Below are 72089 nucleotides of genomic sequence, written 5' to 3'. Positions count from 1 at the left end.
AAAATTTCAAAAAACATGGGCTATAACCCATCGTTTTTGTCATTTCGTAATTTTTTTCAAATCTTCAAAAATGATGAAAAACTGCGCGCTATAGTATGCCGTACGATATGGGCTATAGCCCACGGTCCAAAATGATAAGAAACGAGGCTAACTTTTTTTTTCAAAATTTCAAAAAACATGGGCTATAACCCATCATTTTTGTCAAATTGCGGAATTGCGGAAATTGAGGAAATGGTAATTGCGGAATTTGCGGAAATGGAAATTGTGGAAATTGCGGAAATTGCTGATTTTTTTTTTCATTTTTTTATTTTTTTCAAATCCTCAAAAATTATGAAAAAAGGCGCGCTATAGTATGCCGTACGATATGGGCTATAGCCCACGGTCCAAAATGATGAGAAACGAGGCTAACTTTTTTTTTCAAAATTTCAAAAAACATGGGCTATAACCCATCGTTTTTGTCATTTCGTCATTTTTTTCAAATCTTCAAAAATGATGAAAAACTGCGCGCTATAGTATGCCGTACGATATGGGCTATAGCCCACGGTCCAAAATGATGAGAAACGAGGCTAACTTTCTTTTTCAAAATTTAAAAAAACATGGGCTAAAACCCATCGTTTTTGTGAAATTGCGGAATTGCGGAAATTGAGGAAATTGAGGAAAATTGATGAAAAACGGCGCGCTATAGTATGCCGTACGATATGGGCTATAGCCCACGGTCCAAAATGATGAGAAACGAGGCTAACTTTTTTTTTCAAAATTTCAAAAAACATGGGCTATAACCCATCGTTTTTGTCATTTCGTCATTTTTTTCAAATCTTCAAAAATGATGAAAAACTGCGCGCTATAGTATGCCGTACGATATGGGCTATAGCCCACGGTCCAAAATGATGAGAAACGAGGCTAACTTTTTTTTTCAAAATTTCAAAAAACATGGGCTATAACCCATCGTTTTTGTCATTTCGTCATTTTTTTCAAATCTTCAAAAATGATGAAAAACTGCGCGCTATAGTATGCCGTACGATATGGGCTATAGCCCACGGTCCAAAATGATGAGAAACGAGGCTAACTTTTTTTTTCAAAATTTCAAAAAACATGGGCTATAACCCATCGTTTTTGTCAAATTGCGGAATTGCGGAAATTGAGGAAATTGAGGAAATGGTAATTGCGGAATTTGCGGAAATGGAAATTGTGGAAATTGCTGATTTTTTTCCCCATTTTTTTATTTTTTTCAAATCCTCAAAAATGATGAAAAACGGCGCGCTATAGTATGCCGTACGATATGGGCTATAGCCCACGGTCCAAAATGATGAGAAACGAGGCTAACTTTTTTTTTCAAAATTTCAAAAAACATGGGCTATAACCCATCGTTTTTGTCATTTCGTCATTTTTTTCAAATCTTCAAAAATGATGAAAAACTGCGCGCTATAGTATGCCGTACGATATGGGCTATAGCCCACGGTCCAAAATGATGAGAAACGAGGCTAACTTTTTTTTTCAAAATTTAAAAAAACATGGGCTATAACCCATCGTTTTTGTCAAATTGCGGAATTGCGGAAATTGAGGAAATTGAGGAAATTGAGGAAAATTGATGAAAAACGTCGCGCTATAGTATGCCGTACGATATGGGCTATAGCCCACGGTCCAAAATGATGAGAAACGAGGCTAACTATTTTTTTCAAAATTTCAAAAAACATGGGCTATAACCCATCGTTTTTGTCATTTCGTCATTTTTTTCAAATCTTCAAAAATGATGAAAAACTGCACGCTATAGTATGCCGTACGATATGGGCTATAGCCCACGGTCCAAAATGATGAGAAACGAGGCTAACTTTTTTTTTCAAAATTTCAAAAAACATGGGCTATAACCCATCGTTTTTGTCATTTCGTAATTTTTTTCAAATCCTCAAAAATGATGAAAAACGGCGCGCTATAGTATGCCGTACGATATGGGCTATAGCCCACGGTCCAAAATGATGAGAAACGAGGCTAACTTTTTTTTTTTTAATTTAAAAAAACATGGGCTATAACCCATCGTTTTTGTCATTTCGTCATTTTTTCCAAATCCTCAAAGATGATGAAAAACGGCGCGCTATAGTATGCCGTACGATATGGGCTATAGCCCACGGTCCAAAATGATGAGAAACGAGGCTAACTTTTTTTTTCAAAATTTCAAAAAACATGGGCTATAACCCATCGTTTTTGTCATTTCGTCATTTTTTTCAAATCTTCAAAAATGATGAAAAACTACGCGCTATAGTATGCCGTACGATATGGGCTATAGCCCACGGTCCAAAATGATGAGAAACGAGGCTAACTTTTTTTTTCAAAATTTCAAAAAACATGGGCTATAACCCATCGTTTTTGTCATTTCGTCATTTTTTTCAAATCTTCAAAAATGATGAAAAACGGCGCGCTATAGTATGCCGTACGATATGGGCTATAGCCCACGGTCCAAAATGATGAGAAACGAGGCTAACTTTTTTTTTCAAAATTTCAAAAAACATGGGCTATAACCCATCGTTTTTGTCATTTCGTCATTTTTTTCAAATCTTCAAAAATGATGAAAAACTGCGCGCTATAGTATGCCGTACGATATGGGCTATAGCCCACGGTCCAAAATGATGAGAAACGAGGCTAACCTTTTTTTTCAAAATTTCAAAAAACATGGGCTATAACCCATCGTTTTTGTCAAATTGCGGAATTGCGGAAATTGAGGAAATTGAGGAAATGGTAATTGCGGAATTTGCGGAAATGGAAATTGTGGAAATTGCGGATTTTTTTTTCCATTTTTTTATTTTTTTCAAATCCTCAAAAATGATGAAAAACGGCGCGCTATAGTATGCCGTACGATATGGGCTATAGCCCACGGTCCAAAATGATGAGAAACGAGGCTAACTTTTTTTTTTTTAATTTAAAAAAACATGGGCTATAACCCATCGTTTTTGTCATTTCGTCATTTTTTCCAAATCCTCAAAGATGACGAAAAACGGCGCGCTATAGTATGCCGTACGATATGGGCTATAGCCCACGGTCCAAAATGATGAGAAACGAGGCTAACTTTTTTTTTCAAAATTTCAAAAAACATGGGCTATAACCCATCGTTTTTGTCATTTCGTCATTTTTTTCAAATCTTCAAAAATGATGAAAAACTGCGCACTATAGTATGCCGTACGATATGGGCTATAGCCCACGGTCCAAAATGATGAGAAACGAGGCTAACTTTTTTTTTCAAAATTTCAAAAAACATGGGCTATAACCCATCGTTTTTGTCATTTCGTCATTTTTTTAAAATCTTCAAAAATGATGAAAAACTGCGCGCTATAGTATGCCGTACGATATGGGCTATAGCCCACGGTCCAAAATGATGAGAAACGAGGCTAACTTTTTTTTTCAAAATTTCAAAAAACATGGGCTATAACCCATCGTTTTTGTCATTTCGTCATTTTTTTCAAATCTTCAAAAATGATGAAAAACTGCGCACTATAGTATGCCGTACGATATGGGCTATAGCCCACGGTCCAAAATGATGAGAAACGAGGCTAACTTTTTTTTTCAAAATTTCAAAAAACATGGGCTATAACCCATCGTTTTTGTCATTTCGTCATTTTTTTAAAATCTTCAAAAATGATGAAAAACTGCGCGCTATAGTATGCCGTACGATATGGGCTATAGCCCACGGTCCAAAATGATGAGAAACGAGGCTAACTTTTTTTTTTCAAAATTTCAAAAAACATGGGCTATAACCCATCGTTTTTGTCAAATTGCGGAATTGCGGAAATTGAGGAAATTGAGGAAATGGTAATTGCGGAATTTGCGGAAATGGAAATTGTGGAAATTGCGGGATTTTTTTTCCATTTTTTTATTTTTTTCAAATCCTCAAAAATGATGAAAAACGGCGCGCTATAGTATGCCGTACGATATGGGCTATAGCCCACGGTCCAAAATGATGAGAAACGAGGCTAACTTTTTTTTTCAAAATTTCAAAAAACATGGGCTATAACCCATCGTTTTTGTCATTTTTTTCAAATCTTCAAAACTGATGAAAAACTGCACGCTATAGTATGCCGTACGATATGGGTTATAGCCCACGGTCCAAAATGATGAGAAACGAGGCTAACCTTTTTTTTTTTAATTTAAAAAAACATGGGCTATAACCCATCGTTTTTGTCAAATTGCGGAATTGAGGAAATTGAGGAAATTGAGGAAATTGAGGAAATGGTAATTGCGGAATTTGCGGAAATGGAAATTGTGGAAATTGCGGAAATTGCAGATTTATTTTTTCATTTTTTCATTTTTTTCAAATCCTCAAAAATGATGAAAAACAGAGCGCTATAGTATGCCGTACGATATGGGCTATAGCCCACGGTCCAAAATGATGAGAAACGAGGCTAACCTTTTTTTTCAAAATTTCAAAAAACATGGGCTATAACCCATCGTTTTTGTCATTTCGTCATTTCTTTCAAATCTTCAAAAATGATGAAAAACTGCGCGCTATAGTATGCCGTACGATATGGGCTATAGCCCACGGTCCAAAATGATGAGAAACGAGGCTAACTTCTTTTTTCAAAATTTCAAAAAACATGGGCTATAACCCATCGTTTTTGTCATTTCGTCATTTTTTTCAATGATGAAAAACGGCGCGCTATAGTATGCCGTACGATATGGGCTATAGCCCACGGTCCAAAATGATGAGAAACGAGGCTAACTTTTTTTTTCAAAATTTCAAAAAACATGGGCTATAACCCATCGTTTTTGTCATTTCGTCATTTTTTTCAAATCTTCAAAAATGATGAAAAACTGCACGCTATAGTATGCCGTACGATATGGGCTATAGCCCACGGTCCAAAATGATGAGAAACGAGGCTAACTTTTTTTTTCAAAATTTCAAAAAACATGGGCTATAACCCATCGTTTTTGTCATTTCGTCATTTTTTTCAAATCTTCAAAAATGATGAAAAACTGCACGCTATAGTATGCCGTACGATATGGGCTATAGCCCACGGTCCAAAATGATGAGAAACGAGGCTAACTTTTTTTTTCAAAATTTCAAAAAACATGGGCTATAACCCATCGTTTTTGTCATTTCGTAATTTTTTTCAAATCTTCAAAAATGATGAAAAACTGCGCGCTATAGTATGCCGTACGATATGGGCTATAGCCCACGGTCCAAAATGATAAGAAACGAGGCTAACTTTTTTTTTCAAAATTTCAAAAAACATGGGCTATAACCCATCATTTTTGTCAAATTGCGGAATTGCGGAAATTGAGGAAATGGTAATTGCGGAATTTGCGGAAATGGAAATTGTGGAAATTGCGGAAATTGCTGATTTTTTTTTTCATTTTTTTATTTTTTTCAAATCCTCAAAAATTATGAAAAAAGGCGCGCTATAGTATGCCGTACGATATGGGCTATAGCCCACGGTCCAAAATGATGAGAAACGAGGCTAACTTTTTTTTTCAAAATTTCAAAAAACATGGGCTATAACCCATCGTTTTTGTCATTTCGTCATTTTTTTCAAATCTTCAAAAATGATGAAAAACTGCGCGCTATAGTATGCCGTACGATATGGGCTATAGCCCACGGTCCAAAATGATGAGAAACGAGGCTAACTTTCTTTTTCAAAATTTAAAAAAACATGGGCTAAAACCCATCGTTTTTGTGAAATTGCGGAATTGCGGAAATTGAGGAAATTGAGGAAAATTGATGAAAAACGGCGCGCTATAGTATGCCGTACGATATGGGCTATAGCCCACGGTCCAAAATGATGAGAAACGAGGCTAACTTTTTTTTTCAAAATTTCAAAAAACATGGGCTATAACCCATCGTTTTTGTCATTTCGTCATTTTTTTCAAATCTTCAAAAATGATGAAAAACTGCGCGCTATAGTATGCCGTACGATATGGGCTATAGCCCACGGTCCAAAATGATGAGAAACGAGGCTAACTTTTTTTTTCAAAATTTCAAAAAACATGGGCTATAACCCATCGTTTTTGTCATTTCGTCATTTTTTTCAAATCTTCAAAAATGATGAAAAACTGCGCGCTATAGTATGCCGTACGATATGGGCTATAGCCCACGGTCCAAAATGATGAGAAACGAGGCTAACTTTTTTTTTCAAAATTTCAAAAAACATGGGCTATAACCCATCGTTTTTGTCAAATTGCGGAATTGCGGAAATTGAGGAAATTGAGGAAATGGTAATTGCGGAATTTGCGGAAATGGAAATTGTGGAAATTGCTGATTTTTTTCCCCATTTTTTTATTTTTTTCAAATCCTCAAAAATGATGAAAAACGGCGCGCTATAGTATGCCGTACGATATGGGCTATAGCCCACGGTCCAAAATGATGAGAAACGAGGCTAACTTTTTTTTTCAAAATTTCAAAAAACATGGGCTATAACCCATCGTTTTTGTCATTTCGTCATTTTTTTCAAATCTTCAAAAATGATGAAAAACTGCGCGCTATAGTATGCCGTACGATATGGGCTATAGCCCACGGTCCAAAATGATGAGAAACGAGGCTAACTTTTTTTTTCAAAATTTAAAAAAACATGGGCTATAACCCATCGTTTTTGTCAAATTGCGGAATTGCGGAAATTGAGGAAATTGAGGAAATTGAGGAAAATTGATGAAAAACGTCGCGCTATAGTATGCCGTACGATATGGGCTATAGCCCACGGTCCAAAATGATGAGAAACGAGGCTAACTATTTTTTTCAAAATTTCAAAAAACATGGGCTATAACCCATCGTTTTTGTCATTTCGTCATTTTTTTCAAATCTTCAAAAATGATGAAAAACTGCGCGCTATAGTATGCCGTACGATATGGGCTATAGCCCACGGTCCAAAATGATGAGAAACGAGGCTAACTTTTTTTTTCAAAATTTCAAAAAACATGGGCTATAACCCATCGTTTTTGTCATTTCGTAATTTTTTTCAAATCCTCAAAAATGATGAAAAACGGCGCGCTATAGTATGCCGTACGATATGGGCTATAGCCCACGGTCCAAAATGATGAGAAACGAGGCTAACTTTTTTTTTTTTAATTTAAAAAAACATGGGCTATAACCCATCGTTTTTGTCATTTCGTCATTTTTTCCAAATCCTCAAAGATGATGAAAAACGGCGCGCTATAGTATGCCGTACGATATGGGCTATAGCCCACGGTCCAAAATGATGAGAAACGAGGCTAACTTTTTTTTTCAAAATTTCAAAAAACATGGGCTATAACCCATCGTTTTTGTCATTTCGTCATTTTTTTCAAATCTTCAAAAATGATGAAAAACTACGCGCTATAGTATGCCGTACGATATGGGCTATAGCCCACGGTCCAAAATGATGAGAAACGAGGCTAACTTTTTTTTTCAAAATTTCAAAAAACATGGGCTATAACCCATCGTTTTTGTCATTTCGTCATTTTTTTCAAATCTTCAAAAATGATGAAAAACGGCGCGCTATAGTATGCCGTACGATATGGGCTATAGCCCACGGTCCAAAATGATGAGAAACGAGGCTAACTTTTTTTTTCAAAATTTCAAAAAACATGGGCTATAACCCATCGTTTTTGTCATTTCGTCATTTTTTTCAAATCTTCAAAAATGATGAAAAACTGCGCGCTATAGTATGCCGTACGATATGGGCTATAGCCCACGGTCCAAAATGATGAGAAACGAGGCTAACCTTTTTTTTCAAAATTTCAAAAAACATGGGCTATAACCCATCGTTTTTGTCAAATTGCGGAATTGCGGAAATTGAGGAAATTGAGGAAATGGTAATTGCGGAATTTGCGGAAATGGAAATTGTGGAAATTGCGGATTTTTTTTTCCATTTTTTTATTTTTTTCAAATCCTCAAAAATGATGAAAAACGGCGCGCTATAGTATGCCGTACGATATGGGCTATAGCCCACGGTCCAAAATGATGAGAAACGAGGCTAACTTTTTTTTTTTTAATTTAAAAAAACATGGGCTATAACCCATCGTTTTTGTCATTTCGTCATTTTTTCCAAATCCTCAAAGATGACGAAAAACGGCGCGCTATAGTATGCCGTACGATATGGGCTATAGCCCACGGTCCAAAATGATGAGAAACGAGGCTAACTTTTTTTTTCAAAATTTCAAAAAACATGGGCTATAACCCATCGTTTTTGTCATTTCGTCATTTTTTTCAAATCTTCAAAAATGATGAAAAACTGCGCACTATAGTATGCCGTACGATATGGGCTATAGCCCACGGTCCAAAATGATGAGAAACGAGGCTAACTTTTTTTTTCAAAATTTCAAAAAACATGGGCTATAACCCATCGTTTTTGTCATTTCGTCATTTTTTTAAAATCTTCAAAAATGATGAAAAACTGCGCGCTATAGTATGCCGTACGATATGGGCTATAGCCCACGGTCCAAAATGATGAGAAACGAGGCTAACTTTTTTTTTCAAAATTTCAAAAAACATGGGCTATAACCCATCGTTTTTGTCATTTCGTCATTTTTTTCAAATCTTCAAAAATGATGAAAAACTGCGCACTATAGTATGCCGTACGATATGGGCTATAGCCCACGGTCCAAAATGATGAGAAACGAGGCTAACTTTTTTTTTCAAAATTTCAAAAAACATGGGCTATAACCCATCGTTTTTGTCATTTCGTCATTTTTTTAAAATCTTCAAAAATGATGAAAAACTGCGCGCTATAGTATGCCGTACGATATGGGCTATAGCCCACGGTCCAAAATGATGAGAAACGAGGCTAACTTTTTTTTTTCAAAATTTCAAAAAACATGGGCTATAACCCATCGTTTTTGTCAAATTGCGGAATTGCGGAAATTGAGGAAATTGAGGAAATGGTAATTGCGGAATTTGCGGAAATGGAAATTGTGGAAATTGCGGGATTTTTTTTCCATTTTTTTATTTTTTTCAAATCCTCAAAAATGATGAAAAACGGCGCGCTATAGTATGCCGTACGATATGGGCTATAGCCCACGGTCCAAAATGATGAGAAACGAGGCTAACTTTTTTTTTCAAAATTTCAAAAAACATGGGCTATAACCCATCGTTTTTGTCATTTTTTTCAAATCTTCAAAACTGATGAAAAACTGCACGCTATAGTATGCCGTACGATATGGGTTATAGCCCACGGTCCAAAATGATGAGAAACGAGGCTAACCTTTTTTTTTTTAATTTAAAAAAACATGGGCTATAACCCATCGTTTTTGTCAAATTGCGGAATTGAGGAAATTGAGGAAATTGAGGAAATTGAGGAAATGGTAATTGCGGAATTTGCGGAAATGGAAATTGTGGAAATTGCGGAAATTGCAGATTTATTTTTTCATTTTTTCATTTTTTTCAAATCCTCAAAAATGATGAAAAACAGAGCGCTATAGTATGCCGTACGATATGGGCTATAGCCCACGGTCCAAAATGATGAGAAACGAGGCTAACCTTTTTTTTCAAAATTTCAAAAAACATGGGCTATAACCCATCGTTTTTGTCATTTCGTCATTTCTTTCAAATCTTCAAAAATGATGAAAAACTGCGCGCTATAGTATGCCGTACGATATGGGCTATAGCCCACGGTCCAAAATGATGAGAAACGAGGCTAACTTTTTTTTTCAAAATTTCAAAAAACATGGGCTATAACCCATCGTTTTTGTCATTTCGTCATTTTTTTCAAATCTTCAAAAATGATGAAAAACTGCGCGCTATAGACGGCACCCCACACCAAGTTCAATCATCCCCCATAACAAGCATCACTTTCTCTGGCCAGGACATTCCACTTTCATCTGTCGTCACAAACCTGGGTGTTAAAATGGACCCCCACCTCAACCAAGAGGCCCACATCAAACACCTCTGCAAAACAGTAAACATTTTTGAACATTGCCAAACTCCGTCCCACCCTCACTCTAACTGACGCCAAAAAGCTAGTCCACGCCTTTGTCTCCTCCAGGTTGGACTACTGCAACGCTCTTCTCATTAGGATCTCTAGCAAGAGCCTTCAAAGGCTCCAATACATCCAGAACAGCGCTGCCAGGGCTCACTCCACTGGCTCCCTGTATCATTTCGCACTGAATACAAGATGTCCCTGCTAACCCACCAGTGCATCCACGGCAACGCTTCCTCCTACCTCAAGGAACTTGTCACCCTCCAACCCTCCACTCGCTCCCTCCGCTCCTCAAACACAAACCGCCTCAAACCCGTCAAGACCAACCTGCGCACCATGGGCGACCGGGCCTTCTGCTCGGCCGCCCCCGAACTGTGGAACGCCCTCCTCGCCCACCTGAGAGCACCACAGTCGGTTGACTCATGCATTTAATAGAGGACTTAGGACTTTCCTTTTTAACAAAGCGTTTTTATAGCATGCCCTTTAAATTGATGTGTTCCCTTTTCTTAGATGGTTTTAATGGTGTAATGCTTCTTATATATATTTTTTTTCTCTTGCATTTGCTCACTGTAGCACGTTGAGATTCTAACAAATGTAAAGTGCGTTATAAATAAAATCCATTATTATTATTATTATTATTATTAAACCCAATGATAGCTTCAGAGGGATTAGGACAGCTCATACAGGTAAACAAATCAATGGACATACGCACGTATAGTATACGCACAATTCAAATGACCTTCATTGGCATGAGAAAACATACTACTAAGCGACACACACGCACACACACTACTAATGCCAAAGACGCGCCACATTTATTTTATATTACGGTAAATTACATTTTGGTTCAGCTTTCAATGGTCATTCTGTAGGATTTGAGGCACATGCAGTCCCTGCTGTAACCTATGTGACCTGAATGAAACTTGATTTCACCATTGCGGTTCCCCTGTGCAACCACACAACCCAAAATTGAGAATATTTCGCAGCAAATGCATTAACCTCGCGTCACCAGACTTTCCACCTCAGAGGAAAGTCTGGTCTGAGTTCCTAAATCACCCCTGTGATCCAGTCTAGGCGTGGTTTAGACCAGAAGATATAAGAACAACCTCGGCATCACTTTGTTTGGGTCCCCCCATCCCACAGAGTTATGGACCCCCTGTTTCTTTTTAGTCTCACCAGTTGCTATACGAGTTGGAATAAAATATACCAAACAAACTATTCCAAGAAGTACTTGAAGAAACTTGTCGCATTCATATACGCCACATCAAGGCTTTTATTAGATAGGCCCTAAAATTACGACGCATTGAATTATTTTGGGTAATTCTGGTTCCGGTTTGGGGGTTCCTACCTGATGACTATACAAACTAGACTACAACATGACGTAAATTATCATCCGCTCCCGACCGGTTCATGAACCCGAAATGGTATGCCTCCCAGGCTACAAATGCATATTCTATTAAATTATATTACCATTCATGCTTATTTAATGTTCTTTATTTGCCATTTTATTATACAGTATTTTGACTGACAGACTCTAACATAATATTTCAACTTGTGAACAACTCATTACAAAAAAAGAATAACTTTGAGAACTTGGCAGATAAACATCTTTCCCATCATTGTTCTCCTGTCAGTTAGTGTGTGCGTGCGTGCGATTTGTGTTGTTTTTAACTTCTTTTGGGCTTATTTTCTTAGACCTGCTGCGTGTGGTTGCTTGTTTCTATTGCAAAATCTGGCAACCATGGACTGGCACACTGAGCGCCATGAGGGCTCCAATTCAATGGGAAGCAGTGGGCAGTGTAATGTGTGAGTTGTTGAATGGAGGCCTCGACACTCACTCCGTGTTCGATTGGGACGTTTCCCCTCCCATTCTCAGTTCTCACTCCATTTTTGTCCTCTCTCCAGGGCCATCTGCTTTGTAAGTGCAACGAGTATTGATTTGCGAGCGTTGTGCTCGCGACCACATGCTAATCCATGGCGTGGGTCAGTGGTTCCCAAAGTGGGGCCCGGGGACCCCCCAGGGGTACTTTGAAGAGGGGGGGGCGTGGGGGTTAGTTAATCTAGGAGGGGGGGGGGGGTTAGTTAATCTAGCATCAAAAACGATGCATTATAAATATTTTAGATGAGGGTCCGCGGCAATATACATAATCAAGTTGCCATGACAATGTTTAATAACCACTGGTGTGGGACAAAGCAACCTCCCACACACTGCCTTGCATCTGTCTGCCCCCTCCCTCCTAGAGAGACAGAGAGAGAGAGAGATTTCGTAAAGTGTCTTTGCACAGTGAGCTATTTACTCATCTCAAGGCAAATGGATTCAATAAAGAATTTTGAAAAAAAAAAGTTATCCTCGTTTCTCATCAACCAAATGGACCCTTACAGGTCCAACACTGGTTATCGAAGCGTGCACACACACACACACACACACTGTTGAAATGTAAAATTTACATTTCAACGAAAGGACCTGTAAATGACAACACAAAAACTAAGGCATTGGTGTAGTACTTCTGGTTTACCGGAACGGGGTGCAACTCCCTGCAGTGCCCTGCTCAATTTGTTGTATTTACATGTTTCATTGGTCCATGGCATTGCAATTTCCGCAATTTCCGCAATTTCCGCAATTTGCAATATTCCGCATTTTGCAAATTCCACAATTTTCCTCAATAATCCGCAATTCCTCTGCAATATTCCGCAATTTCCGCAATTCCGCAATTTCCGCAATATCCATTTCCGCAATTACCATTTCCGCAATTCCGCAATTTCCGCAATATCCATTTCCGCAATTTCCGAATTTTCCGCAATTCCGCAATTTTGAAAAAAAAAGTTATCCACCATTTCCGCAATTCCGCAATTTCCGCAATATCCATTTCCGCAATTACCATTTCCGCAATTCCGCAATTTCCGCAATATCCATTTCCGCAATTTCCGAATTTTCCGCAATTCCGCAATTTTGAAAAAAAAAGTTATCCACCATTTCCGCAATTTCCGCAATATCCATTTCCGCAATTTCCGCAATATCCATTTCCGCAATTTCGATTTCCGCAATTCCGCAATTTCCGCAATTACCATTTCCGCAATTTCCGAATTTTCCGCAATTCCGCAATTTTGAAAAAAAAAGTTATCCACCATTTCCGCAATTTCCGCAATATCCATTTCCGCAATTCCGCAATTTCCGCAATATCCATTTCCGCAATTTCGAATTACGCAATTTCCGTAATTTCCATTTCCGTAATTTCCGCAATTTCTCATCCTCCGCAACACTGAATTTTTCCCGTAAATACAACACATTGAGCAGGGCACTGCAGGGAGTTGAACCCCGTTCCGGTAAACCAGAAGTCCGACACCAGTGCCTTAGTTTTTGTGTTGTTCATTTACAGGTCCAGGTGTGCATACGCATGTGCATTGTGTATTCAACTATTTGGGTAACATGTGAGCTTTATCCTCTAATTCATGGGCCTGGATTTCTTTTCTCCAAAAATTCAAAAAACGATGGGCTATAACCCCGTACGATATGGGCTATAACCCATCGTTTTTGTCATTTCGTCATTTTTTTTAAATCCTCAAAAATGATGAAAAACGGCGCGCTATAGTATGCCGTACGATATGGGCTATAGCCCATGGTCCAAAATGATGAGAAACGAGGATAACTTTTTTATTATATTGCTAGGTATTGCTAATGTATTATAGTAACCATCCACAGTACAGTATAGGATCACATCACAGCCATTCATATTTACACCTCAGCTCATGAAGAACAGCAGCCAAAGGTTTCTGTACAGCCCATTATATTGTTGCTGTCGAGCAGAGAAACCCCTTACCTACATATTGTAACCTTTTGTGTTTTTTCGTAAATTAACGCCCTACTTGATCATAGTACAGCGCCACCCAAAATCATTAAAAGTATCAGATCTGAATCATATAATATAATAAAGTAACAGTTTTGGACAGTAACGGGTGTCCACCCAACAGAGACGATCAGATACCCACAGGCTTTCCCTTAAAACAGTGTGTCAATAACTGCTGTTGATCGATTAGATAAGACACAAAAAGTTAAGAAAAACACGCAAACAATCAAATCAAAAATCACCGATTAATATTCACAAATAAATACAAACAATTTACATGGAATACAAAAGACTGAATGATGTTCTGAATCCTGTACAGGAGTGTGCTTTTTCAATTTCAAGACAGACCACAGTCTTAGGTATACGCGACGGAATGTTTCCTTGTATCTTACAGATAAGTGGGTGATTGATCCACTTAATGTGAATCAAACCCATGTTATCATAATAAAATCAACAACTCTCTTTATCTCTTTATGAATACAGTATCTTTGCTGAAAACAAGCTCACAACCCTGTGAGCTGGTAGAGTGCCTCCTACCGCCAGTTCCCAGAACTTACCACACTTCTTACTTACTTACAAGTGCTACTCATACATTGAGTTAGCGGTGCCGGTAGCAACCCGAAACGTGCGATTAAAGGGGCGAGCGCCAAACCAACCGGGCTACAATGTGTACAGACACTCTCTTTTCTCTCAGAGTTAAATGAACACAAAGGACTTTTTTTGCTGTGTTCCTTCCATCAGAGGGGGTTTGGCAGTGACAGCCGAAGGAAAGCAGCAGCACATACAGTTACAGCAGTCAATTGGTCCCTGGTCGAGGAGAATACATATTTTACAGAATTATATCCTCTCAGCTCTGTGCAGAGAAATAATCACACCCACGGAGACAACAGTGAACTTTCCAGATGTTGCTGGAAAGCACTTCTTTTCTGTTTCGCATTGTTGGAAGTTGGAACAGAGAGCTGTTGGTTCCTAGCAGCAGCCGAATTCAACAGTATGCATAAGGAGATGTCCCGTGTGTAGATTGATTTAACCCATTATATTAAAAAAGGAAATTTATAATTGAATAAAATAATCCGTTTTTGGGTAAGAAAATCATACCATCTCATTACAGGTGCCAAACAAATTGTGATAATAGCAGATCTAAAAGCTCACAGCGAGACACCCTTGTACAACAAGTATAAAACTCGAATCAATCAGACTATTACTACTACTACTAATTCTTGTCGATTACAAAATGCTTCTTGATTATTGGAAAAAAGTAATCGATAGAATAATTGCTGAGCATGACAAGGTAAAGCCAAGTGTTACTGTATAACGTGTCACTTACTTGACCTTACTGGAACTGCTCTCCAAGCTAACAATGGTTGTATCATGAAGTATAAATTAAGTGTGCATGTTTGAAGGTATGTTCAATTTCGATATGAGCTTACAGTATCTTGTAGCAAGTAGCAGCTTCTTTCCTCTCAGAAAGTATGGAAAGTATGGAGACCTTCAGGAAAGTTGAGACTTTAATACTTTGTGTGCGATAGCCTAATTGTTTTTAACCACCTAAGCCTCAATTTATACTTGGTTGAATGATGTACATAGCAGATCCTCAAGCTCACAACGCGTTGCGATACATTGCGAGCTTGTAAATCGGCTATTTTTAAATACTTTTTCTTTGCCCAGGTTGAAAGCGAGAGAGAGAGAGAGAGAGAGCCGACTGAGTGTGTATAAGTAGGAAAACAGTACCAGACCAAATAAGGTCTTTAAGACAATATTTTGACCTTATAGGGATCCAAAGGAGACACCAGTTTTACAATATTCATGTCCCTCAATTTCGGGGAGCTTCCTTTGTAACTGACTGCAGATCAGTGGACCGATGGTCCTTGGGCACTGCTCAGTGGATTGACTGTCCTCGGGCCCTGATCGGTGGTCAGCATCAGCGAACTCCGTCCTCAAACGAGCCCCTGGATTGCCAAATCTTCACTGTCCGATCACTGTTTAGCACGCACGCACACGCACACACACACACACACACACACACACACACACACACACACACACAAAATTCAAATACATTTTGTTATATCAACACTTTGACTCCTGAACACGAGTTACACAAGTTAATTTGACTGTAGAAGACTTTTCCTCCCGTTCACGAGTTACCCGAGTTATGTTTTCAACTTTTCATTGTTTTTAATACATTTTAAGGGCTTTCCACAGGACAGAGTGGGATAGGTGACGTGTTTTGATGACGTCATCGCAAAAAGGTCCGTCGCTCTGGCGTGCAAAGGATTATGGGGAATTGAGGCCAATGCATAACAATGGTGGCGGTGCTGCGCATTGCACGCGTTCCTGCTCCAGCACAGTGAAGGTTAGTGAAAACACGGCAGGGAGATCTGGAAAACTATTGTTTAATCACGGCATTAAAACTGTTAAGATAACATAAACTCTTTATTCAGGCATATAAGCATGAGTCCAAAAGAGTAGTGTCCAGTATATATAATGCCCTGGTTTCAGCTAGGTCTAACTCCACAGAGTACATTAAAACTAATTGGGAAAAAGAGTTGGAGATTACCATCACATCAGAAGAATGGGCAAACATGTGCAAAACACAAATTACATCCACCAACTCAAGAATGTGGAGAGAATTCTGTTGGAAGAACTTAATGAGATTTTTTATTACTCCCAAAATTAAACCAAGACAACTGAAAACAGAACAGCCTTGCTGGAGACAATGTGGCCACAAGGAAGCGGGCCACGCTCATATTTTCTGGTCTTGTCCTAAAATTCAGAAATACTGGCAGGATATTCATTCCACTTTGGAGACCATTCTGTGTTTTGAGATACCTCTGTCTGTTTCTTTTCTACTGTTGGGAAATATCCCTGAAAAGTTTCTAACACATGATAAATATTTAATCAAGATCCTCTTAGCATTAAGTAAAAAAGCAATCACACGACGCTGGTACCAACAGGACCCACCAACGAAAGATCAATGGATGGACATTATTGAGGAACTGTATTCTATGGAAAAACTAACATTCATACTGAGACTACAAGAGGATAAATTCTATAAAAAATGGGAAAGTGGAATCTCTTCTCTCAGCCTAGTGATATTGCAATAGAATTTAATTGAATGTTTATTGTAATATGAAAAATGTAGCCTTTTTTTCTTTAACTTTTTGTCCTTTTTCTTTCCCGTATTGTCTTGTTAGTTGAGTTTTTGTTTGTGTCTGTTCTTCCTTCAATAAAAATTAAGTGAAAAAAAAAAAGATAACACAAACTCTAGACTTCCATTGTAAAGGTTTGAAGGTTAAATGTCTGTATTTATATGTCGACTCACTCGGATGCACTGAAGATATGACTGCTGTTGGTGGCCAGGCCGTTGATGGGACTGTCGTGTCCCCTGACGTCCCCTAGGGGTGCCAGAGTGTCAGTGTTCCAGAGTCGCAGGACTCCGCCTCTGCAGCCACTCAGCAGCATCATGGGGCTGCCTGGTACCATGGCCAGGGCACTCACCCAGTCCGGGGACAGCCCTGGGAGGCTGGACGACTGCTGCAGTGGGGCACAAGTACATACGTTAGTATAGCGGTTAAGTGCATGTACACTGCTGTTTGAAGCGCTGGTTCTCAAAGTAGAGTCCGAGGACCCCTGTTGGACGTAGCGCGTGGAAGGAACACGTTATTCCAAACAGTTCCTCTCCCCTCCATCAGGCGCCCCGGGCTGGACCACTGGTGGAGAACCACTGCTCTAGTCTATATATAACTCGTGCACACACACCTGTAGCAGTCGTTTGCTGGCCACGTCCCATTTCTTGATGCAGTAGTCTCTGGAGCCGCTGTACAGACTGTCTCCCTGCAGGAGCAGCGCCTCCATGCCGTCGTTATGGGCAGGCTCCATTGTGTAGCTGGGAGTGACGCTGCCCTGGGCCCCCTCTGTCACCTCAAACATCTGGACGCACACACACACGCACATACGCATGCACAGTTGCGCGCGCACACACACACACACACACACACACACACACACACACACACACACACACACACACACACACACACACACACACACACACACACACACACACACACACACACACACACACAAAATTAACCACTTAAACCCTATGTGTACAGTATATACTTCGTTGACCGGTGTGTTGTCCCACAGGGCTCTGCACATACGCTATAGACTATATCGTACGGCATACTATAGCGCGCCGTTTTTCATCATTTTTGATGATTTGAAAAAAATGAAAAAAACGATGGGTTATAGCCCATGTTTTTTTTTTGAAAAAAAAAGTTATCCTCGTTTCTCATCATTTTGGACCATGGGCTATAGCCTATATCGTACGGCATACTATAGCGCGCCATTTTTCATCATTTTTGATGATTTGACAAAAATGAAAAAAACGATGGGTTATAGCCCATGTTTTTTTTAATTTTGAAAAAAAAGTTAGCCTCGTTTCTCATCATTTTGGACCGTGGGCTATAGCCCATATCGTACGGCATACTATGGCACGCCGTTTTTCATTGTTTTTGAGGATTTGAAAAAAATGAAAAAATGAAAAAAAAAACGATGGGTTATAGCCCATGTTTTTTGAAATTTTGAAAAAAAAAGTTAGCCTCGTTTCTCATCATTTTGGACCGTAGGCTATAGCCCATATCGTACGGCATACTATAGCGCGCCGTTTTTCATCATTTTTGATGATTTGAAAAAAATGAAAAAATGAAAAAAACGATGGGTTATAGCCCATGTTTTTTGAAATTTTGAAAAAAAAAGTTATCCTCGTTTCTCATCATTTTGGACCATGGGCTATAGCCTATATCGTACGGCATACTATAGCGCGCCATTTTTCATCATTTTTGATGATTTGACAAAAATTAAAAAAACGATGGGTTATAGCCCATGTTTTTTTTAATTTTGAAAAAAAAAGTTAGCCTCGTTTCTCATCATTTTGGACCGTGGGCTATAGCCCATATCGTACGGCATACTATGGCACGCCGTTTTTCATTGTTTTTGAGGATTTGAAAAAAATGAAAAAATGAAAAAAAACGATGGGTTATAGCCCATGTTTTTTGAAATTTTGAAAAAAAAAGTTAGCCTCGTTTCTCATCATTTTGGACCGTAGGCTATAGCCCATATCGTACGGCATACTATAGCGCGCCGTTTTTCATCATTTTTGATGATTTGAAAAAAATGAAAAAATGAAAAAAACGATGGGTTATAGCCCATGTTTTTTGAAATTTTGAAAAAAAAAGTTATCCTCGTTTCTCATCATTTTGGACCATGGGCTATAGCCTATATCGTACGGCATACTATAGCGCGCCATTTTTCATCATTTTTGATGATTTGACAAAAATGAAAAAAACGATGGGTTATAGCCCATGTTTTTTGAAATTTTGAAAAAAAAAGTTAGCCTCGTTTCTCATCATTTTGGACCGTGGGCTATAGCCCATATCGTACGGCATACTATGGCACGCCGTTTTTCATCGTTTTTGAGGATTTGAAAAAAATGAAGAAAAAAACGATGGGTTATAGCCCATGTTTTTTTAAATTTTGAAAAAAAAAGTTAGCCTCGTTTCTCATCATTTTGGACCGTGGGCTATAGCCCATATCGTACGGCATACTATGGCACGCCGTTTTTCATCGTTTTTGAGGATTTGAAAAAAATGAAAAAATGAAAAAAACGATGGGTTATAGCCCATGTTTTTTGAAATTTTGAAAAAAAAAGTTATCCTCGTTTCTCATCATTTTGGACCATGGGCTATAGCCTATATCGTACGGCATACTATAGCGCGCCATTTTTCATCATTTTTGATGATTTGACAAAAATTAAAAAAACGATGGGTTATAGCCCATGTTTTTTGAAATTTTGAAAAAAAAAGTTAGCCTTGTTTCTCATCATTTTGGACCGTGGGCTATAGCCCATATCATACGGCATACTATGGCACGCCGTTTTTCATCGTTTTTGAGGATTTGAAAAAAACGAAAAAAAAACGATGGGTTATAGCCCATGTTTTTTTAAATTTTGAAAAAAAAAGTTAGCCTCGTTTCTCATCATTTTGGACCGTGGGCTATAGCCCATATCGTACGGCATACTATGGCACGCCGTTTTTCATCGTTTTTGAGGATTTGAAAAAAATGAAAAAATGAAAAAAAAACGATGGGTTATAGCCCATGTTTTTTGAAATTTTGAAAAAAAAAGTTAGCCTCGTTTCTCATCATTTTGGACCGTGGGCTATAGCCCATATCGTACGGCATACTATGGCACGCCGTTTTTCATCATTTTTGATGATTTGACCAAAATGAAAAAAACGATGGGTTATAGCCCATGTTTTTTGAAATTTTGAAAAAAAAAGTTAGCCTCGTTTCTCATCATTTTGGACCGTGGGCTATAGCCCATATCGTACGGCATACTATGGCACGCCGTTTTTCATCGTTTTTGAGGATTTGAAAAAAATGAAAAAATGAAAAAAACGATGGGTTATAGCCCATGTTTTTTTTAATTTTGAAAAAAAAAGTTATCCTCGTTTCTCATCATTTTGGACCATGGGCTATAGCCTATATCGTACGGCATACTATAGCGCGCCATTTTTCATCATTTTTGATGATTTGACAAAAATGAAAAAAACAATGGGTTATAGCCCATGTTTTTTGAAATTTTGAAAAAAAAAGTTAGCCTCGTTTCTCATCATTTTGGACCGTGGGCTATAGCCCATATCGTACAGCATACTATAGCGCGCCGTTTTTCATCATTTTTGATGATTTGAAAAAAATGAAAAAATGAAAAAAACGATGGGTTATAGCCCATGTTTTTTGAAATTTTGAAAAAAAAAAGTTATCCTCGTTTCTCATCATTTTGGACCATGGGCTATAGCCTATATCGTACGGCATACTATAGCGCGCCATTTTTCATCATTTTTGATGATTTGACAAAAATGAAAAAAACGATGGGTTATAGCCCATGTTTTTTGAAATTTTGAAAAAAAAAGTTAGCCTCGTTTCTCATCATTTTGGACCGTGGGCTATAGCCCATATCGTACGGCATACTATGGCACGCCGTTTTTCATCGTTTTTGAGGATTTGAAAAAAATGAAAAAATGAAAAAAACGATGGGTTATAGCCCATGTTTTTTGAAATTTTGAAAAAAAAAGTTATCCTCGTTTCTCATCATTTTGGACCATGGGCTATAGCCTATATCGTACGGCATACTATAGCGCGCCATTTTTCATCATTTTTGATGATTTGACAAAAATGAAAAAAACGATGGGTTATAGCCCATGTTTTTTTAAATTTTGAAAAAAAAAGTTAGCCTCGTTTCTCATCATTTTGGACCGTGGGCTATAGCCCATATCGTACGGCATACTATAGCGCGCCGTTTTTCATCATTTTTGATGATTTGAAAAAAATGAAAAAATGAAAAAAACGATGGGTTATAGCCCATGTTTTTTGAAATTTTGAAAAAAAAAAAGTTATCCTCGTTTCTCATCATTTTGGACCATGGGCTATAGCCTATATCGTACGGCATACTATAGCGCGCCATTTTTCATCATTTTTGATGATTTGACCAAAATGAAAAAAACGATGGGTTATAGCCCATGTTTTTTGAAATTTTGAAAAAAAAAGTTAGCCTCGTTTCTCATCATTTTGGACCGTGGGCTATAGCCCATATCGTACGGCATACTATGGCACGCCGTTTTTCATCGTTTTTGAGGATTTGAAAAAAATGACGAAATGAAAAAAACGATGGGTTATAGCCCATGTTTTTTGAAATTTTGAAAAAAAAAGTTATCCTCGTTTCTCATCATTTTGGACCATGGGCTATAGCCTATATCGTACGGCATACTATAGCGCGCCATTTTTCATCATTTTTGATGATTTGACAAAAATGAAAAAAACGATGGGTTATAGCCCATGTTTTTTAAAATTTTGTTAGCCTCGTTTCTCATCATTTTGGACCGTGGGCTATAGCCCATATCGTACGGCATACTATGGCACGCCGTTTTTCATCGTTTTTGAGGATTTGAAAAAAATGAAAAAATAAAAAAGAACGATGGGTTATAGCCCATGTTTTTTTTTATTTTGAAAAAAAAAGGTTAGCCTCGTTTCTCATCATTTTGGACCGTGGGCTATAGCCCATATCGTACGGCATACTATGGCACGCCGTTTTTCATCGTTTTTGAGGATTTGAAAAAAATGAAAAAATGAAAAAAAACGATGGGTTATAGCCCATGTTTTTTGACATTTTGAAAAAAAAAGTTAGCCTCGTTTCTCATCATTTTGGACCGTGGGCAGTGTTGTTTTTGGCAGCAAATTTAGCTTTAGTCATAGTCTCTTGAATGGCTTTCATTTAGTTTTAGTCACATTTTAGTCACCTGGAATGTATAGGAATGAATAGTGTTAGTCGACTAAAGGTCATAAGACTTTAGTCGACTAAATCTACAGTTGATTTAGTCGGGCCTTGATGCTGTCGTAATGACTGTTTTTACAGTTGCTGAAAAAAATAAAAATTGTAGATGACTCATACTGGATCTCTTGTCCACTAGTTCCTTCCTAACATTTTAGTCTAGTTTTGTTGACGAAATTTTCAGTATATTTAGTCACAGGGAGAAGATTATTATTATTATTTTTTTATGTATCCCCTATCCCTTACATGGGCTACTGGCTTCTTAATTTTGATCTCAAAGTGCACCAGATTGAAGCATTTTCATGGCAAATTTACAGATTTTTCTGGACACGGGGGGGGGGGGGGGGGGGGGGGGTACATAATATTATGTTGCTTGGGGCCACTACAGCAGTGGTTCCCAAAGTGGGGTCCGGGGACCCCCAGGGGTACCTGAGGGAGTTCCAGGGGGGACCCATCTATTTTGTTCATGTTCATAAAGTGCTAAAGTGTTTAAAGCAGTGGTTCCCAAACTTTTTCATGTCAAGGACCCCCAAATTGACACTACTTAGTGTGGACCCCCATTTGAAAAGATATGCCAGGGACCCCCATAAGAGAAGACGTACACATTTAGACGTCTACATTTAGACGTCTACATTTAGACGTACACATTTAGACGTCTACATTTAGACGTCTGTATACATGTAGACGTACGTATACATTTAGACGTCTACATTTAGACGTCTACATTTAGACGTCTACATTTAGACAGTGTCCCCCCGAGTGCCTCCCCAGTCTCCCCCCCGAGTGCCTCCCCAGTGTGCCCCCCGAGTGCCTTCCCAGTGCCTCCCCAGTGTTCCCCTGAGTGCCTCCCCAGTGTCTCCCCAGTGCCTCCTCAGTGCCTGCCCAGTGTCCCCCAGTGTCCCCCCAGTGTCTCCAATAGCAATACAAGAGCAATAATACAAATTAATCTTAATGTATTAATCTTATTAATTAATTAATCAAATTAATTAATTAATCATCAAATTGCGGCCTGTGCCCAGCACCATGCCAAAGCTTTTTCCTGCAGGAAACACTGCTTGTGGTTGTAAATATATTGTTATCCGTGTTGCGAGGATGAGGGGGTACCTGGAAAAATATCTACCCCAAAAGGGGTACCTGGTCCAAAAAAGTTTGGGAACACCTGCACTAGAACCGGCATTGGGGGGCTCAGAGTGCGTCCACTAAGGAAAGTAGTCTTTCTATTGACACAACCCGTCTTTGTATTGGTGAGTAGGTCAAACGTTCGTGAGATTTCCACAAAAGAGGAGAAGCTGGTCTGATTTAGATTTGAGATTTAAAACTGATAGTCCCATAGCCTTACTGCAGGGCAGAATCGAAGCAGTAAGGCTATGGACCAGAGCTACCCGAAAGCTATTGATTGAAATATGTATTAACAGTTTGCAGAATTACAGTACATTTCAAGCACAACTCAATATAAAAACTGTTAACTGTGAGTGGAGACAACATAAAGCATTACACTTGTTTACAATAGGGTCCACCTTGTTCAATTCACCAAAACATTTAGAGACGTACAAATAAACACTTCTATATAGTTAAAGAACAGAACAGGAATTCATCATAAAGGAGGTAAAAAGGGAAAATAAACATATAAAGTGAGGGGGGGGAGGGGTGGGTTTACTGGGGCCAGTTTTGAATTGGAGCCATCCGTAGGTGCCCTTTGAGAGCGGTTTTGAAGGAGTCACGGGATTCGCATGTCTTAATGACTGTTGGTAGGGCATTCCACATTTTGGTGGCATAGGAGCTAACAGTGAAGCTACTAGTTGTTTCAACTAGTAGCATTAGCTACACGTAGCTATAGTTATCTCAATGTATGTAAACAAACCATGGGTTTCAACAGAAGCATGTGAACCAACCTGCTCTAGTTTGATGTTTGGCTGCAGAATGACGTCCAGCATTTTGTTCCGTTTCTCCCGCAGAATCAGCGTCTCCAGCTCTCTCCGGAAGAGGCTGAATATGACCTCTCCCACCCTATGCTCCCACCGCACTGAGGCGCTCCAACACGAACACTCTGACATTAACAAATACATGCGGCTGCAGTTTGTCCAAAACACGCAGGATGTCCTCTCCCACCGACGCCATGTGTTCCTGTATCTTCAGCCGTACAGACTCCACGTGACGATTTTTACCTCCTTTAGGAGACATTATTGGAATGTTTTTTACCACGAGCTTTATTTTAATCTCACTGACTCCACCATGGTGGGGGAAACCGTTAACCACCGCGCCGCTATCACTTCCTGGAGGAAGCGGTCAAGCGGGGGAGGAATAGGGGAAAACGTTCACGCATGTGCAGCGAACGATCCAAGAACTGTTGCCTTTGATGGTTTCCGCCCCCTGGCGGAGAGGAGGTGTGTAACTGTCACTGAATAATGATTTAGAAAAATAGTGTTATTTATTTGATGTATATTTTGATGCAAAAAAATACCTTTCTTGTAGAAGAGAAGCTGATCTACAAGCTTGCTGTTGTTGCTGAATGTTCACCCCAGAAAAGGAACGCTAGGGTTCATGTGGTTAATGTCTACAAACAGACCCCTTTAGGCCTAAGGGGTCCATTTGGTACCGTTAAAGAGGTAATGTATGTGATTTATTTGTTAAGATAAGCCCTGCTGCCATACATAGCCTTATGCATCCATCCACCTAGCATCCTCATCAATCCATCCATCCCTCCATCCATCCATCCAGTTCTTTAACTATATAGAACTGAGTCCTCACTCTGGTGGGTGGGATGAGGGTCAGCGGGGGGAAGGTGTAGAGCAGGGTTTTGGGCCATCGATGGGCCAGGGTATCCAGTCCCATATGGTCCCATGCTCATTGAGAAGAAGAGCGGGCACTTCGCGTTCTCTTCTGAGGCAAACAGGTGGGAGTCTGCATGGGAGTCCCGAACTTGCTCCAGATCTGGGTGTACTTCTGGGTGTAGAGACCAGTCTGCATAGCGAAGTGGATGCCTGTACAACAGGTTTGCTCCTGTGTTCAGGAGTGCGGTGACGTGGCATGCTCTGATGGACAACAGGCATGTGTTGCCACATAGAGCTTGCGAGCCAACAGATGGAGGCGTGTGGACTTGAGTTCGCCCTGCCTGTTGGTGTAGCACATCGCTGTTGTGTTGTCTGTTCTCACCAGGACATGGCAACCTGGCTATGTTGTATTCAAACTCGCAGTGAGAGGAGAGACACTATAGGCCATATGGTTCTCAAACCTTTTCATGTCAAGGACTCTTATAAATTCATACTGTAGTATGACCCACATCTGAACATATTTTGTGCCTTACAAGATTTGTGTTGTTAAAATGTTTCAAAATTACTATTTACTTGTATTAGGGTTAAAGTGGTTGTACATTAGAGTGAAAGTGGTTAAATCGATTTTGATGCTATTAACTAATTTAGCTGGGGACCCCCTGGAACCCCCTCCTCAAGGACTCCTGGCTGGACTAGGCTTCTCTAAGCATTCAGGGGGATGAGATGATAATAAAACCAGATATGCGTGGCGTAGACAAGATCACATTAGTCAATTTGAACCTGAAAGCAGGCTTTTTGCCATGTGAAAAGCCTTATGATGCAAAGTTATCTGTGAACTCAACTAGGAACTGCAATTATTCATTATTTTATTATAGTGATTATTCTATCAAGTATTAATTAATTAATCAAAAAAGATATATCTGATCTACAAGATCCCAGAGTTAGGTTTAGTTTGTGGGAGCTTGTAGAGCAGCTACTTTCGCCATTTAAAAAAAGGGGGACATTTAAAATGTTCTCCCCAAAAACAGATACTTTTTTATTTAAAATGTAATATTTTTATTTTATAAGTATGGATTAAGTCGATTAACTGTTGCACCCCTAAACTCTACTGGATGCTGTGGAGACTGACATGAGCTCATGTTGCCTCATCTTATCATTCTTTTATCAGATATGTGATATATGTGATATATCTCATTTTTATTCCATCATGAAATTGAATTGAAAATAGCAAAGGCCTTGTTTGCAGAATGCAACCCAATTTTGTTGTCCTAAACATAGAAAGACAGATGTAGGCTACTACGTATACAAAACATAATATATATCTAATGGCATTAAAGGGCCACTTCACCCCTTTTGCAACCAGATCTTATTTTAATGATGTTTGGGAGACAAGAAACACTTTCCTGGGGTTTTTATGTCGGTAATAATGTGGTTTTAGATATTTTAGTATTTCAAAGTGTCTGTGATGTCACGGACACTGGTCTCACTTCCTTCTTGGACTACATGGTGTCTCCTTAGAGTATATATATTAATAGAGACGGCACCGGATTTCTCCTCCCATCGACCACTTGCATAAAGTTGCTCAAAAGCACATGAGGCAATTTCACTCCTCCTTCTGGGTAGGAACAGAGTGCATTCTGGCATAGATTGGACCAAACACATAAACACGCTGGCCGTTGACTATCATTGCACACGTTCACGTATGAAACAGCGTTCATGACACACGTGTCATCATGAATGTGTGCAATGATTATCAACGGACCAGCTTTGGCCCAGCGCTGCAATACCAAATTCGGCCACTATGTCCATTTCGCCTCAGGGTTTCCTCTGGGTTCCGTCTCTATTAATATATACTCTAAGGTTGTCTCAGTAAGACCATAGAGTTATAAAGGACTGCCCCGCCCCCTACTATTCATTTCGAAGTTGCTCAGTGGCGTTTTGAAGCACCCGGAAGAATGGTCTACTTCCGTATTGACTCGATTTGGACACCAAAATTTGGTGTCCAAAATGTGGAATTGCTCAATGTTAAACCTGAGCTGCACAGGGTTTTCTCATGCTAAATGCACGGGCCCGCCTGCATTCTCAGCTCTGACCAGCAGGGCTCAGCGCTTCAATGCTGGAGAGCCTCCCTGGGGGCTTGAGTAAGACAGCCCTCCCCCTAAAGTGGGTGAGAGCACCAAAGCATTATGGGCATTGTATAGTAATCCAGCAATCCAGTCAAACTCTAGTCAAACACACAGACTTAATTTTTCTGGCCATAGGTTGCAAATTTAAAATTGAGCTACTGTTAGTGTTATCTACTACAAATATATACATTGAGTGACTGGAGTTTCTTGGAGTTTCTTAGTTGAAATGTTCCCTTTAAAGGCGAGGTCGTTGGTACCCACGTCTGCAAAACCACCAGTCTTGGCTGATCTATAGATCAGACGGTCAGACCCCACAGAGTACGTATTCCCTTCAAGTGTTTAACTGTAGCCCCACTCTACTTTCTGTCTCTCCTACACGGTCTCCCTCTCAGCTTTAATGTCACTTTTGAGTGGCTGGATGTGAAAAGGGTGCTAATACAGTATACGTCGTACATCTCACATCAGCTCACTGGTTGCAACAAATTGATATGATGAGCAAACCAAATCTGTAGCGACCAGATGCTAAATAATATGGTTATGAGAAGACAATAACATACAGAAGAGCATGTAACAGCAACACACCCGTAAAGACGACAGTCTAGTCTAGTAATGGCTGTTACCAACGACTTATAACCATTTATTTATTCATGAATAAAATAAGATTATGTTTGAGCTGATAATTAACTAATGCTTTGATCTAATGTATTTTTGACGTATATGATTAGTAAAGATATAGTAATAATAATCACTAAAATAGTAGTAGGCCTATAGTAGTAAAATAAATTGCTAATATCATTGTAATGTACCGTATTTTGAGTCTTACTTACATCCAATATATATTTGTTTTTCATTAGTGACATATTGTTTTCGAATGGTGTCTACCTCACTTGCTATGCTATAACTGAATTTCCGTTGCAAATACGGTCTATCTGTCTGTCTGTCTATATATCTATCCACACATCCATCTTCTCCTTCATACATGGTTGTCAGTCCATCACGCCTCATGACACGCTCCATATGTGGCCACCTCCAAATATGAAGATCATGACACTGACCTCATCAAACCCTGCGGATAGTCATACATGGGGAAGACTAGATCATCACCTAGATCTACATATGGAGCCGGCCAGCAACTCTACATCTGACCTAAAACCTCAAACCCTTAGATATCCATATATGGAGCTGACATGTTTTGACATTCCATACTTATATGTTGATCCAGCCCCACTCGTCCTTCCTCTTCGATGTCTCTCTTTTGACTGATACCTGTCCATTAAAAATCTAGACGGCCCCGCCTCATAGTTATTAGTGCAGCCGCGCCCGGTAGCACTAGTAGTTCTCAACAGACCTGAAAATTAAGGCCCAACCCCACCTGGGCCCTATTCAAACCCTGACTCAAGACACTGCCCCCGATAGATCTCTATATATGGAGCTGACACCTGTTCTGACATTCCATATGTTGATCTGACCTCATCAAACCCTGTACACTCAAGACACGCCCCACATGGCCAGACCTCATCAAACCCTGTACACTCAAAACTCTGCCCCTGCTGCCACCCTTAGATCTCCATATGGAGCACACCTGTTCTGACATTTCATATGTTGATCTGACCTCATCAAACCCTGTACACTGAAGACACACTCCATATGACCAGTACAGAATCTATGGATGTTTGATTCATTTGGTTACATTTGTACACTCTGAGTAAAACAAAAATGGGTGAATATTAAACATTTCTCTTTTGCCTTTTATTTTCATCAAGTACTTAACAAAGAAAGATAACTATTATGTTTAAGGTTTTTATAAATCTTCTAACATGTTCCTGTATATGCAGCCCACACACACACACACACACACACACACACACACACACACACACTTAGCCCCGCTAGCACACTTCCATTTAATGAAAACAATCACAGGTTTTCATTCAAACTACAAATAAACACGTACTTACACACAGTCACATACTGTAAATTCCTGTTTCCATTTCACATAGTCACATTAGATATCCATTTCATTGTATGCTGTAAGTAATGCTCTGATAACCACTTCACTGAGACACTAGAGGTTTGTATTAAAACGATATCATTTGGTTCTGCTGGGTTACATTCAAGATAAGAAAAAAATAAAACAAATGTCTGCAGTGTAGATGCAGTAAAATGCAAGGAGGAATGTTGCACTTGTCCTTTATGGTGTTTAACCACAATAACCCTGGCATCCTTTTGGAAGAATTTCATACATTTCCGTTTTTTTCTTCTTCTATTATTCCCTTCCATTTTTCACAATAATAACATCTACAATATATAGGGCTTAAAGGAGTAGTTCACCCAAAAATTACTTATGGTATCTTCTATCAATTACGCACCCAATGAAGCCGGATTTCCTTTTCCTTTTTAATTTTCTTTCTTTGTCGCATTCCTGAGTCAATCATTTGATTATTGGCTTAGGAATGTGACAAAAACAAACCAAAAAATACATGTAATTGATCAATGCTAAATTGTGCATTTATATAGCGCTTTTATCCAAAGCGCTTTACATAGATTGTGTATTACATTCACCCATGCACACACACACACACACACACACACACACACACATTGATACACCGATGGCGGAGGTAACCATGCAAATCAGGAGCAATTAGGGGTTCAGAGTCTTGCTCAAGGACACTTCGACACGAACTCTGGGAACCTCGCGGTTCCCATCTGACCGCTCTACCGGCCACACTACCCCTGAGCCACTGCCGCCCCAGTCATAAGATTCTTAATTTATTTTTATTTTGTGATTAACTACTCCTTTAAGAGACACAAAAGGTCATCTACTGCACATTGCATAGGCCGAGACCAGGCCTACTTCCTTCTTTCCCCCTATACTAAATCTAGCTATTGACGATGTTCACCTGCATGTGAGTGATGCTAGGGGTTTATGTGGTTAATGTAACCCGTCTACTCCAACCTTTCACACAAGTCTGAAGTGATTTTACTGAGGAAAATAAATAAAAGGAAAATCCCTGAAATATGGTTACAGCAATATACCTGGACCGAAAGAGAAACGGAACACCAATGTGGAGATTATTTGTAACCATTTGAACCCCAACAACATCCCTATTTCGGGGTGAACATTCACAAAAAAAAATCATGTTCATCAGGTCCGATGAAGACCCACAGTGGTCGTAAAACGTTTTGCTTAATAAATTCTCTGCTGGGATAGTGTGCGCAATTCACTTCTTTCTTTTCCAATGCACACAGTGTTGTTCAGCACCTGGGAAAAAATGTGTCGGGATGTGAGTGTTTCCCTTTCGACTTTCGAAGTCAAAAAGTTTCCAGTTAAAAATATAACGCACTATCATGGCAGGGCAGTTTCTCACTGTGTGCAAAATCTAAGTTGCCAGAAAAAGAAAAAAAAAATCAGACGTTGTGTGAAAAGGCCTTAATTCATAACTAACCATAAAGTGCTAGTTCATTTTATAGAGCATGACGGTTAACCCATTAAAACCGAGAACGCATCTGTGTCATTTTAGATTTTTGTGTTGCCTATTCAAAGATAGCACAAGCTTGTACATCTACTATTTTTGATCATTTTGGACAAATCTTGAAAGTGTGAGAACTGATGATTTAGAAGGCATTTTGTAGAATTGGCCGCAGGTCTTAATGGGTTAAAACACGTTCACAGGGCTATATGTTAGTCCAGCTAACCAAAGGTTCAAATGCTTCTGAAAAATAATAATAAAAAAATAATAATAAAATGGTTCTCAACCGGTGGGTCGGGACCGAGTCTCCAGATTTTGGTGAGATGACAGTGAAGTGACAATTTAAGTAGCCTAACGTTTTTAATATCTTATACTGCATCAAAAGCAATCAACAAACTAAAATGTCAAATAATACAAGAAAAAGGCCATTATTTCGTGGGGTTGTGAGCTCTTAGATAGGCTATTTTCACAATATTTTAAATCAACAAATAAACTGAATGCCTCATCCCCTACACATTCAAGTGTTTGTCAGGGTGTGGGGGTCACCAGTTCAAATATGATTATTTGAGGGGGGTTGCGGCCTGAAAAGTTTGAGAACCACTGCCCTAATGGACTTAGCTTAAGGTTGCTGGGCAGCTGGAAATGACAGGGCTGGGATAGAATGGACTGGACTGGAGCAGGCAGAGCTGAAATGCAGTCTTCTAATTCAGTTTTGCTGAATTGTTTGCAGGTCCATAATCTAACATGGTCCACAAATGACCACCGCCGTTGTAGTCTCATCCACAATATAGTCAAGTGCCTCACAATTCCTCACTCTGACTATTATACAGCTGGTGTAACACTCCAATTTACTTTTGTCCACCTAAAAATAATCTCTGTGCACCTGGCTTCTTATACTTTGCTTTTTATCTCCATAGCAAACACATTACTGTGCTATTTTCCTGCCATTCCTCAGAGTGATATCAAAAGTGGAAGCCTAGTGCTTAATGTGTATGGTTCTAGACAGTGTGTCAGAGGGTGCATTTGGGCAGTCCCTCCATGTCCATCATGTTGAGCGGTTTAAGCTCCGCAGGGACTACTTCTGCCATTTCGTGAATATCTTGGTGTACTTCTCGTCATAGTGGTTGCCCATGTTGGGGTCCCAGCCAAATGGCCAGAAGCCATAGAGGTCAATCTGTAGCATAGATTGAGTCCAAGTGCTGAATACAAACGAACCGCCACCGTCCTTTACTCGCCGTCTACATGTACCTTGTAATTCCTCCACGTAGCTGGTGTGTATTTCTGTACACCTAAAGAAAGCATCCCTGCATTGAAATGCGACAGTAGTCCCCAAGTGCTGTGATGCCTCGATGCACTGCTATCACACTGAAACACTACTGTTGTTCCCTATTAGCGCTGCCAAGCCTCGATGCACTGCCGTCGCTTTGAAACACTACTGTTGTTCCTTATGAAGCTGTGAAGCCTTGCTGCCAGGTTACACTGCTTTATGCAATGAATGCCAATCCAACTCCATATCTATACTCACTGAGAGGTGCCCTTGTTACACAGCGAAACCCTGAGTGTTAATGTGACTCTTTAATAATAATTTTCACATTTTCTTTTTCCTCCCAGACCAATGTTTGAAAAACTAAACCGGTCGCAGGCTGTGTTTCCTGTGGAGTTCCACTGAAACATGCGACCTGGGTTGTCCCGGTTCGTTTAAACATTGTAGTTGCAAACGCAGTGAGCACTTACTATGAGACCTAGCAGATCATGTCTGTCCGTGTGTCCGTGTGTCTGTCCCGCTATCCAAATATGGAGTGTGTTGCATCAGCAATCACTCAGCTCCATATATGGGCACAAAAGGGGCCAGGTCCACTCAGCTCCATATATGGGCACAAAAGGGGCCAGTGATTTGTTTGTTGTGGACCTGGCCCCTTTTGTGCCCATATATGGAGCTGAGTGCGTTCGCTTCCCGCGTTCGCGCGTCTTACTCGTATACTGTGTATCTCAGAACCAGAGAAGATGCAGGGAAGCAAATGCAAGCCCTGTCCAGTTTGGTCCTTGAGTGGATCCCAGGCTGACTCGATTGATCTCCCCTCTTCTCCCTATTAGTTAGAAGGACCCTAAATGGACTGGATGTTTACTTCTAGTGAGTCCTAGCTGTAATGAAGATACTTAAAGAAGGGTGACATGGTTAATTTGGGCGTTTTATTTTGAAGTTTCAGCTTGAAACGCTGGCTCTGAAGTTTCTGAACCAATCAGAGCGTCGTATCCCTTCAGGCAATGGGACGGTAGCTATGCTAAACGCAGGACGCATGAGTGCGTTTGTTTACAAGTCAGATAGTCGGCCAGCGGTACCATATTACTGCTATGTGGCTTATTTATACCCTATAATGTTTTCAGATACATATTTTAGCGCGATAATTAAGTATAAACCGACTGTCTGGATGTCATCTTGAATGAGATTAAAAACGGAGAAGTTTGTAATCAAAAGCACACGTGTTTGGACGATACAGCAATGGGAATCAAAAGGGTGAGGCTTCTATTGATGTGGGCCTGGACACGTCATCAAGCAGGACGTTTTCCTTTTCAGGAAGTAATTCAAATTCGATTTTTATATAAAAATACACAACATTTTTTGACATCCATTGTTAGGTATGCCCATATGATGACCACGGATGTGGTCATCATATCATATTCACAAGTGTGAAGTGTTGTTTTTCATTTCACTGGGTCTTTAAGCTCCAGTATCGTCATAATGTTTCTGAGCACATATCAAACTCTGCTCTTGTGTTTCTGCAGCTATGAGTTGGCACCCTCCAAAGAGAAAAGAATCCCTGTCCTCGCCATCCGCACTCTGCAACCACTTTGCAAAACTAGTTATTTGAACAGCGTATTTGCTAGCCGAAGCACCAATAATGTCATAGCAATAGTAGGCCATATCCATATATACTGTATGTCAATGGGTTGATCAGCACCTGACACGGCAGATCCTCAGCTAAACAATAGGAGAATCCATGCCTCCCATCACCCTGCCACATCCTCTGTTCCGCAGTTCATGGACACGTTTCAACCGGTGGCTTGGGGACCGTGAATTACGTCAACCTTGCAATTACAAGAGGCTTGCAACTTGAATCTTGAAGGCCATATTGGCCAGAAAATAAAATATAAAAAGGTAGAATCACCCCATTTTATCACACGTTTTATTTTACTCCATGGGTATGGTGGATTTACATTCTAGAATGATGAATCACACCATTACTTTGAGAAGAACTGCAGATAGCTTTCTAGTAGCCCTATTTATTTTGATTCAAGATAGGCCCCTATGATTTTGTAAACAGCTGAAGCCTAGGTTCTTAACTATAGCTTAGGGAAACAAGCTACATTGTTCTCGTTAAATAGGCAATCTAATTCTAATAAAATTTAGGAAATCAAAGTAATATTAGTTTAGAAAATTGCTGGAATTTATTTAATCTAATCCAATAAATTGTTTCCTACAAGACGGTGGGTCCTTGTTTTTCACCGTGTTTAAAAATGTATAACACACCCACACACACACGGCCGGGCCACTTCGCCTTTGGCCGGCAATGGCCGGGTAAAATGGAATCTAGCGTCGTGGGTTCCTTCAGGAACATGTCCTTTAGCGCCCGCTCTTCTCGCTCAGGCTGCTATAGCAGCCAGTCACTTCCCTGTGATTCATTACTGTGCCGATGGAGACCTAATCCAAAAGAACAGATAAACCATGCCTGGCTTCTGCCTTCTCACTTGCATCGGAGCCAATTACAAGCACATTACTGTGTGTCTGTGTGACGGGCCAAGTTGTGCTCTCAGCACTTTATTTGTCAACGTCTGGGAAAGAACCCAACGTTTCAGACAGCAGTAGTTATGATATTAACAGTTAGGGCTGTGGGCAATAGATTGATATTATACTGTACACTGCACAGTGATACTGTATCATGATACTACGGTATGAGGCTAGAAAATACCGTCTGGGATTTGGGATATTGTAATATCGCGATATGGTATGAGTGTTGTCTTTTCCTGGTTTTAAATCACTTAAGCACTATTTGTTCAAAAAAATATTACCGGTAATAGTAATCAAAAATAGTGCATATACCCGATCTGCACGTTTACAAGGTGTTTTATCATGATGCGTTGTGAGCAAGTAGACCTGCAATCTTTGCTATTTATGAACAGTAAAAAAAGGAAAAAAATTAATTGATCATCACAAAACAATATTGTTGTCACACTACGATATCAGCAATATTCATCGACACAATACGTTATGAATGATATTCATCGTCACAATGCGATATTATCATCACAATGCAATTATTACCATCACAATATCGATATCGAGGAGGTATTTGTTCAAAACACACGGTGACGTTTGATATTAGCCCAGCCCTATCAGCAGTAAAAGAAGCGCAGCGCTTTGCGGGGGGTGGGGGGGGGGGGACCCTAGAGGGCGCAGTGCGAGAGGTGGGGGGTGGGGGGGGGGGGGACCCTAGAGGGCGCAGTGCGAGAGGCGCTTTGCGGGGGGTGGGGGGGGGGGGGACCCTAGAGGGCGCAGTGGGGGGGGGGGGGACCCTAGAGGGCGCAGTGCGAGAGGCGCTTTGCGGGGGGTGGGGGGGGGGACCCTAGAGGGCGCAGTGCGAGAGGCTGAGTTTGAGCAGTCCCTCTGTGTGCATCTTGTAGAGCAGCTTGAACTCGGCGGGTAGCTGGTGCGACTCCTGCCACTTGGTAGTGAACTTGGTGCCCTTCTTGTCGTAGTAGTGGTAGGGCAGCTCCTTGCCCGTGTTGGGGTCCCAGCCGAACGGCCAGAAGCCATACAGGTGGATCTGGTCGCACATGGAGGACGCCAGCGTGTACATCAGGATGCCGGTGCTCAGGCGCTTCGGAGACAGCTGTTTGGTCTTCCAGTATCTGGCAGGGAGGGGGGCGGGAGGGAGAGACAAATCACTATAGGATGTCAGGACAACTCCATTTTTATAGAGCACCGAAGTCCTGACGTAACTCGCTCATCCCTTCGATTCCCCTGGTTCACGGAAGTAATTTCTCTATGGAGAATAACATGGGGTGATCTTAATATCGTCTACTATAAGCGTTGTGGTCCAAAAATAAACAAGCTGTCTCAGCGTTATTGTCAGGGAGGTGTCTCTGTATCGTTTTGCAACAGTCAGTCACTCATAATATGATATGTGAAAATGTAACTAATTCAGTTGCAGTAACATTAGCGTTTTCTCTCAGTCAGTTGATTCTTCATACCCATATGAGTGAAGCGGCCGGGATGACCGGATTATTTTTCAAACAGTTCTTATGAGGCGATCTAAAATCCCCCTATGGGGATTATAATGCAAGAGTACACAAACCTGTGGATTTGCGCCGTCTACCGATATTGATGTCAGACTTCGGTGCTCTATTGAATATAAAATGACCTACAAACATCCTTTTTCACCATTGTTATAGTAGAAGAGGCAGTGTTTGTCATCTGTTTCACTTGACTTTTATGATGGTGCATACCTGATGTCATGTCATGTGTTCCAGTTGACTGGTTAATTAATCATGTTTTTAAAGAAAATGGGTGTATCACTTGTTTGTTTATTATGATCTCCCTGTGATATATGAATATTGGGTCTTTCTGTCATTTCCATTGTCACATCGTGATGATCGGATGATCTTTGCATGTTTGCATTCTTGATTAATGATTGACGGTATTATGAGCACCAGCTGTGTCACTGGTCAGCTGACACAGCCGTCCCGAGCACGAGTTACACGAGTTGTGTTTTATTTGTTTAATCGGCCATTTTTTGCAAAATCTATGGAGCGTAATTGCTGTTCCCCATTGTTGTTGTTGGTCAGGACCGTGGGTGCGCAATTGGGTGATTCTTCAAAGGTTAGTGAAAAACTTCAGCAGTGAAACTATTTTGAGTATTTTAAGCTTTGGAGCTTATTGTAGTGTTTCTTCCAAAAATAGGCCAACTAATAACTCATAGAAACATGATTTCTTCTCAGTCAGGGATATTTGTAACGTTAATGTAGTTGCCTACATAAACTGTCTATAGGAAATCTCCCTCTCCCGCACATGCACACACACACACACACACACACATGCACACACTAGCAATTCTACTTAACCATTGAAAATGTAAACATAAAATGATAGTGTGCTGTTGCCGGGCAGAATTAAAATCCTATCTTAACCTTAACTAATGGCATGTCTGCTACAATAACTAACTACAAGGCCATGCTGAGAGAATGGCTTCTCCAGCCACGATAACGGTGTGTGCTTCCAGACATACTGGCTCCAGCCTCACTGCCAAGACAAAGCCTTATTTAACATTAAATGTAACACTGCCCAATATGTCACCAGTTTAATTACTCTGCCTTCAGATAACAAAGCAACAGGCAACACGTCACTTTCAATGGAAGTCAGTCGGTGTCATTAACCACTTAAAAGGGGGATGGAAACCTAGGCTAGCTGATTGCACAATGTTGTTTGTTTTCAGGTTCAGGTTAAGAACTAAAGCAGGATAAAAACATGGCAGGCTACATAACACTTATCGTACACTGTGATGTACTGTAAGCCGGTGGTTCACTAAACTTTCCCAAGTCAAGGATCCCCAAATGTATTTGTCTGCGGAACCCCATCTGAAATTATTAAACATATTGGAAGACTTTCTTTTGGTAAATACAGTAGTAGAGCTTGGTTAAAAGTGCTTACGCTGACTTTGAGATATATTACGTTGCTGGGGACCCCCCTGGAACCCCCTCAAGGACCCCTGAGGGTCCCTGCCAGACCTCACTCGAGAGCCAGTGATGTAAGCATTAGCAACAGCTGCAGCTAATAAAAATTAACAACGGGGCATGCTATGGCCCTGAAACACTGAAAGCATCAAACGCACAGTGTTTACAGCGGCTGTAGCCACACTGGAGGCGTCAAGTGGGTCAGTGACGCTCACGTCCAATGACGCTTTCACTGTGTCAGGGGCCAGGCCCCTTAGATTCATAGACGGATTCATAAATAGGCAGAAAGTGGTACTACAAATTTGAGGTATTACTATGTCGGACCAAATATATGCACACCCTTTCACCAACCCCACCTAGGGTATAGGCGCTGATGACGCCCGCAACGTCCCCGGTAGGAACGCAACTCGGACCTTTTAGCTGTGAGGCGACTGACCGCGCCACCGTGACCTATGAAGTTGTTTCATAAAGAAAGGTGGGGGAAGACAGTTCAAGACACTCAAATGTACACACAGTAAAATCCTCAGTGTCATCTTATCCCTTTAAAATGTAGAATTTAAATAGCAGAAATCTCACAACGAGCCTTGCGTCGCTCGTAGTGCGCGACGACGGAAAGGTAATAGTATAAACGAAGCGTTAGTAAGGAAAAGCCTTCCAAACTGGCCTGAACAAAAGCCACTCTGGGACGTCCTTAAGGTTTTCTATCCATCCTGAGCTGCTTACAACCCGGTAATGCTTCCCAGAGCAGGTAGATATAATGGGATTGGTCCAGATTACTGTACCACCTGTCTATTCACAATGCCACAATGTTAAACCACTAGGCATAAATCCCTCTTTACACACACAGACACATGAGGAAAAACGTGCACACGTTTCAGTTACCCACACTGCACTGAGACAGCCACACGCATGCACACGCACGCACGCACACACTCCATTACAACTCTGTGCCATACCTTTCATAAAATAGCCCTTTCTCTATAATCCGGCTTTGGGGTCTAAATCCTCTGTACCGTACTGGTCTCTACCCCATTGCTCAGTACAATACAGCCACATGGTACACATGGGGTTATCCCCAAAACTACTGCTGACGGGCACACACACACACACACACACACACACACACACACACCTTGTGAGGACATGAAGATTTTCGGATTTCGTGACTGACATTTTTGCAACGTTTTGCCATTTAAACCCTAATCCCAAAGCCGAAAATTGATGCCCTAGATCGGCTATTTTTTGATGCACGACACTGTGTGCCAAGTATTAGTCAGACATAACTCCAATCTCCACCCCATTCTTATTCGCTAACAAGTTCATTCATACAGCACGTACAGTCGTACACCCACTACAATCAGATGGCCTCCACGTTCAACCTCACTCAGCTCCAAAAAAAGAAAATCCATATTTTCTCAAAGTAATTTCAAGAATAAAAAAATGAAAAGAAAACAAATGTTGAAGTAGAATTGGGGAAGACAGATGATCTACAAGCTAGTGAAATGGCAGATCTACAAGCTCACAATGCTCACAACGCGTGAGCTTGTAGATCTGCCATTTTCACTAGCTTGGGTCCCGCGGGGCAAACGTCTAATTTCTGTTTGGGGTCTCGAGCTAAAAGGTTTGGGAACCACTGCTGTATACTGTATGTGTTGATGATGTTTTATTGGAGCGTAAAGCTGCTGGCCTGGATTAACACCGTGTGCTGCCCTGGGGTGACCACGCTAGTGCACCCACCCCCCCCCCCCCCCCCACCGCCCGCACACTACACACGTTAAAGAAAAAGAGAAATTTACTATGGCTATAAAGGCTGTAGATTTACATGAGCCCCCAACAGCTAAAAGGGTAGGCACACATACAGTAGTACACTATGACATCATGGATGGGATAGGCATGGCCATACTGGACCCGTACACGCCCACGCTCAAACCTCCACGCATCTCACATCCATCCCAGTGTGACACGTCGCGCTTAAATATCATTATTCACGCTTAAATAGTTTTATTCAAAATCATAAATGGTCTGTATGCGGGGACTACACGCGCAAAACCATTACATGGTATTTATGCACACGGGGCATGCATGGGTCCAATGAAACTAGTGATTCTCAAACCTTTTCATTTCAAGGACCCCCGGTTTACTGTGTGCGTTACGGCATTATAGGCCACGGACCCCCATAACTCTTGAGTGTACATATGAATCCAAAAGGACCAGTACAGGGTACTTTTTCCATTTCATTTTGAAAGAAAGTTCAAGCTGAAGTCCATGTCATGTCTGTCTATCAGTCCCACCTGGTCCACACAACACCACTGACCGGAAACTCGAAACCGAAATTAAAAAGTACCAGAAGGTTTTTATTTACATTTTGAGGCCTCAACAAAGCCTCAAAAAGCCTCCTATGTCCAGCTTTTGGTGTGTGTGCTAACACAAACTTTGTCCTACACAAACTTTACATCCCATTGACAATTTTGACGTAACACAAAACACTGCGCAACACAACGGGACGCAGATTCTGATTGGCATTGGAATGAGATGATTTATGATGACGTACGACCATAAGATCGCCCCTCACTTCACACAGGTGATTTTGACTGAGGGGGCTAGATGGTGTGTGTCCCCCCCCCCCCACCTCCCCCGACGTCACGTCTGCCCATGGTGGTCCACTTTGATAACCACTGCAATAAACATCACGTTGTGGAGCTCAGACTTCAGTCCATGACGTCAGTCATCAACGACGTATCTATGACATACTTTAGCTCCCTATTTGGGAAAGGTTTCAGCCCCGCTCGACCACCGCTCACTTCTTTCTAGACAGGCCGGCTCTGTATGAGTCTAGCCGATGACGTGGTGACCTCAGATGGCTGCCACTTTCAGAGCCACACCGTAAAAACAGAAGTCACGTGATTGCACACATTCACCAAATAAAGGCAAGGCCAATAAGGATGTGAATGGATTTCTTAACCCATTTTGGGCGGGAACCCCTTTTGGTGTTTTAAACATTGTTATAATTTAGTTGTTTTTTTTTAAAACTTGAAAATATTTATTATTTACTTTTTTTGGTCACGTCATGCACCACCTCTGTGCTCAGGTTGACTACACTGCATTCCATGCATTCCACGTGGAGAAGGACTTTGTAGAAGCTCCGTCCCAGATGTTGGAAAACTGGGTTTGGGAGAAGGAACCACTACAGAGAATTTCTAAACACTACAAGACGGGAGCTCCGATTCCTGACGACCTGCTGGACAAACTCATCAAGTCTCATCCCGCAATCGCCCGTAGGGAATTCCTGGCTAAGATAGAACTAGCTAAATTGGAACAACGTCTTCACACCCATCCGAAGAGTCTGGGAGTGTTCCCTTCTCAAGGGACTAGCATAATAAATGGCCAGTACTATGGCTACCTGTGGAGTGAGGTGTTGGCCATGGACATGTTCTACAGCCGTTTCAAACGGGAAGGCATCATGAACCCTAAGGTGGGTTTGGACTACAGAAATTGTATCCTGAAGCCTGGTGGTTCTAAGAATGCCAAGGAAATGCTGAGGAAATTCTTGGGTCGTGAACCCAATCAGGATGCGTTCCTCCAGAGCAAAGGACTACAAGTTTCAACGTGTTCAGATCGGAGGTCCCGTTCCAGATGCTGGAGAAAGGACTAACGGTTTCAACATCAACATTCAACAAAAGAAAGACATGTCCCCCCCACCCCCCAGGGTCCACATGTTCAAATCACCAATTGTTAAGGCAACAGTTTCAGTTGTGGTCTGACATCAGTGCAATTTACGTTTGTGACATCCATCCGCCATCCACCTGATGATTTTAATACAGCCCCCACCAAAAACAACAATACAGGGCACCCGCTGGCCTAGTGGTCCAGGCGCATATAGGCGCATATAGGCTCTGGCCTGACAGCACGTCACGTCACGTGTTCAAGACAAGACCCATTCATGACAACCTTTGCTGCATGTCTCTCCCTCTCTCTCTCTCTCTCTCTCTACTCTCCTATCTTCACTAGTAACTATCAATAAAGGCAAAAATAAACGAATAAATGCACTGCTTAACCTATTAAAACTGGGAAAACATTTGTTTTTGTTACACAAAGCTGTGCATATGAGAGGCTAGTGCCCTTCCTTTGTGTGTCTGTGTGACTGTGTATACTATGTACCATGAAATGTGATGATTTGATTGGCTGATGCATGATGACGCACGATGACAATAGTGTATAATATACCAGTATATATATTTTTTCATAAATCAATGCTATAGTCTTAGATACAGTGGACCCTTCTAGACTGTGCTTCAATGTACCTTTTGACTGATACCTACCTGTCCATTTAAACTCTAGACGGGCCTGCCCCAAAGTTATTAGTGCAGCCACGCTCCGCAGCCAGCGAAAACTATAGTTCTTAACAGGCCCGAAAATTAAGACCAGTGCTCGCCCAGCAGTCTGCTGTCACCCAGGCGGATGGGCGAGGTCGCTTCTCACCCTCAGGCGTCTTACTGGTGATATTTAGTCGACTAAAACTAGACTGACACTTAAACATTCCAGGTGACTAAAATGTGACTAAAACGAAATGAAAACTATTCAAGGAGATTATGACTGTCACACTCGCACGCACACTAGGGGTGTACCGATACATTTTACAGTGATACGATATGTATCACGATACAGGGTTGACGATACGATACAATGATTCGTAATCGATATAGTAACTATTTAGCAAGTTACATATGTGTGAAACTTGTGGATAGTGCTGTTTTTTTAAGGGTAAGATTTATTATTATGGATATAAATAAGTAAACACAGCGATTCTCTGGCAAATAGATGGACATTGTAACACATAATGGACAAACCCACGCCTTGACATGAACACAGAGAATATACACATTTATCGATAGACCAAGTGTAGCTATATGGAATGGAAAAGTAATTACATTTTATATTTTCTTGGTAAAAAACAATGCATTATTGATACAATTGATTATTTCCATTGCAAAACGATTCGATACCGATTATTTCTATTGCTAAACGATACGATACAAAGTCAAAAGATACGCACACACACCCCTCTCTCTCTCTCTCTCTGTGTGGACTACTTACTTGTTGATGTAGCGCATGATGTTGCCCGGCCAGGCTAGCTGCACCTTCAGCTGTCCCCGGTGCTCCACGAAGAAGTCGACGAGCGTGCGCGTGACGGTGGCCGACGTGTGGAAGAAGAAGGCGGGGATCCACAGGATGGCGCCGTCCAGCTTCTTCAGGCTCAGGAAGAAGTTGTTGCGGTCCTGCACCGTCAGCAGGTTGTTGTAGTACTTCTCCAGGATGCTGTGTGCATTGGGGGGGGGGGGGGGGGGGGGGTGGCGCCATAGAACATAGAAACATTGTTTTTTCAGAAAACTGATTTCTGATTTAGAAGCATTTAAAATAAAAAATGGGCCTCAGGTCTAAAAGGGTTAATGGGTTAATAATGGGTTAGATACAGAAATGCCGCCCTACCTCAAGGAATTAGTCTCCCTGAAACCCTCGACCCTCACCCTCCGCTCCTCAAACAACCCCGTCACGGCCAACCTGCGCACCATGGGTGACAGGGCCTTCTGCGTTCAGGGGCAGTTGCCCCTGAACTCCCCACACAATTGAGAGTGCCACAGTCAATTGACTCCTTCAAGAGAGGACTAAAGACCTACCTTTTTAACAAGGCTTTCTTCTAAATTCACAGATTTTATTCCGTGACCCTGCATGCCCTCATGTTTAAAACCGTTTTGTTTCCTTGATGCTTAGTTGTGTGTTTTTAATCGTGTGAGGTTATTTTATGCTTTTGCCTACTGTTTACGTACTTTTGTCTACTGTAGCACTTTGAGATTCTGAGGAATGTAAAGTGCATTATAAATAAAATCCATTATTATTATTATTAGTATTATGTATTATTATTATAATGGGTTAATAATGTGTTAATACTAACCTTGGGTTGAAGGTGGTCATGTTGGTGCGTCGGCCCACGTCCCTCTTGAAGATTTCGGTCGGTGCGAAGTTGCAGCGGAACACAAAGTCGAACTTCTCGATCTCGGCGCCGCAGCGCGATCCCGTCAGGATGCCGCTGTTGCCGACCACGGCGCAGACGTTGTAGTGCCGGCCGAGGATGGGTGAGGCCTCGGGCAGCAGCGAGCGGAAGTTCTCGCCAATGGAGAACACGTACTTGTGGCTGGAGTAGTCGTAGTGCATGAGCTGTCCGAGGCGCACCGCCCCGCGCGTCAGCGAGAAGTTGTGTGGGATGTCGATGTACCGCGAGATCTCCTTCCTGGAGGAGGAGGAGAGATGGTTACAGCATGATGTGTTAGAACAGTGGTTCTCACACTTTTTTGAGAGTGTACAAATGGAACCAAATGGACCCGTACACTCTCTGAGTTACAGACGCATAAGGATCCATTTAGTTTTATTTATTTAGCTGGGGACGCCCTGGAACTCCCTCAAGGACCCCTTAGAATTGCTAGAGCAGTGGTTTCCAAACACTGTACTGGGTCGGGACCCATTTGTGGGTCACGTACACTCAAAAAACATTCAGAAGAAAGCAAAATGAAGATTATTTAATTCAATTAAATTCTACAAATTGCCTTCTAAATCCTTATTTTTCTGAAGAACTTGTGTTGCTATATCAGTGGTGCTCAAAACATTTTCATGTCAAGCTTTGAGTTCAAAATATTCGCTTTTAAAGATATATCTATTCAAAGATTTGCAATTATTTTTCAAAACTAAATAAATAAAAAATTAATAAAAAGGAAATCTACAAGCTCATGGCACAACGTGAGCTAAGTACTGAGTACTGAGCTAAGTACATCTGCATTTTTTTAATAGTTAAACCATTAAAAAACAGTTAAAATGACACGTACGCTTCCCCTGTTTAACCCATTTTGACCTGAGATCAGATTCTACAAATGCCTTCTAAATCCTAACAGTTTTCTGAAAAAGCTATGTTTCTATATCAGTCGTTCTTCGATAAAAAAAAAAACAGACCTACAAGCTCGTGAGCTTGTAGATCTGCTATTTTTCAATAGCTAAAGCATAGCATAATGCTAACACCAAAAGGGGTTCCCGCCCCAAAATGGGTTAAACAGGTTAAATCAAAGGATCAGCGAAAGGACGCATAGCGACCTGACCCGTTTCTACCGGGTCAGAAACAATTATCATTATGATTCAGATGTCAGTGTACTGCGGTGGGGGGGCTTATGAAGGGCTTCATTTACATTCAATTTAATTACATATGATGGAACAGTAGATAGTATTACTGTAGATAAACATACATACACTATACCGGTAATATAGTATGCATATTAGCAATATGCATATTAATGTAATATGTGCATATATATCAGCACAACCCTTGTCTCCTCTACTGTTTGTATAAAGTGTAATACTATAGTCTAGAGCAGTGGGAAACCGTTTCATATCGAGGCCCTTTATGTATTCGGCTTTTGAGCCACGGAACACTATTTGATGAGATTTGTGATTTGATGTGGTACCATAAAAGTGATAACAGGCTAATGTTGATCAAAATAACAATTATTCTACATTCTCAAATTGTGTAGACTTCTTGTAAATTAAGTAATGCAGATGTTTAGCAATAATTTAACTCTTGAGAGCATAAAATGAAACTAATACCAACTCTCCAGCTGGGGACCACGTGGAAACCCCTCAGGTTACCAACTCTCCATCATTTAGCTGGGGACCACGTGGAAACCCCTCAGGTTACCAACTCTCCATCATTTAGCTGGGGACCACCTGGAAACCCCTCAGGTTACCAACTCTCCATCATTTAGCTGGGGACCACGTGGAAACCCCTCAGGTTACCAACTCTCCATCATTTAGCTGGGGACCACGTGGAAACCCCTCAGGTTACCAACTCTCCATCATTTAGCTGGGGACCACGTGGAAACCCCTCAGGTTACCAACTCTCCCCTCAAGGACCACTGGTTGAAAACCACTGCTCTAGAGACAACAACCAAGAGAGGATGACTAGTGGAACTGTGGAACAAACACAATACACTTAACCCATTAAGTTCCTTTATCAGTATCACAATGAAAACAGATTCTCTTTTTTCTTTCTTACATTAGTTAGTTAAGGTTACAAAGTATTATCACTAACTTATATTGCCAGCCAGGTATGTGCTGGCCTGCTTGCAGTAGCCTCACAGCCCACAGGTTTGTATAGGCTCTCCTCTGTCCTATCCTAACCTGGCTGGCTCCCACAGCCTTTCATTCAGTCTCTCTTTATCTCCAGCCACAGTCTGACAACCCGCCTGTTCAGAACCCACCTCATTTCTTGCTCTGTGTGTGCTGTGTGTGTGCATGCGCGTGTGTGTGTGTGTGTGTGTGTGTGTGTGTGTGTGTGTGTGTGTGTGTGTGTACATGCGTGCGTGCGTGTGCGGAACTAGATGTCAGTAGGCCCCCCATGCAGGCTACTCAGCGGGTGCCATCCCCCCAAACAGGCGATAGCAGAATATAACGATTCACTCAACTCACAATACGATACTAGATCTTTCTTTTTTTTTTGTCCAGACAAATATATTTTTATTTCTCTTACACCAGTGATTCTCAACATGTGGTCCGGGGACCACCATTCGTCCTTGAGGGGGTTCCAGGTGGTCCCAAGCTAAATGATGATTGGTAACCAAATGGACCCTGGGGTCCTGCGGGGGTTGCAAATTATAGCCCTGGCTATAAACCCTATGTATGTACAACGCAACGGTTTCATGTTTTTTCAACTTAATACATAGTTTTTTTTGTATTGACCCTGTTAAATAAATGTATAGATCTTTAACTCTTGAGAGTTCAATTATTGTTAAACATCTGCATTACTTGAGTTAATTTACAAGAAGTCTATACGTAGAAGAATTTTTATTTTGATCAACCTTTGCCTGTTATCTCTCCTATGGTACCATGGAAATGTTGTGGACCTATTCTTTAGTTTTGCAACTGCGAGGCTAAATCTCATCAAATGCAGACTAAATATGAAAAGGCTTGAAAACCACTGTCTCACACAAATCCAGTATATCCTTTTCTTTTCATTTTATTCTCTTGTCCTCTGTTCAATATGTAGCAAATGACTGAAAGCTATTTTTTTAAATCACGTCTCTTACAAAGATCCTTTATTTCTTATCTTTTGTCACGTGCCCTCTGCTGTTTGCATCTCCATTTAAACTGTCACGAGTTTGAATCGATTGGACTCAACATACGATATATCGTTACATGATGCCTAAAGGAGACACTTGTTGAGTTTCCCAAGCTTGTGCCGTTTGTGTTCAAGAATTTCTAAATCAACTTCAACACACACTCTGTGTGTGTGTGTGTGTGTGTGTGTGTGTGTGTGTGTGTGTGTGTGTGTGTGTGTGTGTGTGTGTGTGTGTGTGTGTGCGCGAGTGCGTGTGTGCAAAAAACCCACTTCTGTCGTACGAAGGCGGTCCTGTTGTACTTCCACTTGGCAGAGCTTTCCTGCAGGCCCTCGTTCAGAGCTTGGGTCAGAGGCGTGAACGCCGGGTCCAGGTACTTCATCGCCAACTGAGAGCTACATGGACCCAGAGAGAAGGACCTTAGACAACACGACCAGGATGCTCTGAGCTCAACTTATACTTAGCTACGCGAGTGCCCATGACATGCACCGGAAATAGGCTATAGCCTACTAGCTCACAAATGCAACGCGCTACCTACGGCACGCTGTGAGCATGTATTGTACATGGGCAATTTTTTAAAGGATTAAATACAACAATATATATATATATATAGTATATATATTTTTTTTTAATTTTTTATATTTTTATATACATGATTTAAACCAGTTCTGCAGGCAATCAGAGCAAGAGCTGTGTTATTTATTCTAGCAGCCTCTGGAACATCCTGGTAACAACAGCAGTATTTAGCCAAGGGTGGGGTGGTAAGACATTTGGAACAGCATAGTAGTAGTTTACAGAAACACTCCAGAAACATACAGTAGCCTATACGCAGATTAGTCCATAATAATACTTTTATATTATTTAGCCAGCAAAATAGCTTGTGTTAGTGGGTTTTAATACATTTGTGATTCTGAGGAAGCTTAACCAAATTGCTAATAAAACTTTGTAAAAGGAAGCCCTTTAATTATATGAATGCAGCTATCAGGGTAGACTACCATCTTTATCTTGTAACTTCAAAACTTTAAAAAACAAAGGGCATCGTGTCAAAATCACGGATTATTAGCAATCTGGTTGTTTTGCTCATGTAAGCAAGCAAGTTAACATCAAGCAAGATTAATGTTTATTGCATTATTGTTGGCTAATGTGTAGCAAGCTATAGCCTATTTCTGGACTTTTTCCCAAACTAAGCCATATTTCATGCCGTTCTAAATTAAACTTCCGCGCCAGCAAAGTGCAATGTAGAATCATCAGCTCCATGAATTGAACATACTCTACGATGCTTTGTGTCTAATTTTTTACACAAAGGTGAGCTAGGCTCTGTTGTCAGTTGCTTGCTTGGCCAGTATAGCTGATAGGGGTGCAACAGATCCAACTAATCAATTTAATATAGTTAAAAAACTAAATGGATTAAAAGATATATATATATATATTTTTTTTAAACCATAGCAAAAATAGCCAACCTTGTAGGTCATCTATTACCGCACGACACTGTTGTACAACAAAGTGAGGAATCACATTCGTTGATGTATAAAAGAAATACATGACCATAGGTGAGAGTAGGAACGAAGATTGCTTGGTAGACAGAGAGTTTTGGCTTCTGGTTCAACTCTCTTTTTGTCACTACGTGCGGTACAACGACTGGAATACCGCCCTTTACCTGCCGCTCCGATTCTCCGGCTGATGCAGAAGGTAAGGCTCTCTGTCTACCGAGCAATCTCCGTTCCTACTCTCACCTTTGGTCATGAAGTGTGGATCATGACCGAAAGAATAAGGTTGCGAATACAAGCGGCCGAAATTAGTTTTCTTCGACGGGTGGCTGGCATCTCCCTTAGGGCCGATTCATACTCCTATTTTACCGCTGTAGTGCCGAAATGATTTCGGCTCGTCAGAAATTTTCAGTAGCACCGAAGAGACGAACTTTAGGACAGTACCCGCCCCCCCGAACCTCAAATGATGTCACTTTGTAGGCTCTACAGAGCTGAACCAACTTTTATTCGGCTCTAATATAGGAGTATGAATCGCGCCTTAGAGATAGGGTGAGAAGTTCAGTCACACGAGAAAGACTCGTAGTATAGTCGCTGCTTCTTCGCCTGGAAAGGAGCCGGCTTAGGTGGTTCGGGCAACTGGTTAGGATGGCTCTCGGGCGCCTCCCTAGGGAGGTCCTCGAAGCACGTCCCACTGGGAGGAGACCCCGGGGCAGACCAAGGCGCAGTTGGAGGAAACACATCGACTCACTGGCCTTGGAACGTCTCGGGATCCTCCAGGAGGAAGTCAATAATGTTGCTCTGGAGAGGGAAGTCTGGAACACTCTGGTGGAGCTGTTGCCCCGCGGCCCGACTACGGATAAGCGGTTGAAGATGGATGGATAGATACAAAAATACAAATATTAAACAAAACGAGCTGATCGATTATTCAATTATATAAAAAAGTGCCAAATAGAATAGAAATTGTGGAGGAAACCGCTGGTTGCCGCCCTAATAGCTGAAGCATAAGCTGGCTGATGCCGTTTCATTTTCAGAAAGAAAAGGTGTTACTGCTCAAAAATTGTATCGCTGCCATAAATCATATATTGTCATCAACAGCAGCGGGAAAGCTCTAGACCTTTTGCCCATCATAAGAAGCGCATTGATAAATAAATAGATCATATTGTTGCATGATGCTGCAACAGGGAAAGAAGATAAACAGAAGAATGTAAGGGGTAGAAGGGAAGGAAGCACATTCCCTTGAGTTCTAGCGTTCGAGAGGAAAGGGAAATCAGCACACTTTATTCACCTCAGGTCTGGTTTGCGAGGGGGCCTCTCGCTGCACGTCGGCATGGGGAATATGACACAAAACAAAAACTCAAAAGAAAAAACACTTGTATGTATTGTTATACTGTAAACATTTTGTATTTGTAATGCTTAAATATGCTTAAATAAAATTGTGAATTGTAAAGTGAAGACTCTGTTCTGGAAGAACACTTCCAGTTGATTTCTCCGACGCACCTGTCTCCCCGTAGGTGTGCATAAGGACATAAGGACATCTTCTGTATTTGAAAAGCTTCCCATTTTATGCTTGTACTATAAGATCACAGATACCGATGGCATGTTTATAAAAGGTATCATCGCGTGAAAGATGAACTTTTTATAAAATATATAAAATATTTAAGGTGTTTTATTTATTTATTTATTTATTTAACATTTGTGTTATAGAGGGCAATTATGCTTATTAGCCAGGGATCCTTTCAATGGGTTAAATGTACTGGATTATATTCTTAAACATGATATCCCCCGAAGCTGAACACATTTAGAGCCAGCTGACATTATGGACGTGTCCCTAAGTGGTTTTCTTCAAAATGTCAACCCTTCCCCCACACACCCTGCGGTCTTATCTCACTCACAAGAAACACACGTGTGTCTCTGCATACACGTAATGTGCTCAAAGAACACACAGTAAAATCCTCAGTGTTCATTTATCCCTCCGTAACTCAGAGAGCATACCATTTACAATTTACCATTATACAACAGGTCGTTTCGAGGAAGCAATCTGATTGGTTGATCTAGCCGTGCTTAAACAAGCACAGCCTGCCCCAGCCTGTGTGATTTCTGGTCTGAGGGGCGGGTGCGCCAAAACAGCCGGTGGATCCTATTGGTTCACCGATCTGAGCTTGACGTGAGTTGAAGTGTTTTTTAAGGGTAACTGTTGTATAATCGTAATATTATACTCAAGGGTGTGCTTTACTTTACTTTACACTTCTGTGCTGCTTACAGAACTCGCCAATGGGTTTGTCCCTGCAGCAACGCAGGCGTGCCATTAATGACGGTAAAGCACACCCTTTAAATTAAAGTATTTAGCAGACGCTCTTATCCAGAGGGACATACAGTACAATAAGCAAGGTAGGTAGGTAAATAACCCCATGCATAGAATGCAGAGAGAACTGCGTTAGTGCCTCAAGAAACTAGGATGCCAGGTGAACCATGGAACTAGCATCTGTCTAAGCAATATGTCATCTACTGTAAATAACAATCTGTTTACCTGACATCCTTGTTTCAATGTACAATGAAGTGAATGAACCTGTCATCTCTCTAAGCATGTCATCGGAATAACAATCAGCACATTGAATCGGGTAAACAGTGAACCTGGCATCTGTCTAAAAAAAACACGCTATCTAAATTCCATGCATTTTTAACATTTGTGGTCTAGAAAAACAAACCTACAAATGTAACCAAATGGGACCCGTCGCGTATCCATTGGTATAACTCTGAGCAAGCGAGTGTCCACTTGCGAGGGTCCATTTGCTTACATTTGTACGTCGCTCGGTTATACACCGACACCCAGGGCTTCACATTGTAACCTTGGGCTGCTTCATGCCACAAACAGCGACGACAGCTGGAAATGATTCCAGGCTAGCAGCAGAATGAATGGACGTGGTGCTGCTGTTGTAAATCAGTACCAAGGACATCTCCCTCCAGCTCAGAGCCATTAACACACTCTCTGGATTCTGCTCTAGGTACCGAGAGCTGCTTTCACACTATGCTACGATCAGAGTTACACATGGGGGCGTGCATTCTGTTTGTGTCCGAGCATAGGCATGGCTGAGGTATGGTACGTTTTATTTTTGTAGAAGAAGCAAAGTTATTGTTTATGCCGTTTGCTTTGATAGTGTTGATTGTCGTGTATTAATCTAATTATAGTAAACTAATACTATTACACTAAAAAGGATAAAGATGAAGGGAAAATAACCTTTTTATAGTACAATAATGTTTCAAGTTTACACAACACAAACACTTGATTTTGGAACACACCCAAATCAAATCATATTATGGTGTGCATGTTCAATCAATTATTCCATCAAAGCAAACGGAATAAACAATATTATTAGTTTGCCTCTTCTACAAAAATAAAACTTACAAGTTAGCGTTCTCTTGTATCATACCATACTACTTTTCCCACCACGGAGTAACATAGGGGTTACGACGCCTATGCTCGGACACAAACGGAATTCACGCCACACACACACACACACACACACACACACACACACACACACACACGGCGAAGATATCAGCTCTTCAAGCTCACAAAGTGTTGCATTTTCAGCAAAGATACTTAAAGGACCACTTCAGCACTTTTTTACCTATCTTCATATAACTGGTCCTCACTAATGTTCATGATAAAATAGCACATTTTATTTCTACTCAGTCTGTGTCTCATAGAAGGGCTGTGGGCAGTTCAGAAACCCGTCCACCAGTGACATCATCATTGGGGAATCCAAGCTAATAGAAACTGCAGGCTTTCTATTCCTGAAAAGTTGCAATGCGAAAATGGAAGCCAACGTTCTCATGATAATACAAATCTAAATATATTTAAAAATAAATCTTGTTTAAAACATAATCTGCCTAACGATGATGTCACTGGTGGACGGGTTTCTGAACTGCCCACAGCCCTCCTATGAGACACAGACTGAGTAGGGGAAAAAATTGTGGTATTTTATCATGAACATTAGTAAGGACCAATTATATGAAGATAAGTTGAAAAGTGGTGAAGTGGTTCTTTAATTGGCAACGGCATACAGTATAAAGGGAGTGAGGGACAAAAGGAGGGGGCCTAGGATAGAGCCCTGGGGAGCCCTGATAAACTAAGTATATCGCGAGTCCGAATTCTAAAAATGTCCAGCTTTCTCTTGTTATATAAATGGTGCTCAAACATTTTCATGTCAATTGGCCCCAACATTATACTGTATGTATTGTGAGATGACCCCCATCTCAAACATATTTAGTTCCAATGACACGCAAAGAGCTGAATAAAAAAGTGGATAAAAAAAAAAAAATTACAGATGCTTTCCAGATTTTAAAGGGTTAAATGTCACAATGTTGATTGCAGAGAGGCAGCAATATGGCTATTCAACTGTAACAATCTCATTCATTTTCATCAATTCATCAATGCCCCCCACCCACCAGCCATCCTGTTATCTCTGCCATTTTGTAGTCTGGGGTTGTGGGATAAAAACAATTTGAGCTGATGTCTCAGTAACACAGAGAGAGACAATGAGGGATACACGAGCAAAAAGAGAGATGCACAAATAGAGACCAAAAAGGAGAGAGACAAATATAGACACAGAGAGAACAGTGGAGGGTTCAAACACAGACAAAACAGGCAGAGAGTATGGGAGGAGGGAGGGAGAGAGAGGGAGATCGAGAGACCCCAGTAAGGATTCAGGAATGAGAATGTGTACTGTGCTAGTTGATGACAGTTGGATTAAGTGACAGATGCCCTCTTGTCCCCAGGCTTGAACGGGCCGGTATTAGTGACAACAACACTGCTACTGTCACTATGTTTATGACTTTAGCCACCACCACTACTGCTGCTACCACAGTATGACGACTGCTATCATGACAACACAAACTACAATTACTATGGCTAGAGTATATGCAAAGGATTAAGTTCCACCGCTGTACATATCGCATACAAGAGTATAATTTTGCACCAGTTTTGGTTCCTCAACATTGTAGCATCAATAATAAACAGTAACAAATAACTAATAAAGAATAACCAATTGTAAGAAGAAAAATAAAGTATGTACATTGGTCTTAGCACACTTTGGGGTGCTTGAAGGTGCAGACTGTAACAGTCCATGGTTGGGATGACTATTAAGGTCTTGTGCTCTTTCCTCCACTGATGTGCTGGGCTGTCAGCACAACCCTCTGCAAAGATTTGCATTTGGGGACTGTACAGTTCCCATACCAGGCAGTAACCAGCCATCCTCACCACCCGGTGTCCAAAACAACAAAGTCCAGGATTGAGGTGCATGCACGCTAGGGGGTTGAGTCCGTACAGTAGGCAGTGGGCACCCGAGTCGGGAGGGGACCATGGCGTTGGGTCTGTACAGTAGGCACCCGAGTCTGGAGGGGACCATGGCGTTGAGTCTGTACAGTAGGCACCCGAGTCTGGAGGGGACCATGGCGTTGGGTCTGTACAGTAGGCACCCGAGTCTGGAGGGGACCATGGCGTTGAATGCTAAATTGTCATCTATAAACATTCTCACTATAGGAGCTCCTCTCCTCCAGGTGGGAGAGAGCAGTGTGCAGTGCCTGTGACTATGGCATCATCTGCGGATCTCTTTTGCTGGTATGTGAATTGGTGGGGGTTCCGGTGCGGGCGGCAGCCTGCTATTGATCAGCTGTTTTGAAAGCATCTGCTCACTATGGGGGTGAGGGCTATGGTATACGACAGACAGTTAAACCAGTTCCCCTGCTTTTGTCCGGCACTGGAATTGCTGTAGCCGATTGGAAACAGGAGGAGACCCTCGGAGAAGCATGATTGATTGTAAATGTCTGTGAAAACTCCCAAAAGCTGCGTGGTGCACGCTCTGAACACCCGCCCCCCACCCCCGCCTTGGAATGCCATCTGCATGGCCCTGCTGCTCACCTCTGATTCAGCAGAGATAGAGCGGCGAGGTGACGTCATCATCCATTCTAATGAGAGCAGCATGTTTTTATTGTCTCACCTCTTAATTCCCCTTTTGGGAGACATTATATTATGGTTGATGTCGGGCAGAAACCTCTTATCTCCGTATTTTTTTGTAAATTAACCTACTTGATCATAGTAGTACAGAGTCACGCAAAAGCATCCAAAGTAGCAGAACCGACACATTTTGAGCTTGTCGATCTGGTACTTTTGAATTTGAATCCTTAAAAGTAACAGTTTGACATGAGGTTTCCACCCGACAAGAGACGATATTCTGTACACTGCCCTGCGCTGCGCTGGACGCGCACACACGCACGCTCGCACGCACGCACACACACGCACGCACACACGTTAGACTTGCTTCTTGTACAGTATGCTTGTCTATTTTTGATCTACCATTGTTTTGAGAGCCAAGACACACAATGGATAGTGTACTGTGTGAGAGTGCATTATGACGATAAACTTGGTCACTAATGAAAAACAACAGGCCCGTAATGTCCCTTCAAATGCATGAGGTAATTGTAAAACAAGAAATTAATACAAATATATATATATATATACACACACACACACACCGGTGTACAGTGGCGGAAGGTTCCTATAACGACAGTGGGCGCCCACCTTAGAGTAGCACAAATATTTTAATGTGCCCACCCGCCCCGCAACTTATTATTATTGGCTTATTATTTTGCCAGTGGGTGCTTCGGCTCCTGCGCACCCGCGGAGTGTGTGCCGGTGTGTATATATATATATATATATATATATATATATACACACATTACATATATTATATACATTATATTTGTACTACAGCCTGCATGCACTTTATAGATACAAGGGGCATCTGTTAGATGTCGCCAGTGAGGTCAGCATTGTCATTATCATGTCACGTTTCTACAGTATGTCTCGTATCTTGTTGTCACATCACTATCCAGCACTATATGTATTCGCTGTAATAAACTTTGTGAACCTATAGCGTGATACTGTCTCCATGTTGCGTTATTGTTCTCCCGAGCCCGCCGCCCGGAATCAAAATAAATACCTCAACTGAATTGTCACACACCACCCAGCCTGTTAGAGCCAGACCGAGGTTTTTCTACAAAATCACACTTAACATGAAGTTTGAAAACCACTGACACGGCAACGGCACCACACGTTTTATTTCTTTTTAGAATCGGCCTCAGGTCTTAATGGGTTAATAATCCTGCGTGATTTTTTGTTTGTTTGTGTTTTCATCGGTGCTGTGATGATGTGGACCATATGGGCCATGAAACCCGTACAAGCCCCACAATGGAATCTCAAACCTGCATGACTGTGAGACTGAAACAAGGGCTGCTTCTTATTTGTGAGGCCTGTGGTGAAAGGTTAGCTTTCGTTGCGCTGATGACCCGCTAACGACCCTCACACATAAACAAACAGTGTGTGGGTGAATAGGGATTCATGAATAGAGAGAGTAGTGCTTCGCTCAACGTGTGGTCCGGGGACCACGAGGGGTCCAACATGGACCTTTACAGGGTCTGAGAGTGTACAAAGTCTCTGAGAGTGTACAAATGGAACCAATTTTTATTGTGTGCTGTACACTCAAGAGAGTAATATTGAAGATTTTACAGTGTAGATTAGGGTCCCAGAGATAGGGATGGGACGATATGGAAGTTACACGTCAGGATTACTGTGGGAAAAATAATAGCGATTAACGATATCACGATAATCAAAATATGCTTAAAACTTGAAATGCCACTTTTGTTAACCACTTGAACCACCAGCTACCCCAGCATCCCTATTCTATATATCAAACAAAAATAGCCGATCTACAAGCTCGAGTACTTGCGAAAGTTGCGAGCTTTATGATCTGCTATTTAAGTATAGAGGGTTTAAGTGGCACTGAATTTGCAGCCCAACAAAAGCTAATTCATCCTAGTGTATGACGGAGGACAATTTCATGGTAAATTTAAATCTCTGCAATACAATTATTGTGAACGTTATCTTTACAACAATAAATGATTATAACGACGATTATCATCCCATCCCTACCCAGTCACTTTATCCTTTAAAAAAAGGATAAAAAAAGCTAGTGGTTCTCATTCCTTCTCAAGCCGCGATCCCCCAAAATAATCATATTTGAACTTAGGACCCCCCAACATAATCATATTTGAACTTAGGACCCCTCCAAAATAATCATATTTGAACTATTATTTGACAATTTGGTCAATGTTTGACCAGTTTTTATAGTACATTTTGCTGATTACTTTTGCTGTAGTAGTAATTGTCTTTTTTCCCATTATTTAATTTGTTTGTTTTTTAGATATAAATAAATGGTCACTTCACTGTCACCTGACCCCCCACAACTCATGTGGGGACTCCCTTGGGGGTCCTGACCCACAGGTTAGGAACCGCTGAGCTAGAGGGACAGGAGATGAAGCAATAAGACAGGTCAGAGATGGAGTGGGCGGCTGCCTGGGGGAAACCAACATCCTCTGCTCAATACAGCTGTCTTTATTGGCACTGATCGACAAAGAGGTGCGCTGAGACAGCCAATAAACAGCCACCTTTATCTACATTCCAATGGTGGGAAGAATACATTTACTTAAGCACTACACTACTACATTTACTTAAGCACTTGCACAATAAGGACAACTTTATTTACTCAACGTTTCTGTCAATAACCACCTCCAGGCATTAAATAATATGTAAATCTGTACGAGTAACAAAGTGTATTTCAATGAAATTGCAAAAAGGAAAACTCTGCCGAGTCATAAAGAGACATGGCCTATGGGGGAAGTTACATCACAAATCACGATCCAAGGAATCCAGGGAAAGAAAACATTGCGAGGGGCTTTGTGGGCTTGTATAGCGCCACCATGAGGACCGGATGATCTCCGGCCCTGGCCTTTGGCCTGCCGAAGATAGAACTTAAACAGTCTGCTGTAATAGACATAAAGACAGCTCCTTAATAGCAATCTTTAGGCAGGTTTAGACAGACAAATCAGAGTACTATATGTACAAGACAGATTTCCTGGCAAAACAGTGTCATAAGTCATAAAATAATCATATTTGAACTGGTGCCGCCATCCTCCCCGCCCTGAAAAGCACTAGCATTCAATTGTGTTTGACTTGGTACCACAGATAAATATTTATTTTCTTTTTTTGAGGGGCATATCCAGCTTTTAGTGTACTGTGTGTAAACACAAACATTAAATGCCATGGACAATGAATGGAAGGTTTTGATTGTTTGTGTAAACACAAACATTGAAGATGAAGGTGAGGACGCAAATTCTAATTGGCTGGAATGAGATGATGTATTAATTATGATGATGAGAGTGCCCCTCACTTCACACAGGTGTGATTTTTAAGTATTATAAAGGTCTTAAAAGTCATTCACAGATTGAGAACCACTGGTCTAAAGTACAGGCACCGCTCCCTGAAGGCAGCTAGACTGTATATGCTGAACAGAGCACAGACAAGACAGGTCACCCGTCACCCATTGAGTGTGATGGGGAATTACTGTTGCGGTAAATGAGCCACTGCTACTGTAGCTACTGTAGGCTAGCAGGTCCCCCTTGGCTACTATTAGTAGCCTTTCTGTGTCCAGACTGTGGACTCAAGAGAAAGTGTTTCTTTCATGGCAGAGAGCGTTGGATATCAGAATGATTCAGGATGATGAATTCCTGAGCGTTTCCAAGGTGCATGGGACGCTTGGTTTTGAAGCGCTTGGTTTGATCACAGTGTAATCAGTGCTATTTGTACAAATAACCTACATCGGCCAACCGTTTGTGGATCAAGGCTGAGTTGAAAATCTTGAAAATGCCTGTACAGCCGACCCATGGGTAGGCCACGGTCCATTGCATTTTAACCCATTAAGACATGAGGCCGATTCTAGGAATGCCTTCTAAATCAAAGAGTTCTCATACTTTCAAGATTTTTCAAAAATGTTCAAAAACAGCAGATGTACCGAGTACAAGCTTACAGCGAGGCACAAAGTGAAGCGCTGTGAGTATACCGGTACTTTAACTTTCTAACTTTGAATGAATTTGTTGCCAATCATTTCCCTATAGCAGCAGTCATCAGCCACTGGTAGTGTGGTGGTGTTTACCTGCAGAAACACACTGCTGTATTTTGGTGGTTTGGTTTGGTACATAGGGAGTTTTTGGGGGGCTACCAAAAAACCACAGTGAAAACATCAAAATACAGCGAGAGAGCCATCTGTCTCTGCAGGTAAACACCACCACACTATACTCCAGTGGCTGATAGACGGAAATAAAGGTCCATAGACTTGGCTAGCAAACAAATTACACCCTAAGTGCCATAAACAAACATTAAAGTCCATAGACTTGGCTAGCAAACAAATTACATCCTAAGTGCCATAAACAAACATTAAAGTCCATAGACTTGGCTGGCAAACGAAAAACATCATTTAAGTGCTCTAAGCAAACATTAAAATGACATAGACTTGCCAAACGACACGTATTAGAGGGGCAGGGCTAGCGTCCCTCAAAAATACTAGGTCAAACTGTTTTCCACTTAACACACCCCGGGGCGCTCCGCTAAAAAATGCCACCTGCTGAGAGCACCGAAACACAAGGCACATTGATGGGAAGAAGAGCGCTCTTAGCGAGTTTTACCTTAGAAATGCATGCCAGAATGGAGCTGGTAGCTAAAAACAATACAATACAATACAATACAAACAATACAAACTAAGGCCTTCTTTGGATATATGTCAGTCAAATCATCACAGCAAAAGGCTAGCTAGCAGAATGCTCGCTATTTGTCCTAAGCCTATATGTTCTCTATTTCTTTCTTATTTAACCATTATAAATACAATACAGGAAGCATAAAGAGGTGAGGTCATATAATTAGGTATTCTGTAAAGAAAGGAGCAGTGATTGTTACAAAAAAAGGTATTACAAAGAGAGTGATTCTGAGAGTTACAAGTGGAACCAAATGTATATAACCAAATTACTATTTCTTTCTTATTCTGTTTTGTTTGTACCTGTTGAGAACTGCTTTGGCTAGGTCTCTATATAGCTGGTCAAGGTTTATCATCAATGTTACATCCAGGTTAAATAACCATAAGGGTCCATTTAATAGTTGCATGTTGCAAGGAGTTGCATGGCGACTTGTTGGTGTGGAGTGGGCTCAGGGGTCCATTTTGGTTCCTAACAATCCATAATTGATCTGAGGACCCCCTGGAACCCCCTCAATTAAGGATCAGCTGAGGACCCCCTGGAACCCCCTCAATTAAGGATCAGCAGACCCCACTTTGAGAACCACCGCTGCCTGTAACCAGTCCAGTAGAGCTATAGTACAGGTTGTACACACACACACACACACACACGCACACGCACACGCACACGCACCCACACACACACGCACACACACTTGTGTGCAACTACTAAAAGGAAACTTTTTTTAACCAGTAGGATGATAAACACATGCAGTTGCAGGTGCCAGATGTCCCTATCCTATAGTGCAGTGGTTCTCAAACATTTTTGGCTCAGGTCACCCCCGTAAACAACTTTTTCCATCCACGGCACCCTGGCCTGAATGACATTAGCCTATAGGGTTTAAGTGGTTAAAATGAAGTGACACTGATGAATTCCAAATATTATCAAAGTATTCTGAGGCACCCTCTGACCTGACCCCTGGACTGGTGTCACTTTAGGCTTAGGGTACCACGGCGCCCACTCTGAGAAGCCCTGCCCTGCATGGTACCCCCACCTATATGTTACCTTCCTAATCCATAATTTATCTGGGGACCCCCTGGAACCCCCAGTCAAGACAAGTAGACCTACAGTAAACCAAAAGGCACAGAATGCATCAATCAAACACACACACACACACAAACTTCGTCCAATCCACCTACCGGAACCCCGCGTGGAACATGTACATCCTGGGGCCCCCGCCAGCTCCGGCATACCTAGGCGACGTGCTGAAGAGGAAATCCTTCTTGATGGACACGTAGCTGATGAGCGACAGAATGAGCAGAGCCACGCTGAACATGACGAGCCCCAGGGCGCTGGCGAGACGCACCATTCTGCCGGAGGACGAGCCAGCCGAGCTGCAGCCCTGCACAGCCGGGCCGAGCCGCTGACATCCCCGGCGTGTGAATGCGAGGAGCGCGGAGGACGTGGAGGAGGCAGAGGACAGCACCGAGGACAGGAACCGCATCCAAAAAGAGAAGGCGAGAAGGATACGATATGGTGACGGACGATCAGGACACAGCGGGACCGAGTTGCAAGCAGCAGCACTGTGCACCCGGCGGCCGACCGAACGCGTTTATTAAAAGACCGTGAGAGGCGAGCTGAGAGAGAGAGAGAGACAGACGCCGGCTGGAAATAAAAGACAGATGGAGGAGAGAGGGGGGATGGACACAAAATGACTACATGAGGGGAGGACGTACGCCGGAGGAAGGACGACGAGATTCGAGAAAATGCGCAAAAAAAACGCATTTGACTTACGGAGTTTACGTAGCGGATGTTATCAAGCGGTGGGAGAGAGAGAGAGAGAGAGACTCAGATTTTACAGTCAGTGACTCAGACAGCAGAGATTTCCTATGTATATAACTATTTTTCGTAAGATAGTCTTTCATTAAACTTGCAATGTAGCCTAACAACACGGCTTTTAATGCCCTTTCATTTTATTCACATTCACATGCAAAATGTATTGTACACACTACACACAAATTGATTCTTCCAATTTTGCTTTGGCACATTGGCAATGTTTTTTTCCCCATATGCCAATAAAGCTCATTTGAATTGGGGAGAGAGAGAGAGAGAGAGAGAGAGAGAGAGAGAGAGAGAGAGAGAGAGAGAGATTGGCAGGAGCCAGCAGAAACAGAAAGTTGTTAAGTGGCGTCTATTTTTGATAGTTTATCTGTGTCAAGAGCTGCTATATTTAAAAGGTTATTATATTACACTCCGTGACAGTGTGGAGAGACTGGAGACAGGCCCCGCCCCCTTTGAGCAGCCATCAGTCGCATCAGTCCTAAAGAGAGACAGACAGACAGACAGGTAGGTTCTGGAGAGCTCTGTTGTCACAGACAATGTTGTAAAGTAACTAGTAGTAGGCTACTGTAGACCTGACCTGAGGCCAGTGGGGGGGGGGGGGTCAATGCAGGTCATCAATATGTCTGTAGTGTACACACTCACAGACTTGCATGACATTATAATGTCCTTATTTTGATCACAAGACCCCCATTGTCAGTCTCCAGGTTTTCTTCAGAATATGTACACTGATATTGTCAAAAACGTTTGACAAATTGTTAAATTGCAGTACAGTAAGTTTGATTGAAACCTTTATTTATTCTCGAAAGAGCAATTGAGGTTCTCCCTCATTTTCAATGCTGACGAGATTACATTACATACATTATATAAAACAATTTAAAGACATGCAGGTTATATACACACAAACAAATCTTCATGTAAGGCAAAGACATAATATAGACAATGAGACAAACATAAATTAAAAACAGTTACATATTGAGGTATGTTTTTATACCAATACGTTTACTCAAGTAAAGTTCTGAATACAGTACTTTTACTTGCAACAGTATTTTGTGGTATGATACTTTTACTTAACCTACTGTAAGATCGTCTTGATAAGTAACCTACTGGTGATTATCGTTGATCACATTGGAAGCGGGTGGTTATTTAACCCATTAAGACCCGAAGCCGATTAGGTATACAAATGCCTTCTAAATCAGTAGTTCTCAAACTTTGTTGTGCCAAGGATCTCTAAACTGATATATATTTGGCCATGGACCCCCAACTGAAAATCTTTTGTGCCAGGGACCCCCGGAAGAGAAGATTTATGTTAAAATAATTCAAAATGAGCCTATATTAAAAAGAAAACACTTTCACTTTTGGAACTCCCTAAAGGACCCCACATTGAGAACGATCCTCCCACAAGTTCAGAGGAAGGCTGCAAACAATGCACGTTTAAAATAGGCCAATACCCATGAATTATTAAAATTCAAAAGAGGGCAAAGCCATTTTAGAATCACCTGCTCAGTAACAGACACCCGGTACAGCCATTAAAAAGCCCTGCAGAGCCAATTCATGCCAAGAACACAATCCCCTACTGAACTGCTCCTGACACTCAACTCACACACATAATCCCACTCCCACCACTGAAGCACTGTGATCAAGAATAGTCTTAGCTATTATGTGTAAAGGAGCAACTTGGACACTCAGGCATGAAGGAAGCATGAGTTCAAGTCCGTTGCTCTCCCCATGTCCCCAATATATGGGGACTAGGTTGGCGGAGGGTGTGTAGACTAGAGCCCAGGATCACATTAGATAATTGACACAGGGGTGAAAAAAATCTGTTACAAAATTGTGAGATAAAAAATATTAAAATAATAAAATAATACAAAATAATAATAATAATAATAATAATAATAATAATAGCCTTAGCATTAGGAATAGGCTGACACAGAGGACAGGATATGTCAACTCTGTCACAAAATAAAATTACACTCCCTCACCAAAATAAATATTGTCACCAGTGAAGAAGAATTGCCCTATCTCCTGGGAGAATGTTCCTGCTGCTCTGCTGCTCTGCATAGTACAATACAGTACAACACTATATCCAAAGTGCATTCAATTCAATTTAGGCATTTAGCAGACACTCTTCTTAATCCAGAGGGATTTACAAGTAAGCAAGGTAAACACGAGTTAATACATCAAATGCGTTAGTAATCTAGGATCATAACTAAGAACCTAAGAAAATATGGGGCCCCCAAAATAATTACCTGCCCAGGGGCCCTTGTGGGGGTTAATCCGTTCCTGGTTAACTGATCTGAGCAAGTGGGAGGGGTTGTGGATTGGATCAGGCTTTGAAGTTATGCGGGCGCCGTATCTTTGGTACGGCCAACATCAGTGTTTACTGTTTTGTGTGTGATTGTTTTGTACGAGAACCATGCATGCTGCGGCATTCTGGATCATTTGGAGGGGCTTATGTGCACATGCCTGGAGGCCAGTACGGAGGGAGTTACAGTAGTCAAGTTTTCATATGACTGAGGTCTGGATATAATAATATGAGCTGGGCTGATTCCTGGTTGAGAAACGGTCTCACACGCACGTGCACACACACACACACACACACACACACACACACACACACACACACACACACACACACACACACACACACACACACACACACGCAATATAACTATAATATGAAATATTGAATGCCAACGTCTCTCACATCTACAGTGCATTGAGGTTGCAAGGGTGTGATGTAGAGGGAGAGAATCGACACTGGCGTATGATGGAGTATAACAAATCTGAATGACTATGAGTACAGATTTGCGTGATGTTTGGACAAAAGCTGTAGAAAACTGTCAAAAAAATGTTTTAAAAAATGTGCCTCCTGGTGCACAGGCCCATGTGAAATATATTAATTGGGGCAGAGGTTCTACTCTGGCATCCAGGGAGTGTGCCTGTGAATAGTTTTGCTTCCATCAAGCCAACGGTGTCAGAGATTAGCTGTACACAGACAGAATGACGGATGACGGACACACAGACGGACGGGCGGACAGCGTGCAAAACATAGTCTCGGCCAATGCCTTACAGCCTGGCGGAGACAATTGAGAGAGAGGGAGAGAGAGTATGATATGATATAGTACCATGGCTACTACAACTCCTGATTAAGCCTCCAAGTCGACTGGTGGACAAAGGACCGTAGTCTGACCTTATTGTATGCTGGGACACAATATCTCCTTCCTGAAGGTATAGCAACCTATATCCTTCATACAACACATGGCTAGTGTTTGAGGTGATATTCCTTGCTAATCTTAGGATGCTGTTATCATACATGGATGTATAAAGTTTCTGAAGACAAACATCCATACCACTCATAATAACAGAAGTGAAGAACAAAAGAAGAATCTGTCTACTACTGTATAGCACTAAAGGATCTTAGACGGCGAAGGAAGTAGATTCTTGGCTTCAATCTCTTCTGTCTTTTTTGTGTTAATGATGAGAGAGAGAGGACATGCACAGAGAGGTCATGTTTACATCCGGTGTGTTTCGTAAGCCAGATATGTAGGACAGGCAGACTGCAGTAGCAGCAGTGTTTATGTAAAGGTGTTGGTCGGTGCCGCTAGTGTGACAGATGGATGGTTCACAGAGGAACCCACGGTATGAATGGACCTTTTACATTCAGAGTTACATTCACACTCAAGATTTGTTGCCTGCTGGACAGCAATCATAACGGGATTGCTCACTTTTATCCTTCAAATTTCCCCTCTCTCTCTCTCTCTCTCTCTCTCTCGCATGCACGCACGCACGCACACATGCATGCATGCATGCACGCACGCACGTATAGAGCAGTTTGGGATAATGATGTGGATAACCTCACCTACTGACATAAAAATGTTACCAAAGCTTTGCAGCAAATGGAGAGTATACAGTGCAGTATGCACTAAGGGGTGTGATGATACAGTTTAAACGTGTTTTTTTTACCCCGCCTTGGTAAATAAAGTTTTTGGGGAGCTTTCAAAACGGTGTGCAGACTTATTCTTTCGTTTGGCCAAAAGCCATGGAACTTGTTTACACAAGTGCCTTGACTCATGCGGAACACATCTGTCTGACTATATGCAATACGTACAATAAGCGGGTCTTTTTGCGGTCTGTTTGGGGTATATGGACAGCTGTAATACCACTGGACGACCTAAAGTGGCACTGTTGAGCAGCCTAAAAGGGCCATTCATTCGGTGTTATTGAGCAGCCTGCATCGCTCAGTTCACACTGGTGTGATTTTTCTTATTGCTTTGCCCCGTCTTATCGCTGCTTGCAGCTATATCTTCTTCTAAAATTGCTAAATACAACGCACAAGTACTTAATATTGATACTATTTGCATTGCAAAATTATACGATATACGATACAAAGTCAATGTTGCTGTTTACATTTCGATATTTTACGATGCAGTTACTATATCGTTACATTTATGTACTGTTCTGCAGAAACCGTGTCAAATGTGGTCTACCAGTCTAGTTAGTTAGTAGGACCCAGCCAGATGGTTCTCCACCAGGCAGTGGCGGAGCTAGGGGGGGCACTTGGAGGTGTTCAAAGAAGCCTGTAGCACCCCCAAGAAATGCTCAACCAAACATATTATTATTAATGACGCATAGCTGTGCATTTATTGCTTGTTTGCTGGGGTGTGAAATTGCTATAACAGAGCTGAAAAAGCCCTCCAAAGGCGTGTTGTTTTGGAGAATGTTGGCGATTGACAACATCAATAGGTGGTGGTACGGTAGGCGATATTGTCATCACCAGACTCATACAGTGTAGGCATATATAGGTGATGTCATCAGCCTCATCATAGACCCATACAGTGAAATGATAGTTTGGAACCAAATGGACCCTTATGGGTCTATAACTCTCAGAGTTAAATTAACATTGATTTTACAATATGAATTGGGGTCTCAGAGATAGAAATGCCATTAAATGGGGATCCCTCGAGCCTATATGCATGTCAAACTGGGGGTCCTTGAAATTGAACGGGTTGAGAATCACTGCTAGGGCTGTAAAAATCCTCTCTCATGGGGGTCCCTTGCATATCTTTTCAGGGTCCGCGGGCTAATTAGTGTCAATTTTGGGGGTCCTTGACATGAAAAAGTTTGGGAACCACTGGTGTAGTTGATGGATGTATATCCTGATTATCACCGGACCCACACGGTGCAGGTGATGGATGTGTTCTGATCCTTGCAAACGGCCCCCTGTTCAATGTATTGACCTGTATAATTAGCTGATTAACGGGCAGGTTGTGAGCCTATAAATCATTGGACACTTAATGGAGTTGGAACAATGCATGTTCAGGAGGGAAGACCATCTGCTATTTTCACTACTTCTTAAATGTCATTTTTGTAATTGAATTTAAAAAAAAAAGAAAAAGAAAAAATAGGAAACCAAATAATAAGGGGATATTTACTTGACCCCAACCCAAACTTGGATCCCTACCCACTGATTGCAAAATTTGTTAAATATTTTTGAGTGGTGCAACCACTCCAGCTATGTGTGTCTCTGGCTGGCTGGATGTGTCCGAGCCTGAAAATAGTGTTTGGTTGTGTCACTGTTGCGCAGCCTAACATACACGCACGCACACGCACACAAACTGTATATGTGATGATTTGGGGTGTGACAGTGCAGTACAGTGACAGTACAGTACAGTAGAGGGACCCCCTGGGGGGACTCCCCACACGGTAACTCTGTCATTTCTCAACCATTTCGGACGCGGGGCGGCTCGCCGGAACTTCTGGGGACCACCCGGGGACCCCCACATGGAGTTGCACCACTCACTTCACACAGGTGTGATTTCTTTTTAACAAATTGATCCCTGGACAACATACATTTACAGCACTGCACAGTGCACTCACACACACACTCATACATTCACACCGTTATTCTTTTTTACACTGAAATAACTGGTGATAATAAAACATAAGTGGGTGATTTGCTCTGATGGCCTCCATGTAATATGGTTGTGTGTCATATTTAATTACATTTTTTACGATTGTCTTTTATTAGAATATTAAATAATGTGTACTATAACTCAGTGGGTATAGTTAGGTATATTTATATGGGTAGTAATTTTTGGATGGAGACACATTACCTGAGACTTGTCGGGAGCAATCTGTAAAAATAATAAACTGTTGGGCCGAAAAGGTCAAGGTCGCAATCAAGGTCACGGTCAAAACGACACAATGAATAATATCTCTCAAGCTTGCAAATATGCTATGTATACTATGTTCAAAAACTGTTAAAGAGACAGTCTCAAATGAATGAATGAATGATTTGTTTATTTCGGACACTATTAAAAGACTAAAGATTATGTAAAATAAACATAATACACTTAAAATAAGAAATGTGAAAATAATGAAAAAGACAGCTTTATAGTTCACAAACTACTTCGTCCAGGACTACCAAATTGATATGTATTTGGCCACAGACCCACATCTGAAAATGTTTTGTGTCAGGGACCCCGAGGAGAAGATTTGTGTGTACAAAATATATATACCTGATTCAAAAGATTCAATAATAAATAGCAATGTACAATGTGAGTTTGTATATGCTATTTTATTTTTGACATTGAAATAGATAAAATGATTGTAATGCTATATTGACTACTTTTCCTGGGGACCCCCATGTAGATTGTCTATTTTCAAAATATTTTGTATACATTTTTAACTTATATGATTCTGCATAATGAGCACTTTCTACTTTTGGTACTTTAAGTACAATTTGATACCAATACTTTTGTACTTTGACTCAAGGAAAATTTGTACTATTACCTGTATAATAATAATATTTCTACATTGCAGTATTAATATACGTTTACTTGTAAGTAAAACATGTGAGTACTTCTCCGTGTCCCTGGAAGCTGCAGTCTCCTTTACACTGGCTGTAATGACCGCTGGCATTTCATCATCACTGATCTTTATACTGCCATCAGTCCCTCAACACACACGCACGCACACACACACACACACACACACACACGCACGCACATGAAATATTATAGTGTACACACATGCCAGCACACACACAAACATGCTGGAACACACATAAGAAAAAGGACAGAGGTTTTAAGACATGGCGTGTCTGTCAAACATATACTGTACATGTAAAGTTAATTCAATTTTATAGTTGATTTAACAAAAATTTATGATGGTGTTGATGGTGTCATAATGCTTGATGCTTGATGCTTGGTTGCATGCTGAAAATAGCAGATCAACGCGTCGCATTTTGAACTTGTAGATCTGCTACTTTCAGAGCACACACACCTGAGCGCAAACGAACACAAAATGACGTGTCTTTTAGTTCTACTGGATCTCTCCTCCAGTCCTTCCTTTAGTATAGTTTCGCATTTTGAAAAGCCGCCATTTCGCATTTTGAAAAGCCGCCATTTCGCATTTCGCATTTTGAAAAGCCGCCATTTCGCATTTTGAAAAGCCGCCATTTCGCATTTCGCATTTTGAAAAGCCGCCATTTCGCATTTTGAAAAGCCGCCAAATGACTAAATTGTCAGTAATAGCCATAGTTTTAGTCATCATACAGTAGCTTATTATTTTTTCGCCATAGTTTTAGTTGACGGAATCAACACTGGACTACAGTGAACATGTTCATATAGTCGCACTAAGCTGCTCAGCTATGCTGTGCTGTGCTCACCTTGGACGTGTGTCAGCATATGGTCTGACCTTCATGTCCACGCTCCTCGCTGCCATAACTCTCCGGTTCCCCCTGGTTTTGACACCTGGGCATCTCTCACCTGCTCTTTGTTGTCAGACAAATCAGTGCCGCGGCAAGAGAGGCGAATGGCGGGGTGCTTGGTGGCTCAGCCGGTTCCATAGCAGTGGGCCGGGACCCATGTTTTGGGGCGGCGAGTAAATATTCTTTCCATTTCCTACATTAAAAATAGGCCTATTTAAAAACAAATAAATGAATAAATGTTTAAGAAGTAGTGAAAATAGCAGATCCACAAGCTCACAAAGCGGCATTAAGCGACGTCTTGTGAGCTTGTAGATCGGCTCTTTTCACTATAGTTTGGGTCCCGGGCAAATGCCTTAATGTCTCTTTTGGGTCTTGAGCTCTGTGTACTGTACACAGAGCAGGCAGACCTTGTGAGCACAAAGACAAGGTTACAATCAGGGGCTCATCAATATGTCCGTAGGCCTACATGGACAAAATGTGTCCGTGGCAAATGTTTGATTATTTTTAACACACCATTATAATGTTCTTATATAGACCCAATTAGTGTCACAGTGCAAAGGCAGGAGCTTTAGGACCCACTAGCAGACAGACAGGCGCAGGCAGATGAGCTTCAATGCAAGGTTTTTATCTAAAAAAAAAACCATGCCACAAGGAATACAAGGAACTTGAAGTACATACAGTGCACTGGGAGTTAAATCATGGATACACGAGGAGAACACGACTGACATAAAGTGACGAACTAGCAAGGAACTGAACAAACAGGGGAGTATAAATAGACACAGACTAACTAGGCACAGGTGAAACAAAACTCAAAATGAAGACAGGGATTGGCTGGGGGACTAAGAGGACACAGGTGGAAAACAAAGACTAATCACAATACAGGTTATAGACAAGGCAGGTACAGAACTACAGGGGCAGACAGGAAGGCACAAAAAATACTACAAAATAAAAGGTACACAAGTTAAAGGTGAAACTCAAACTGGAACTAAGACACAGGGAAAACACAATACTTCAAAATCACAGGAACACAACAGAAGGGTAAAACAATAACAAAAACCAAGAAAAGGGTACACAAGAAAACATAACACGTCACGGACCGTGACAATTAGTGAATGTCAAGTCTCCAGGTTTTCTTCCGAATATGTATGACACTGATTTACTATGATGGCACATTTGGAGTCCAACTAGTGGTTCTGAAATTTTCAAAGACCCTCTTAACTCTGAGAGTGTACACTCTCGTCTCACTCTCGTCTCTCAGAGTTATGGACATTCAGGGCTCTCTTCATGTATTATTGCCCAATCATTTCTGTATGTCCATGGCAAAAACTGAATTTTGACAAAAATGTCCACCACAAGCCAATTCCAACCCAACCCACAGGGCTTGTATTGGGCCTGCAGGCGCAGAGGATCCATTCCTCTGCTTTAGATTGTTTTACTCAATTTCATATTATTCCCAATAAAACAACCAAACAGAATAGCTACAGCAAAATACAAATGAAAACAAATTGTGCAGAATAACTTGGCTTGAAATCACAAAGGGGAAGCTATCAATCTCGAAGATCAAACTGCTGAAAGGACCAAGTGTGTGTGTGTGTGTGTGTGTGTGTGTGTGTGTGTGTGTGTGTGCGTGCGTGCGTGCGTGCGTGCGTGCGTGCGTGTGCGTGTGTGCGTGCGTGTGTGTGAAATAAAATAAAACTAAATACATGGTCAATCGAGGATAAAAGGGTCAATAATAGGGTTCATAAAACAATAAAAACAATTATGACTTAAAATGAAGGTCCATAAAACCCCCAAAGTCCCTGGAGTCCGCAAAGTGCACCTTGCTTGATTTTTTAATGTCCATAAAGTGCCTTTGGTGTGTGTGTGTGTGTGTGTGTGTGTGTGTGTGTGTGTGTGTGTGTGTGTGTGTGTGTGTGTGTGTGTGTGTGTGTGTGTGTGTGAGAGAGAGAGGTGGGGGTCATATTTCCTGTGACTTTTAGAGTCTGACCACCTGGGGGGAAAGCTGTTCCTCTGTCACCCAGGCATCCTTATTTGGCCATGTTAGCTGTTATCTTGTGACTGGACATTTTCAGCAAACACATGTGGTGGTTGGGAGATGAATCAACACTTAATTATAATTCTGAAGAAATCATTCTCTAACTCTAACATTTCAGCTACTAGCCCACGCAATTTCTACACAGAAACTTTGTGTTCTACTTCAGAATCGGAATGCAGAGATTATGTAATAATTATGTAAGAGGGGAAAAACGGACTGGACCAAGAATAGACCCATGGGTTCCAACCGGTCAGCTGAAGAATTATAGGTTTAAGTTGTAACAGATGTAACAGAGTAAGCTGGATAGTGGATATACGACATTTGACACTTAATACAATTAAGGCTCTGGGAATGAGGGAAGGAAACAGGAGGAGTGGGCAGTCGTGGAAAAAGTAAGCTATTCAAATGTTTTACTTAAGTAAAAGTATCAATAGAGTATCAAAACTTGAACAACTCTGCCGGTGTACAAATATAGCCAACACAGAAAGAAACTTTTCAGTATTGCCCATGTTGCTTCTGAGATTATCGGACTTCCCACACCCAGCCACACGGAGGCTTTAGAGTGACACGCAAACGTTTAGCGGTGAAGCTTGCACGTCTATCTGCGCCATCAGCGTGTCTGTGTGTGCACTGCAGTTTCTCGAGAAAAACTCACTTCTGGTGTTACTTTGGGGGAGAAGAGAGCAGGTACGGTACATCTTTTGGGCGAAGCTAGCTATAGACTGCCTCTTATACTGCCCCATTTTCAAAGAAGGTGATTCATCAGAGCCAGGCACTCGGTTTAATGTTTGTCTTTAGTTCAATGTTTGTTTTAAAAACTCCATTGGCAATGAAGAGGGTTGGTTGGGTGGATTAAAGGAAATGCCTCTATGTATATGTATATGTAATTTGTAAGTTGATTAGCGGTATACTGTGGTTACTTGCCTATGCCCCGTTTGTATCGTATGACGTCAGGGTATAACTGGTATAACTAGCTCTCAATGATGACGTAATAAAGATGTGGATTAATCGGCTTTCGTTGGTGACGTATATACTGTATGTCGGGTGGATTAAAGGAAAGGTGAAAGGTGGAAAGGAAATGCCTCTATGTATATGTAATTTGTAAGTGGATTAGCGGTACACTGTGGTTACTTTGCGTATGTAGATCTATCTATCTATCTATCTATATATCTATCTATCTATCGATCGTGTCTTTCAGTTGTACAGTGAACTTGTGCTCTAGTCCAGTGCTTCTCAAACTCCTCCCCATTTCACGGACCTCTATAACTCAGAGAGTGAACAACAAATGGAACCATTTGCTTCCATTTGTACTCACTGAGTTCCAGACCTGTAAGGGTCACTTTAGTCCAGGAACCCAGAAGAGTCCCTGGACGTCACTGAGAACCTCTGCTCATAGTATACTGTATACTGTATGTGGTCACTGGTTGGACCTGGCCGAAGGCTGAGGGGTCAAATGCATTCCATTTGAGAGGAGAGGAAGATGAATGGAGGTATTACATGATGGGAGATGGCCTCCATTCCATAACCTATATATACTCTCCATCCCTCTGTCCCTCATTCTCCCCATCACTCATCTCTCGCTCTCCCTCCCTCCCTCACTCTGTCCTTCTGATGTCACTGCTCCACCCCTCCTACAGTTATCACCTTCTCTTCTCTTCTCTTCTCTTGTTTCTACAAATGATTGTCAACAGATCATAATAATGTGTGTGTGTGTGTGTGTGTGTGTGTGTGTGTGTGTGTGTGTGTGTGTGTGTGTGAGAGAGAGAGAGAGAGAGAGGGGTCTCGGGGGTTGGGGGGTGTCCTCTCTGATTGCAGAAGCCGCCCCGGATGATCAATTTCCTCGTGTTCGTGACTCGAGATGACCAGTATCAATCACATGTACCCACAGTCTCACAGGAACAGACGGACGGACGGACGGACGGACGGACGCACGCACGCACGCACGCACGCACGCACACACACACACACACACACACACACACACACACACACACACACACACACCAAACTCATTCATTAGAGAGTCAATCACAG

The 72089-nt window shown here is 41.4% G+C and overlaps 2 protein-coding genes across 4 annotated transcripts; both read right to left on the bottom strand.

Moving 5' to 3' along the window:
• Positions 1 to 17038: 17038 nt before the first annotated feature.
• On the bottom strand, positions 17039 to 25076 carry LOC308309674 (kinesin-like protein KIF21A; the record flags this gene model as incomplete). Its single annotated transcript, XM_080755586.1, has 5 exons — positions 17039 to 17254; positions 17480 to 17650; positions 24002 to 24132; positions 24332 to 24382; positions 24977 to 25076. The coding sequence occupies 5 exons, from the start codon at positions 25074 to 25076 to the stop codon at positions 17039 to 17041; spliced, it is 669 nt and encodes a 222-aa protein (XP_080611712.1).
• Positions 25077 to 35094: 10018 nt separating this feature from the next.
• Positions 35095 to 60308, bottom strand: st8sia3 (ST8 alpha-N-acetyl-neuraminide alpha-2,8-sialyltransferase 3). 3 transcript variants are annotated; one of them, XM_080756830.1, is made up of 6 exons: positions 59667 to 60308; positions 49133 to 49162; positions 46633 to 46755; positions 43159 to 43494; positions 42303 to 42524; positions 35095 to 35387 (listed from the first exon to the last, which is right to left on the bottom strand). In XM_080756830.1, exons 1-6 carry the CDS (start codon positions 59969 to 59971, stop codon positions 35102 to 35104), a joined length of 1302 nt encoding a protein of 433 aa, XP_080612956.1. In that variant the 5' UTR covers positions 59972 to 60308; the 3' UTR covers positions 35095 to 35101. The 3 variants fall into 3 exon arrangements, with proteins under 3 accessions (XP_080612956.1, XP_080612955.1, XP_080612957.1); XM_080756829.1 differs by lacking the exon at positions 49133 to 49162 and adding an exon at positions 48596 to 48697; XM_080756831.1 differs by lacking the exon at positions 49133 to 49162.
• Between the last annotated feature and the right edge of the window lie 11781 nt (positions 60309 to 72089).

The sequence above is a fragment of the Protomyctophum bolini genome (genome assembly GCF_963924005.1).
Source record: "Protomyctophum bolini genome assembly, chromosome: 22".
Classification (NCBI taxonomy): domain Eukaryota; kingdom Metazoa; phylum Chordata; class Actinopteri; order Myctophiformes; family Myctophidae; genus Protomyctophum; species Protomyctophum bolini.
The sequence above is the reverse complement of the archived record's forward strand: the minus strand, read 5'-3'. Positions and strand labels throughout refer to the sequence as shown.

Bases quoted from the DNA above. Each gene is read 5' to 3' on its own strand.
- st8sia3 (XM_080756829.1), bottom strand. From the start codon at position 59,971: ATGCGGTTCCTGTCCTCGGTGCTGTCCTCTGCCTCCTCCACGTCCTCC. The intron at 48,698-59,666 runs GTAGGTGGATTG...GCTTATCCGTAG, and splicing joins ATGTTCCACGCGGGGTTCCG to TCGGGCCGCGGGGCAACAGC. The intron at 35,388-42,302 runs GTAAGTAGTCCA...CCTCCCTGCCAG, and splicing joins ATCATGCGCTACATCAACAA to ATACTGGAAGACCAAACAGC.